This window comes from Coptis chinensis, chromosome 5 (genome assembly GCF_015680905.1).
Source record: "Coptis chinensis isolate HL-2020 chromosome 5, ASM1568090v1, whole genome shotgun sequence".
Classification (NCBI taxonomy): Eukaryota; Viridiplantae; Streptophyta; class Magnoliopsida; order Ranunculales; family Ranunculaceae; genus Coptis; species Coptis chinensis.
The window spans coordinates 52,992,443-53,064,531 of NC_141460.1; the positions used below are offsets into that span (position 1 = coordinate 52,992,443).

The following is a 72,089-nucleotide window of genomic DNA, read 5'->3' on the forward strand; positions in this document are numbered from 1 at the left end:
TCGACTTGTTGGAGCATATGTGGCAAGTAGCACCAGTATCCACCCACCATTATATTCCCTTTCATTTCCAATCATGAGACATTCAGAAACCACAGCAGATAGGTTCATGTCATTAACATTGTTAGAAAGTGTGTCCATTGTCACATCGGCTTTCAGTTTGCTTTTATACTTTTCTTTTCGGCTTTCATTCACATTCCTTTATGTCCAATGTCCTCTTCCCACAATCAGAAGCACTTGCCCTTGAACTTAGTAGTGCGCTACTACTCTCTTCACCTTGAGCTTTGTCTTGGTGCTTCCTCTTTCCCTTAGCACTTGATCCTTCCAAAACATTGGCCTTTGCCACCATGGGATCCTTGCCCTTCTTCCGATAGGCGGTTATCTTCCTCTATCCTTAGACGGACAATCGGTTCTTCAAGATTCATATCTTTTGCGTTTATGCTTAAGATAGTTCTTAAAATCCTTCCAAGATGGTGGTAATTTCTCAATCATAGCAGCCCACTTGGAAAGATTCTCCTAGGGTCATTCCTTCAAAGAATGACATCATGGAGGATTACTTGAAGTTCTTGGACTTGGCTTATGGCGGTCTTACTATCGTCATTTTGAAATCAAGAAATCGCCAACTATGAATTTCTTCATGCCAACATCTTCACTCTTGTATTTCTTGTCCAACGAATCCCAAAGTTCCTTAGCGTCTTGAACACACTATACACATTGTATAATGAGTCACCAACCCACTAAGGGCGTAATTTCTACACAAGAAATCAGCATGAAACCAAGCATCCTTGCCAAAACCTTCTCCTTGTCGGTTTCATCGGGGCTTACATCGAGAGCCTTATCCCATAGAAACCTTGCCAAGTTCGGGTAGTCGATAGAAGAGCATCTTACGTTTGCGGTAACTTTGAAATCGGTTCCATTGAACTTTTCGGGCTTCTCCCCATGAGAGGAAATGAATGGGAAACAACAAGAGGAACGAATGCCGGGGAGTAACTAGTGGTGTTGCCATATTCTGAAATATAACTACACTTTATTATTTCCTTAAACCAAAAAAGAAAAGAAAACATAAACAAATTCTGTTCGGTAAAGAAGAAGAAGAAAAAGAAAATCTGTCTTAAGTTGTTAGGAATATACAACTTAATTGTACTTACTCTTTACCAATTACCAAACTATACAAACCTTTTGTATTGTAAGTGTTTTGTACTTCTTAATTAAATCCGAGCCTAGTGTAGATACACTATGTCCTTAAGACAGATTTTCCCCCTCACGGTGCTTGAAGGTTGATGGGAAACTATCTCCCAAGATAGAACGGATTTCCTTCTATAGAAAGCTAGCACTTCAATTCTATGGACTCAAATAACACAACATAGTATTTGACTAAGAACGAGGGAGAAGAGAAAGATCGAACTCAGTGATCTAGTTTATTTTTCTCCAAATTCATCCACTATTTATAGGTGAGTGGTGCCTTTTCAAACAATACAAATACTCTTGGGAAAAAGTAAGCAACTCTTTGAAAAGTCACATGTTTCGAAGGACACACCCATTTTCGGCATATAAAGATCACTTTTGAACCGGTGCCTTATTTCGAAAGGTTGCACCTTTTGGCATGATGCACTATTTCAAACCAAACAAGATTTTTTCGAAAGGTCGCGACCTTTTCGCATAATGCATTGTTTCAAACAAATGCATCATTTTGAAAAGGTTTTGAAAAGGTTTTTTCAAAAAACCATTTCACTTTCTTGTTTGAAAAAACCCATTTCATATTTAAATGGATTTGAGCAAATCATTTTTCTAACAGAGGCAACTAGATGACATCTCATATTCGATTCAGCCAAAGTGCTTATATTGATGGAGCACTGTATTGGATAACTAGAAGTCGTGGTCATCCCAGTGGCATTCTCTCTTTCAGTTTGCAAGATGAAAATTTTCAGCTCCTTCCTTGACCAAGTTGCAATATATACAAGTCTTATTTGGAGTTTTCGGGGCTTCATTCATCTGTGTATTTGAAAGTTCTAGGAGGACATTTATGCCTTGTTACTACGTTAGATGGATCAGACGCAGGTTTTTGGACATTGATCTTTTGGAGAATGAAGGACTACAGGAATCATATTTGGACTTACGAGTTTCGGATCACTGTTGATATCACATCCACCAGTCCCTGTAGACATTCAAAATGGCAAGGTATTACTTTCATCGGGGGAACGGTTATATGGTCTTGATCTGCACGAAAATATTTCGAAGGAAATCAATTATTGTAAGGTACCTGGCGAAGATTGCACACCTGTTGTCAAGAGATATCAGCCTAATCATGTGGAAAGCTTGGTTTCAATTAATACTTCAATTGGGACGCGCAAAAAATTGTTCACTTGAGTAAGTGTGAAGAACCTTACACATTTTAGTTCTATTGTTTACTGTAGTTGGATTTGGATGTAAATTTGATTGTTTTAATTATGACGGATAGACACTAACTTTTGTGATTGCAAAAGCCTTATTTTTTTATTTTATAAATGTATCTATGTCTTAACTAATGCGGATTATTATTTATAGCTTTATTGCCAATCATCTTCATATGCATTGCAATTGCCATGTATTCCTAACATTTCCATTGATCTTGTAATAGAAATGTCGTATAGTCCGCTTTCTCTTTGGTTTTAATAATGTTCTAATGATGTTTTCTAGCTATTAAGTTGTGTGTTAACACACACAGATCAAACTCAACTTGGTTTACTTAAGTATAGTTTGGGATTTCGGAACCCCTTGAAAATTTCGAGATTTGCATTTTTGGACCCTAATAATCTAATTATTTCGATATATTCCGTCCGAAATCACGAACTGGGTTAAAAAAATGGTTTTGTTTGGCTGGAAAAAGAGGAGCGAGCCATCTGGTGGTCTATCTCTGAGAAATATTATTACTATTATTAATACACAAACGAGTGGCGCGCATGTCTCAAAAAAACAAAACAAAACCAAACAAAACCAATCTAAAACAAAAACATTTACTCGAGAAGAATGAATTGCCTTCATCACTACTCGGTTGGAATTCCAGCTACTAAAGTTTCTTCTACTACATCAACACGTTTTCAACGCCACGTCATTCAAGCTAGAGGTAACAACACTCTATTCATTGTATTAAATTAATGTTTAATTATTCGAATGGCTTTTCAATTAGTTTGACATCTTATAATTAAGGCCTTTTCCCTATATGAAAATTTTCACCTATGTTTTAAATGCTAGTTTGGCAAATTAGGTACGTGATTCCTTGCTTATGGATTTAAACAATCACATTGTATGTATTCCTTGCTTTATATACATTATTTTTTATGGGAGTGAAAGTTGCATTTTGAGGATATGTGTGTTCTTAATAACGTCCATTACTAGGGAGGATATGTTGATTCGTTCAACTTCAAAATGAGAATATAAGATAATCTCTCTGTCAGATAGGTTACTCCTGTATCGGGGAGACATTAGAGCATGCAGTTTTGTAGAAGTGGAAGAGCAAAGCTGACCTATATGCTACCTTGTGGTAAAAGTGTTTAACTATGAGAACAACCATACCCTGTATCATGAGGAGATGTTAGAGCATGTAGTTTTATAGATTAATAGTGAATGAATTGAATTGTTTAAAGACTATGATCTCTTTTTAAAGAGTTTACATGACTAAAATTGAGTTAGAGATACTAGTAAAAACAATCTCCTACTTAAACTAGGACTGAGAATCTTAATTAGTAATCGTAAGAAGAAATCTAATGCTTACCTTGCGGTAATGTGTTTAACTATGAGAACTGTCCTGGCTTTGGTGGGATAAATAGGCTTACTGAACTTTGTCATTCTGTGTGCCGGTGATGTTGAACATGACTAACATGCAGTGTCTGCTGATTCTACAATTTTCTCAGTCTTCAATGATATTGTGCTATATATGCTTCCTATAATTTCTCTGGTAGGGATTTTGGTTGGGAGAAAAACCTTACAAATGCAACTATTTTGACTTGATGTTCTTTAATATTTTCAGTGGAGCCTTCCGACAAATCAGTTGAAATTATGAGGAAGTTCTCAGAGCAGTATGCTCGTCGCTCTGGAACATATTTTTGTGTTGATAAAGGAGTCACCTCTGTTGTTATCAAGGTAAGTATGATGACTATCAAATGCTGCATTCGTGTGATGTGATCGCCCTTCTACTTGTGAAATTTTTCATGTTACCCACAGTTTGGTCATCTTTAGATTGCATGTGGGAATTCTAATCCATATCTGATTTGAAAAAGTATCTTCAAAGCAACTAACAAGTACTGAAGCATTACACTTGCGGAGTGAATATGTAGTCCAAATATAATTTCAGATCTCATCCTTCAATAACATCTTAATAGTGGTATTTCCTTTTTCCATAGGATTGTCGACCTTATTATATTAAGATACTGGATCCTTTCCTGCTGAATAGAAAAAGCGCTAACAGTCGTGAGAAATAATAAATAGTTTCTAATTGTAAGGACCTTCTAGTTGTCAAAGTCTTGAGACAGGTTACTGCACTAATTGAGTAATTTACAGATACTACTGACTTGTTACTGTCCGGTCGAGGGCAGATCGTTATACAGTACCTAGATAATTGAGTAATTGACATTTGTACTTCCAAACCTTATGGCATAAAATTCTGAGAATTTAGATATCAATAGAAAGGACTTCAACTTTTTTAGTTTTTGAAAGGGATCTAGCACCTCGTTCCATGTAACTCAGTGATAACTTCAACCGACAGGGACTGGCGGACCATAAGGATTCACTGGGAGCCCCACTTTGCCCTTGCAGGTTAAAATTTTCTTGCATATCTTTCGTAATTGCAATGTTCCAGGGTCTTTCACTTGAAAAGTCTAATTTGCAGATATCAGGAAGAGATCTGTTTTCCTACGTCATGCTATTATTTGTGCAGAGCACTTACTCACATCGTTTCAGGCATTATGATGACAAAGCTGCTGAAGCAGGGCAGGGATTTTGGAACTGTCCATGTGTACCCATGAGGGAAAGGTAGCTTTTTGTTCCTTATTCCTAGTACCTCTTTTGTCGTTTGTTGTTTTGTCTTTCATTGAGAGCTAAACTACGGAAAAAAAGGAAAAAAAAACATTCTTATCGGCAAGGTGCTAAAAAGAGACAACAACTAAGGACCGATCCATGCTGTTACAAACTGTGATCAATTGCCTAATAAGCAAGTCCATCTAGGTACAACATGCTGAAAATCTCTTTGTGGAAACAGTCATTACCAGAGCCTAATTGACGAATAGTTCTTTGACTGTTACAACAGCTTCACTGGCTCTCATAGCAGCATTAAAAACTCAGGGGTACCTCTCTTTTCAGATCACCAAAAAGTGGCAGCTGCTGTGTTCTTACTGTCACTTCCTTTTTAGGGAGAGAATGTACACCCCCTTTCCAATTTGATAGCGCTCCTCTATGATTAAGGAACTGTTATGTCGCCTTTGGTCAACCAAATAATGGTTTTCTAGATATTGTTGGCAGTAGGACCTGCAAGAATGAGAGCTTCTGATTCTTCAACATATCTGTGTGTGGAACAGCAACCCCTATTGATATATCTCTTTTGTGCAAGAATGGAGTCCAAAGATAGGTAGATCAAACTTAAATCCCGAATTGAGAAGTTAATGGAAGTTATCTTTATGGATTTGGATACAATTATTTGTCATTATTGTTTACAGTTAAGAACTTGGTTTATCTGCAAAACTGAGGTTTGAACTTTGAACATAGGTTGCTTATCTGAATGTGTGTCCATTTGATTAGCTGCTGTTGATATTAAGTCTCCTCTAGATTATAAGTCATCTCAAGTCTTATTAGTTAATCAATTGATTAGTGCTAGTACCATAATTTTAGTTTTCTCTTGACAGGAAAGAGTGCCACTGCATGCTTTTTCTCACACCAGATAATGATTTTGCTGGTCGGGAACAGGTAACAATATGATCCCAATTTTCATTGTAATCATTATGCATTAAAATGATTTTACTAGTGCCATGCTGCTAGTTGTCGTAATTCTTTGAGCTTTTCATTAGAAGCTATAACCATAATATTTTTACCATTGCTTTGGTTCATATGGATATTGGTTTTTCTTTTGGGTGATAATATATTCATCACTAACATCAATAACTTCCCTCCCAAGAAAAAGCACATTTCCCATAATGACCCTCTCTCCACCAGCACAACTACTGCTACCGTTTGTATTCAACTAACAATCCACATAGCACGAGCAGCAAATGAACCAGTCCAATTTGAACTCTGAAGACATCCACAAACGCAAATAAAGTATCTTTTAGTGTTAGATCATTTAAGAAACTCCTTTGGTTGGACAAACCAAATCCATTGATATTTGGTCTTGAGAACAACGAATTACACAATTGGAGTATGAGTTTCATTACACACCATTGTTGTACAGTTACACTAGCCCAAACATTCTTTTGTTCTTTAAAACTTTGACCTTCAAATTTAGTGGATAAGTATCATGAGGAATTATGTAGAGGAATTATGTATTGTGAAGGGTGTAGGTAGTAGTAATTTGGTGTGGTGTAAGAAAGGTTAGAGTGTGTTTTTGTGAAGTAGGTGGAGAGAGCACGGACAGATCTATTGTTTTGGCTCTTCCTTGCTCTTATTTTCTCTCATCTCTTTTACTCTCTCTGTTCACTTCGATTTTTGGTCTTAATTTTTTCCCAGGGCAAGGTTGCTCCAATTTCTCTTCCTCTTCCTCACTATCTCTGTTTTTTTGGTTTAATACTTGAAGAGAGTTGCAGTGAAGAAAACCTATGTTTAGATTTTTGTCTGTGAGCCTAGACGTGAATAGGGTGTGGTTTGATTCATGTGTGTGAAGGTGTTTAACTATTGTGTGTGTGGAGAACATTAGGTATCTGTTTGGAAGTGATTTGTGGTGGATCTGACCTCTTGAAATAATGAAAACTCTAATTTTGGTTTGTTAACCAGAAAAGTGAAATGCAAGTGTGTTGTATGTGGAGCTGCTCACCTACAGTTAAGACAAGGATGATCCATCTCAAAATGAGTTTCAATAATTTTCTAAAGTAATTTCATTTTACAGTAATGCCAAGTAACCTTCTGAGAACAATGTCAACTAGATGTTGGTTTCCACCATCTGATTATGGAATTATCTTTTGTTACTTGATAAATGTCCTCAGTTCCTCACTAAAATTTTGATATCTAGCTCATTCAAGGTTGCAATTGTCATTTACTGGGAGAACAGAAATGGTTTGTTGGAAGTGTTTCACTTCTATGCAATATTGTTTCTGTATGCCTGTATGACACTAATAAAATACATTATACACATAAACTCTCACAAACCTTAGATGCTGTCACGTCCCGACGATTTATTCCTTATGTTAGGGGAGAAATTTTAAAAATACAACTCATGTATGCTTCATTAAAAGGAGTGCTTTCGATAGCTATTACACATAACATATCAAAACAACAAAGTGCATAGGCTACACAGATAGCTCTACATTTTTTGCAACTTATACTTGTCAGTTGTTGTACTGTATAAGATAACCCCAACAGTAGAAACAATGAAAATATCAGTACTTGTGCCATGTAAAACATATTTTAAAGGCTCTCCAAGACAGCCAATTGTCTCCATTTTCAGTTGCTCCACTTGTAATATAAAGATTATTCAACATTCCAGAGTTCAACTGTGACTGTCTCGCACTTGGAAGTTCATGTTCAGAATTGGTGCATTCTTAGAGTACTCTTAGCTTACACGGGCAATTTGACTGAACATGACCTTTCTCATAACTCCGAAGTTAATGTTCATGATTAGTGCATTCTTACAGGCCTCTAGATTACGTAGGTGAGGAGAAATGGTTTTCAATTTCCTGTGCATTCTTACTGACGATATTAAGTTGTCTGACTCAAATAAAAGAAAGGGGGATATATATGTAACACGAAATAATGTGTCTTCAAGTTTCTTAGAGGTCGTTCAATTAAGACTTAGACCCGCTAGAAAACTTCATATTTCTTCTGGGTAAGCAAGAAATTATCTCAACGGAAATAATATAATCCTCCTGATTTTATTTTCTTATACATTGTTTTTCTTTTGGTTTGATTATGTTTGGTTATTATGCTTAAAAATTGTTTTTCTTTTGGTTTGATTATGTTTGGTTATTATGCTTAAAAATTGGTTTATTTTCGATGCAGGAGATCACCTTGGACGAAATCAGGGAATCAACAGAGAATATGTAACCCTTTGTACTAAATATACTTGAATAATTCTTACTTGTATGTATGTTTATCACACTCGATTAGGCTTGTTCTTTCTCTTTTCTACTCCTATCTGGTGTCTCTTTCTATCTGTTTTATCATCTTCTAAGAGCCTGAAAGATGCAAAATCTTCTTCATTCCTTGTTTTTTTCAAATATATGAGATGATTAGAACTCAGAATGGTGTGATTCAGCTCAATGCCGATGAAATGTGTGATACCCTTCCAAAACTGCGAAGTTTTACAAGAATTTAATCTACCATCTGTGAAATCCTTGTTAACTTTTGCAAATCTTTATGGACAACTACTGTCCTGTACCTTGCCGACCACTCAATCAATCAAAGTCAGATAAACTCGTTACTCTTAATTCCCGTTCTCTGTTCTTTGGGTTGAAAATGAGAGAAACGCATATCTTCCCTTACGAATTTTATTAATCAAGTTCTTAATTAGTAAATGACACATTGACAATAAATACTATATAAAACTCGGTAATAGATTAGGTTTTGAAAATCCTGTTTTAAGGTTTTGATAAAAAAAATAACACAACAAGATCTCTGGATTTCGATGACTCAATTCGTGTTATTTGAGATCAACCAGAAGTTCAATTACTTGTCATTCACTAAAACACTAAAATGGGCAATGTAATATTTGAAGTTTACCAATTGCACTAAAACACTATTTTTTGGACCAATTTATGCAATGTACTATCTTAATTTGAGCAATTGACATAACGACTGTAATTCAGGCCAAATTAGATTGCCGGAGTAATTACGTGTCAGGTGAAGAAAAAACCTTAAATTAAAAAAACTCTAAATTAAAACACAAAATTGTGAAGAGAGGTAAAATAAGATTTGAATACAATGAAAATGTGAAAACTTACTTCAATTGATGTTGAAGTGATCTTGAATTTCTTGTCAATTTCAATTTAGGGTTTTTTTTCACCTGACATGTCATCACTCCAGCAATCTAATTTGGCCTAAATTACAGTCGTTATGTCAATTGCTCAAATTGAGATAGTGTATTGCATAAATTGGTCCAAAAAATAGTACATTGTTCCAATTGGTTAACTGCACATAGTACATTGCCCTTAGTAGTATTTTAGTCTTCAATAGTTTCGCAGGATTTTAGAAAGTTTGGTGGTGGAAGTGATGGGTGTTTTTCGGGCAACTACGGCAGTTCGAGTTAGATGAAGAGGCAACCCTTATATCTAAAATCTAAAATACTTTAAAATCCACGTCCCTAAGCTATAGTCCCGCAATAGTATTTTAACTAGATTTTGGACCCGGGCATACGCCCGGGATCTATTAAATATTTTGTGTGCTGAAAAGGTTTTCACAAAATGTTTTACACAAATTTTTGAATAAGAATATATTTTTATTGAAAATAAACTGAAATAAGTTAATGAGCATGATTATGGTGCATAAATACTTGGAAACTAAGGGATCAAATTGAGATAGCCTCTTCAGGTTTGTGGTTTATGATATTAATCCATAATTTTCAAATATAATTATCTTAAACTCGATCTAAATTGTATAATATTTTTTTTTTAGATTTATGGTGATTTAATTTTTTGAATCGAATATATTTTTATTGAAAATAAACCCGAAATACATTAATGAGCAGTGATAATGGTGCATAAGTACTTGGAAACTAAGAGGTCAAATTGAGATAACCTTTTTACTTTGTGGTTTAGGATATTAATCAGTAATTTTCAAATAGAATTATCTTAAACTCGATCTAGCTTGTATAATAGTTTTTTTAGATTTATGGTGATTTAGCGACAAATTTTCGAATCACAATATATTTTTATTAAAAATAAACCGAAATACGTTAATGGGCAGTGATTATGGTGCATAAGTATTTGGAAACTAAGGGATCAAATTGAAATAGCCTCTTCACTTTGTGGTTTAGGATATTAATCCGTAATTTTAAAATAGAATTATCTTAAACTCGATCTAGCTTGTATAATAGTTTTATTATATTTATTGTGATTTAGCAGTAAATCATCACCTTTCCAATTTTACGTTAATGTGTACAAATCACTAAAACAGATTGATTGTTTCCATATCCTCAAATAATACACTACTCCCACTTGAACAGTTTGTCATATGAACGTGTTTTACGAACGAGTGTCGTTATATTAAATTATTTTAAAAAATATTAGCAACTATGCATAGCTATGAGATATAAAAATTATATTAATTACTCATTTAAATTTCTTGCACCACTATGCATAGCTCTATAAAAAGGAAGCATCAAACCTTGATAAAACTTACCGACTTCTTTTTATTGTTAGGTATAACAATAGAAGTTTGATTGAAGTTTTGTGAGAATGCCCAATGTGGCGAAGATAATATTGAAGCTACTTGAATAGCAAAACATTCCCAATCACAATAAAAGAATTATGATAAACACTACTTAAAATGTAAAACTATATTTGTCGAGACATTTATTCCCCCTACATATAATACAAATATGTTTTAGGGTTATTAGTTCAATGTATTTGCATCAAGTTTCTGATTTTTCATTAATTATTCTTTGAGGTTAGTTTAATGTAGTACGTTGCATCTAGTTTCCAAATTCTCATTAATTATTCTTTGAGGTTAGTTCAATGCAGTTGCATCAAGTTTTCGATTTCTTAATTAATTATTATTTGAGGTTAGTTGATTGCAATTGCATCCACTTTATGATTTCCGTTAGTTATTCATTAAGGTTAATTCAAGAAGTTGCATCCAATTTTTGATGTTTAAGTTAATTAGTATTTGAGATTAGTTCATTGCATTTGCATCCAGGTTCCAATCTCCCATTAATTACTCTTTGAGATTAGTTCAATACATTTGCATCCAGTTTCTGATTTCCCATTAATTGTTTTTCTAGGTTAGTTCGATAGTTTACAATTTCTATACAGTTTGCATACATATAAGAGTCTGTTTTTATAAACTCACTTTCGTTTTTGGTTCCTAATTACTCATGTGAGAAGGCTAAAAAAACAGACATTTATGCTTTGAGGTCAGCGTGATGCAGTTACATCCGACTCCTGATTTCCAGTTAACTATTTTTTAGGCTATTTCAATGCATTTGCATCCAATTTCTGATTTCTCGTTAATTAATCTCTGATTTTAGTTTAATGCAGTTGCATCCAGTTTTTAGTTTTCCGTTAATTATTCTTTGAGGTTAGTTCAATGCAGTTGCATCCAATTTTCGATTTTGTGTTAATTTTTCTTTAAAATTAGTTCAATGCATTTGCATCAAGTTTCCGATTTTCCGTTAATTATTTTTAAGGTTAGTTCAATGCGGTTACATCAAATTTATAATATAATTTCCCATTAATTATTCATTTAGATTAGTTCAATGCAGTTTTATCCATTTTTCAATGTTTAATTAATTAGTCTTTGATATTAGTTCATTGCATTTGGATTCAGTTTTCGATTTCTTGTTAATAACTCTTTAAAGTTAGTTCAATGCATCTGCATTTAGTTTCTGATTATTTATGCTTTGAGGTTAGTTCGATGCAATTATATCCAGTTTCTGATTTCCCGTTAATTATTCTTTGAGATTATTTCAATGTATTTGCATTTAGTTTCCGATTTTCCACCAATTATTCTATGAGGTTAGTTCAATGTATTTGCATCCAGTTTCCGATTTTCCATTAATTATTATATGAGGTTTGTTTGATGTATTTGCATACCGTTTCCGATTTTCTGTTAATTATTTTTCAGGGATTTTCATCCAATTTCTAATTTTCCATTAGTTATTATCGACGTTAGTTTAATGCAATTGCACCCGGCCCGATTTTTAGTTAATTACTTTTTAAGTTTAGTTTATTGCATTTGCATAAAATTTTCGATTTTACATTAATTACTCTTTGAGCTCTATTATGTATTTAAATCCAGTTTGATTTCCTTTTAATTATCCATGTGGTGTGTAATACCAACTTCTATTTCATCCAGTAGTGTCCTTTGCAAACATGACATATAAAGTAAATTATGCTTGATTTACTATGTGGGATCATCGAAGATTATCCAGGTTTCGATTTTCCATTAATTATTATTTAAATTATGCATGACTCACTATGTGGAATATTCAAAGATTATCTATGAACGGTGTTGTTATATTAATTATTCTGAAAAAATATTTGTAAATATGCATAACTATTATATATTAATATTATATTAATCACTCAACCAAATTTCTTATAACATGAAAACCTCACTCTCCATTAAAAAAAAATAACTCGCATTTGATAAAATCCTTCAACTTCATTTTGTTGTTTAATAATAGAAGTTTGATTGAAGTTTTGTGAGATTGCCTAATAAGGTGAAGTTCATATAAATTGAAGCTACTTGAATAGCAAGGAGTTCCCAATCATACGGAAAGAGATAAGATAAACACTATTTTAAATGCAAAACTATACTTATCGAAATATTACCACAATATAACCCAACTATGTTTTGAGGTTAGTTCAATGTATTTGCATGTAGTTTCTGATTTTTTATTATTTATATTTTGAGGTTAGTTCAATGTAGTTGCATCCAATTTCCATTCCGTTATTTATTTTTTGAGATCACCAATGTAGTTGCATCCAGAAAATTATTCTTTTTCGATTAGTTCAATACATTTGCATCTAATTTTCAATTTCAATTGTTCTTTGAGGTCACCAAATGCATTTACATCCAAATTTCCCATTAATTATTTTTGTGAGATTAGTTTAATGTATTTTCATCTAGTTTCGATTTCTCGTTTATTATTTGATAAAATTGAATTTGCATCTAGTTTCCGATTTTCGATTTCCAGTTAATTAATTTTTAAGATTAGTTCCACACATTTGCATCATGTTTCTAATTTATAATTAATTTTTCTTCGAGGTTAGTTCAATGCACGGTTGCATCCAGTTTCGATTTCCCATTAATTTAATCTTTGAGGGTTAGCTCAATGCATTTGCATCCAAATCATTTTCCCGACAATTATTTTTTTATGTTAGTTTGATGTATTTGTATCAAAGTTTTGATTTTCTGTTAATTATTCTTTAAGGTTAGATTAATTTAATACTTGCATTTGCATCCAGGTTTCGATTTTCTGTTAAATATTATTTGAGGTTATAGTTTGATGCATTTGCATCCAAAATTTCGGATCCCCATTAATTGTTTTTTTTTTTCACGTTAGTTTCATTCAATATTATATATTTTTAAAATATTTGTCATTATTGTTTTGCCGTTATTTTTTTTTTAAAAATTTTCATTATATATTTTGTGATGTTATTTTTGTATAATTGTTTTTAACTATGTGGCAGTGTTAATGATATATTCGAAATAAGTCGGTGCTTATTAAAATTGTATGATTTGTAATAGGGAATTAGTTTCTACAAATCACATATTTTTAGTAATTTTTTTTATTTGATCAAATATATAAGAATTGGAACACTAAAAATATTTGATTCGTAATAGGAAATTACCTTTTATAAATCACCTATTTTTTAGCAATTTTGTTTATCTGATCAAATATGTAAGAAGTTGTAATACACTCTAACTCTCCAAATATAAGAATTAGAAATACACTCAAACTCTTCAAAGAGATTCTCTGTACGTGGGATTGTAGGCTATTAGAAAAGATTATCTTTTATATTAGAGTTTCACATAAGAGAAAAAAAAAAACTAACTCTCATATTAGAGTGCCACATAGGAGAGAGAAAATCCTCTATTAGAGGTCTCTGCTTTAGTATATAGATAGTAGATATATTTTGTATGTATCTCTCAATCACTTTTCTATTTTTATGACATTTTTGCCCCTATACTTTCTGGTTATTTATCTAATGTAACCCTCCTCTATTCTAAGACTTAGTAAACAATAGCTGCCTACATAGTTGCAAACTTGCAAACGATCGTGTAGCACGTGCCTTTTGCTGGTATAGTTAAAAAGCTTGAGAGCTGGTATACTGGGAAGCTGTTTTCGGAGGGAAAATCACTACTATTGGATGTCCATCATATGGTCGGCAGACCATTACAATATGGACCACCATATACACATTAACATCAAAATATTTTAAAATCCGCGCCCCTCAATTACAGTCCTGCAATAGTATTTTAATATTTTTTTATGTATCTCTCAATCACTTCTCTATTTTTATAATGTTTTTGCCCCTATACTTGATGGTTATTTACCTAATGTAACCCTACTCTATTCCAAGACTTAGTCAACAATAGCTGCCTACACAGTTGCAAACTTGCAAATGTGCGTGTAGCCGTGCCTTTTGCTAATATAGTTAAAAAGCTTGAGAGCTTGTATGCTGGGAAGCTGTTTTCGGAGGGAAAATCACTACTATTGGATGTCCATCGTATGGTCGGCGGACCGTTACAATATGGGCCACCATATACACATTACACATCAATAGGCTTAGGCCCAAAAGGTTTTTCAAAAAAGGAGAAAGAAATCAAGAATCCAATTGTCTTTCCAAATGACATCTTTCTGTTTTTTTTTTGCCAAATCACCATTTTTAATTTCTTAGTTAATATCAAGACATAGACATGGAACTAATCTCATGGAGTTTCTAATCTCTAGTTTGATTTTCGTGATTTTTATCTCTAAATTTCACAATAACCAAACTTAGAACACAAATAACACAATAAATTAAGCTAAACAATCATAAACATCACATAGACTTCTTAAAACTCCCTCTATTCGAAGATTTAGTATAGTTTTATCGGATTCAATGAAGCAAAACAAATAAAATAAACATAATAATGAAGAAAAATCAATTAAATTAAATCTTGAATGTATTTTTAATGGAGGTTGGAGGTTATGGGATACAAAACCGAGTCCAAAGCCCAAAAGATTAAGTCCAAAAGGTCTAAAATTGCTGGAAATTACTTCAACGCATTTTTCGTCCACTTCTAAGGATTTTGTGTAAATGAGCCTCATACCATTAGATAGAGTTTTTCGAGCCAGTCGTTTTGACATATAATATGCCCAATTTTTTAAGTCTGAGTCTAAAGATACGCCTTTTTAAATTCTGTAGACATAATATGTCCAATAATTCTGAAGTCTGAGCCCAATTCCAATCGTTTTGCACTAATTAAACTAGTTAGAATGTGCAAAACAGGACTAAAAGACTTGTACTATGAAAATTACGCATTTATTTTAAATAGTCACACTATGAAATTGCCTTTTCTCCTATCATCTGTACAAATATATATTAAATAAACACTTGCAATTTCATTTGCTAACTTACCCTTTTCTTGGCACTGATTAGGATGTACGCACTATATTTCAATTTATACATAAAAACAATCACCAAAAAAGACAAACAAAATTCACACCAACTTAACAACAAACTTGAGATGACATATGTTGAATCTTCCGTGCCTACCAAGTTCTTCCAGCTCTCTTACACCTCCATTGAAGTCGATCACATGTAATTTTGTACCCTGATAAGTTATTAACCATACTTTATATCATCTGTTATTTTATTCTAATAAGCCAGACATATTCAGTACCAAACCAAGTTCCATCATCTATGTGCAAGAAATTGCCATTATGCATATGCAATCAGGAGTGTCATGCAATCCAATATGGGTTTGAAACAACTATTCTTATAAAAGTCCCTAACACGTACAATTAGGAAGTGGAAGCACTGTGACTGATTTCACAGGGCTCACACCAAAACTTGCTGGTTAATACCAATTGGTGGAGGAATAATGATCATAGTACAATCCTGCCACCAAACAAAAATCCAAAATTCCTAAGACTTTCATAATCATAAACCTCATAATATTCAATCATAATCAACATTTCAAAACCATAGTCATAATCCATAATTGAACTTCCATTATAAACAAAAGTTCCCTTGATCAACAAATGAAGCCACAAAACACACGCATTAGATCGAATTCCATGTATTATTATATGCTGATTGTACTATAACAAAATAAACTATTAAAAGGACTAAAGTCTACATTGATATGAAAATGAAATCTACATAAAACAACGTCCAAGAGGCGTGTAGAGTTTAAGTTGACAATTTACTTACCATGTAAGAATTGAGGTGATATGAGATGATCACAATTCAGAAGTCTTGTTTGATAAAAACAAAAAGATTCTTCTCTGAATCTAATCTTATGTACAGTAACACCATAGCCTCACTTCTTGGACTGAGATTCTTGAGATGCAATTTCACATGAACTTCAACAACCAATTTTCAAAGATAATCAAGATTGAGAATTTGAGATTCTTGAGTTTATTTGCAAATGATCTCGCTAACAAAGATGACACAACAATATATAGGCATTCTTAATCCATAGATTTCTAAGGAGGATCATAAGAACATAGGAGAGACAATCACAAAAAGGTAAGACGGTGTTCTCATATAGCCAAGCGGTGCTTGATGTTGGAGTACGAGGCTTGTAACAAAAGTTGAACCTTTGGGCATTGATTGGTCTTTGGGTTTGTCTATGTACTTTTTTTGCTTTCTAATGTTGTAACCAGTTTGGTTTTGCCAAATGGGAAACAACCTAGTTTGAACTTTAGATACTCTTGGGGTGCTAAGCCATGCCCCCCATGCCCCCCCAAGAAGCCCTTGTATTTTTTAATTTTTATTTTTTAATGTATGAATTTTTATTTCAATTCATACATTTTTTTTTTAATTTACTCCCCTAGAATATATATATATATATATATATATACAAAAAGATACCTACAAAAAATTGAACCAAGGTTCTTAAATGAGTCTGAAGCTTTTTGAGAAAAATTAAAAACCAACACGTACTACATACTACATACTTATTTGTTGCTTATTGATAGACAACCCACACTACATAGCCATGGTAACTATAACACATTCTACTGATATCCATTTTACTTGAGGTTTGTTTCTAATAATTCGAACTGAAACAATTAAAAGAGAAAATGACAACATCTTATATTGCACACCTAATGACATCAAGAGTGTTTTGATGTGTACATTTTTCTCAATTTAGTGGAAAAAAATACGCTACAAGACATACAATATATGAAACATAGTTACAATAAAGCCAACATAGATAGATATAAGTAAGTATCTCAAAATACCAGAGGTCTGGGGCTCAAACCCCGCTAGCATCAAAGAGTTACTGATCTCATTTAAAACAGGCTTGCCAAAAAAAAAAAAAAAATCTCAAAATACACAAAAGGTTTTTCCATTTCTGATCAATAATGACTTCATTATGGTGGTAAGGACTTGATCAAGTTTTAGGTACTATCAAACAAAAACAAAAATAATAATAATAATAATAATAAGGGTTAGTTAGTGTTACCCCCACCTACCCCACTAGATGAGCCAATTAGGATTTTCCCCCTACTAGATGGGTAATTAGGACACCTCCCCCCCACCCAAGTTGACTTTTTTTTTGTGTGTACTAGGAGGGGAGGAGACCCTAATTTCCCCATATAATAAGGGGGAAATCATAATTGGCTAATCTAGTGGGGTGGTAATACTAGTTAACCCTAATAATAATAATAATAATAATAATAATAATAATAATAATAAAGTAATAATAAATCGTACAATCAAAACAACTAAAAATCGAGGCAACTAATTATTTCTTACAATCAAAACATCACCAGGACTATTTCATTGAAAAAGTAAGAAAAAACCTACCAATAATAAGTACACATACATTTTCAATGTCGTCACTATTCATCACAAAAGTGTCATTGGTGCGGCAAAACATCAATTCCAAGGCGGCAAGACCAAGTTTGATACTTAATAGTTGATACCAAGGTCGATCTTTATGATTCACATGCTTCTCATGGCAGTAAGCCAAAGCTTTTGTAAGGCTTGTGATATACTGCAGTTTGCATTTATAGTGGAATATCAAGGGTCGAAACATTTATAATGGAGTATTATGGAAACAAAGAAAATCCCTAGACAAAAATATAACTAAATCCCTATTGAAGTATTATTTTTTCATAAAGAAATAAAAACAAAAAAAAATCAGTGACCAACCAAGGACAATCCTAACCTCATAATCTAGAAAATTATATATCCATATATGGAAGCAATCTGCTTTATTAGAAACAATAACGCCTTACCTTGATCAAGGGAAAAAGTTTATCCAACGTTGGTTGATTACAGATAATAAATATGCCAAAGAACCAAAATAGATTGAATACAATGACACCAAAAATTATCAAAGACAGTCAAAATATGCGATCGCAGGTCATTCTTAAGCACTCATTTATAGCCGTGAGTACTTTTACTGCACTCATGAAAATTTGTAGAAAAGTTTATAAGGTACCTCCAATTTTTAGGATGCACGCATGTCTCCCAAACCTTAAAAAATAGATTCAATATATAAAACAAATTATAGTGAACGCACACAACAATATGCAACTCGTACTAACTACATAATGTTAATAGTACGTATGATCAAATGAATGCACTCATGAGCAATGTCTATAGCCATAGACATAAATTCAACATGACTACAGGACCCAAGGCCTCAATTCCCTAAAAATCATAAAATATCAGATAAAATAAGGATATAAGGCAATAGACTGATAGAGTAATGTCAAGTTATATCTACTGTTGTTTGGAGAAAGTCACTGACGTGTCTTAAAAATTGTTACTAAAGGGTCTTAGCTTGATCGAAAATCATTACTGATGCCATGTGACAACATAGCTTCTATCAAAACCAACACAATGTAACTAAAAACAAAAACTCCAAAGTTATCCCACATGACCAAAAGGAATTCATAGTAATAAATAATGTGGTCATCTGTATGATCAAAATGTAAATAATACGTAAATAATTGATCCTTTAGTGAAATCATGCAAACAATATCTCAAGTCATTCTCGATAAAATTGTGTTAAAAGCAGTCTCATTCATACCCAGCCTCCACTAGCTTCCATAGTAATAAAAAATAAACAAATTGAAAAAAAAACGTACTTGCATCTTTAAGCAACTAACTAACTCTAAAATAAGATACCTTGAGCAAATCGACTTCGATAGAAGTTCAAGTCCAGATAGCAGTGTTTTTTTCATAAATAACCCCAGACATAGAAAAGTGATGGAAGCCTATATATCTAATTAAGAGTGGAAGAACCGCGCTAAAAAGATGAAACCATACCATAATCAATTTATGCTTATAAATGGGTAGATAGATGATAGATCAAAATGCAAATTTTTCCCCTTCCTAAACATTTATTCAAATAACAAATGGCAAAAGTGTGTTCTCAATGGTAAAGCGAAATAAATGAAGGAATTGTTCAAGTGACACAAACCTTATCGAAGGAATTACATTTGTTGTTATACAAAAAACAGAGTTATTGCACTCAACATGGAAGATAAATACATAAGGTCACTGAGAATGTCGAGAGAGAGAGAGAGAGAGAAAGTGGTTTATATAGAGAGACCTTTTGATACAAGACATTCCCTTAAGAATAAAAAGACCACACATCTCTCCATTCACATTGCACCTTTTTTTACCCAATTAATCACACAATCCCTTATATTTCACACATTTGTTTTCTATCACAATCTACAAACACAAAGGTTTCAATTTTCACGTAGTGCCTATTGAGGATGTTAAGCCTTGTACAGCAAATCTAATTCCGTAAACAAAAACCCCAACAATACTAAATAAGCATATCATTCACATTACACACGAAATGACCTCATGTCTTTTACATTCACATTGCATCATCCTAAACCCAATTAATCACAAGCTACATACACAAAGGGTGTCCAAGTGTATAATATTTCAAGCCTAATACAAACCAATAGTGCAAACAAATTAATAAAACACTGGGATTTTTGACAAAAGTCGCCCCTAAACTTGCCCCCGATAACCAGTTACACCCCTAAACTTTTTCCTAAGCGAAAAAAACCCTAAAGTTGCTAATGCCAAACGCAATTGTTAGTTTGCTTAATGTCATTAGCAACATATGACGTATTTCGTTTTTTAGATGATGTCATATATAATTTTTCTTACCTGGTGGATGCCTAATGGATGAGGTGAAAGTCAACGCCAACTCATAAATCAAAATTCAAAATCCCCCAAATTGAACCTATTAGTTCTCAAGTAAAAATTCTCACGCCCACAAATTAAAAACCAAGCTCAGCCCAATAGGTTTAGGCGAACATTCATCTCTTCTTTAATATCAGTTATCAATATTAGGCGCAAGCAAACATTAGGGATTGCTCCTGGCTTGGGAAGACGATATAAGTTAATGTCTATTCACGAGGCATGCCCCAACCCAAAATCTGTCTAACCATGATGCAAATGTTGTGCATGACTTTGTGAAATTGTGTCGAGTTTAGAAATAATTAGCTTCATAACAAGGAAAAGATAAAGATGAGGTTCATCCCCTGTTATCACTAAAGGGAAGACATAAATAAACAAATAATATTTTTCACAATAAAAATGGAGGATATGTACTCACAATGTGCAACAATCTTATTAATTTCTTACCAAAACTTTACAAATCATCCATATGAAAAGATTCCAGCTAGTAAGCTACTTCTTAACAGAGGTACTTCTCAATCATATCTAACCTTTGACGTAACCTTATTTCTTTGCAAGCTGAACTTGAAATCTATCCTGGAAATTTTTGCACTTATGAAAATTTACTTTCGATCTTGAATTCAAAACTGTATATTAAAAGAATTCTCGTTTACCTATATGTATGCATTTCTGAAGAATGCAAAAGACAAATACAAAGACTGCAAAACTTTTAACTAGCTACCTTACGTACGTTAAACCTGTAAACAATGAGACTCAAATCGACCATCATTTTGCACTACGTTACTGAACATCAATACAATGTGTGAACTGAACTGAACAAAGTTATTCACAAATTCAAGGAACATTTCATCCATTCATTGCAAGTATTCAAATTTTCAAATACAAATTCCAATAACATTTCATTAATGAAACTCCACTACAGCACCATTACAGTCACTTACAACACTCTATTACCACATTTTAGACTAAAACTCCATTACAGTCACTTAAACAAATAAATACATATGAAACAAACAAGAATAACAATGATAATTTTCTTCATTTCATTCGCCTTCTTCATTTCATTCGTCCTTGGCTTTAAAATTGTTAAAAAATGGATATGCAAATTGAAAATCTATAATGTAGTGGATACATAGGATTTGGAATTGCACAAATCTATTGAAAAATGAACGAGTAATTTGTCTCCTAAATTATCCTACTTGAAATGAAATGGTTAAGAAATGAGTTTGAAAAACACTTTTATAGTCCCATATAGAAAGAAGACCGTAAAGTTGTTGAGTTTATATGGATAGTACATATCTAGAACATGAGTTAAATCTTCAATTCTAAAACGGTAAATAAACTTAAAATTTATAACTACATTTTAGGAGCATATTGCACACTTTTTTATGAGTAGTGCTACAGAGACCTATTTTTTAGACCTACTCACTATTTGGATAACGTTGGTTTGCATTGCAATACACACGGACATTTTTATATAAATCAATGATTATGACTTTTGACACATGAGTAGGTCAAATAAGTATGTCGGTATAGCATTACATTTCTTATAACTTTGTCTTTTGCAGCTTAAGCGTGCATCTCTACACTATATGATAGCCAGGTTTGTAGGAACCACACTTCTCAACCGAACAGTGTATTTATAATCTCTCAATTTTAAGATTTTAGAACCACCTCCCTACGTTTATTTAAATTATATCTCTCCTATTTATTAATTATAATTGGCTCCCTGATCTCTATTAAAATTGAACCACCTCTTTTTTCAATAATTTTAGGATAGTCTTCTTAATTTAAAAGCTAAAATTTATGTATAGGAATTGTATATCTTCTCCATTTTTAGAAAATTGTTTCTCTTTTCTTAGTGAGAAATTCACAAAAAATTGTTTCTCTTTAGTTTTTTTAACAATTTTCATTTTAGTTCTTTACAACTTGGCGAACTGATGCGCAGCACAGGACACATGCTAGTAAAAATTGAGAAGATTGAAACCACGTAACCATTATCATTTGGGCTGGGCTAAGCCCATGAAATGTGGACTCAAGGCTTGGGTCGGGTTTAAAGCTGAATCCGAATTAACGGTAACTTTCGGACATAAAACATTTCGATTATTTATTTTTTGGCTCGAACAAATTTATTTACTGTTTTTTTAGGGTTCTACTTAATAAAACTAGCCTGATTTTTGTTCAATTAGAATGTCTTCGAAGCCCCAGGTCACGATCACCTTGGGGCGTAGTGGTCAGGTATTACTTATCATTACTTTTTATTTATTATTATTATTTTTGAAAGTTAATAATTTGGTTTGGTTTGAAGGTTGTGAAGAGAAAAGATAATTCTTCTGAGTATGTGCCGACGTCATCGTCTGGGACTAAGCGTTCTATTAGAGATAGATTGGGACATAATAATAATCAACCCAAATCCAAGCGGTGTGTTTAATAATTTCTTATTACTTGAAAATTTATTATAACTATTTTGAATTTCCATCTAATTCACTTTGCGTTGTTTTATGCAGCCAAAGAAGAGATGGTAGTAAAAAGAGTTTGACTGATGATGGTGTGGATGGTAACAAGAAAATTTCCATTCTCAATGTGATACAAGCATTGCTTTCTCATTATCTTTTTTGTTTATATCAACTGCTTTACTCACTTCTAAATTTTGATGCCATCAAATCACTAAAGGTGTACGTGTTAATCGAAATGACCTGCGCCACAAACTCATGCGCAAAAACAAATCTCGGAAGCCTTGGAGTAGTGATGATGGACATAAACAAAAGAACATAGACCTTCGTGAAAAGCTGTCAAGAACAAATCAACCTACATTGAGAACTGATACACGGCAGAGGATGCCTGAGCCAGAGGCCACTGATACACGACAAGGAATGCGTGAACCAAAAGCCACTGGTCTTTTAAGGCGAATTCCTCCAACCAGAAGTGCAGATGATTTGGTTCAGATGGATTCAATGAGAAATTCTTATTCTAATTGGACTTTGGGTGCATTGAGGCCGGGATCCCCAGATAGACTTGTGGGTACTTCTCGGGGTCTCTCTCCTCCAAGAATTATGGATAACAGAAGACCAGTTAGACACATTTCATCAATTACACATGATGCTTCAAGGCCTTCAACTTTTATGCCCACGATTTCTGTACCACTTGAAGCTGCAAAGCCAGTTGTGCGATTTCCACCTCCAACTGCACCTGGAATCACACAGAAGATTTCATATATGGTATGGCAGAACATACTTACTTCATCTATTGCTAATTTTTGTTCGGGAACTCTTAAGGCATCCAATAATAAGAAAGATAAATTAAAAGATAATAATAATGCTAAAATAATTAATGGACTGCATGCGTTACACATTGCTACCATATGCAGATTTTGTGAGTTGGGTGCAGTTCCCATATTATTTTGTGACATCTTTATTTATTTAATTTTTGGTTGTTGTGATTATAAATAATTGTTTCACATACAATAATTGGTAGTATTATTTTTTATATCTTTATTGTGTGTGTTAGACCCTTTCTTCTTCTTCTGTTTTTTTATTGTAAGTAATTCACAGACTAGAGAATATGTATGTTTGTTGATTGTCCTTCCTACCTTGTCTCCCTCAATTAAAGGTTAAGGGAAATTTGATCCAAATACAAAGCACTAATCTAGTTTCCAGTGAAGTGCATTTAAAAGAATGACATCTTAAAAATCCTTAGTAGAATGAGTAACCAGCAGTCCAGCAGAGTCGTTAGAACTTGGAAACCATGGAGTGAGAAACAGGACTAACGTGAAGTGAAATAATTTGTAATAACTAATTCTATGTGTTGAATAAGAAATAAAAGATAAAGAAGTAACTTGAACGCATTTTGGTTTAACCAGTGGAATCGTTCTTCGCTTAAATTTCCAATGGTTGAAAATTTTCTGTTCCAAACCACCGTATAAACCATAGAATCTTTCCAGAATGGAGCTAACTTCTTTCTTTTAGTTAGATAATTATTTGTTAATAACTTCTTACCCCTGTGTTACTAGTTGGTACTTATGATATACATTAGTTATGAAGGGAATGGTCCTAAGGGGGTATGTGACTGGTCCGTAGGTGTTGTTGTACTTCTCTTAAACTATTTCAATCTAATACTTTTTAGGGTTGATTAGAGTTACCCACTGTTCCCATGATGTTGTTTTTGCTACAAGAGTACACAAAAAACTTAAATTGATGTGATGTCAACAACATGTTCATATACTAAGTTCCCGCTTGTACTTAATTGTTCTTCTCGATTGTTTTTGGTGTAGGGGGAGGAACCAGTTACCGTCTCTGGTTTGTTGCATTCATTGGGTTTGGGGAAGTATGCCATTATTTTTCAAGCTGAAGAGGCAAGTATTCTGATCTATATTTTCGCAGATAAGCATATTAATATGTGCAGATAAAACTAGAATTGTTTGCCATTATTACTCACCTCTTACGCACTTTCCACGCTTTCCTTTGACGGATATGAACTGAAGAAGAAATGGTCTAGAGTTGAGGAAACTTCGCTAGTAGATAAGCAAGATCTGTTCGAATGTATGGGAAATCATAACTTATTGCCAAAGGCATGTGCCTTAGAAAAATGAGTTTTGTAGTCTTATATGGCTTAGACACATGAACTTGCTTCAAGGTTTTCTGGTTTGGGAATCGATTTGATAATGGGCAAGGTGTTCAGAGTGGGTGGGGAGGCAAATAGAGTAAACTTGGTCAGGAACTAGACTGCAGCAGTATGCCCAAATTTTTTGATAGGTTCACTACTTCACTTTGGTAACGGTTTGTAGATAGCTAAGTTACATTGACACAGACACGTGTGTCCGTATCCAACACGGATACGAAGTGTCTAACACGGCGAAATATCAAAAACTGAGGTATATCACATACAATATGTGTCCGTGTCGTTTCCAACACGGACACGTGGATACGTATCCAACACACATTATTTTTGAAATATGGCCTGTCCATGTAACATAGGTAGATAGGTTCATGTTTTGGTGCCGTGATGGTTAGCAGGGGATCAAGCGAGGTGTAGGGGTTTTCTTGTTGCAAGAGTCTGAGGAGGGTGGGTGTGAGATTGTCGATGGTGGAACTAGGATAGTTGGAAGAGAGGATGGAGGGTGGTGTTGTCTTCATTGGATGCTTGGGGCCTGGTACTGGCTTGACTTCCTTGGATTTTCTGCTGTTTTTTGTTATTGTTTTTGTATCTTTGCATTTCTTGCATTCCCACTGGTTGTAGAATTTCCTTGTATTACGTTTATCGGTTATTATTATGGTTCGGGAATAAATTATGATAGGATTTATATGTCACGGTGCTGGGACTCTGGTCCTTAATTGTAATGGTTATATCAAAGATTCATCTTTTATCGATTTAAAAAAATAAATATAGGTGTTTGTAGATCTAGAGTTGTTAGTGAAGAAAACTGTTTGTTGGAAAAATACCTTTCTAAAGAAGGCAAGATATTAATAATTGAAAAACCTTGATTTTCCCTCCTATATTTTTAGTCTATTCTAGGGTCAGGTTGAGTATAGAGTAGGATTTATTTATTTATGAATGAGGGTCTCTGTACAGAACATGGTGGATGCTTTTTTATTAAATATACAAAAGTGTGTGGAAATTCAGGTTAAGTTTAAAAGTGTCCTGTGGCTGGTCAAGCTTTAGTGAGTTGGCCCCCAACATCTGAGATCAATTCCCACTTTCACCAGGGAGTGGGATTTGATGCGCTAGGGGTAAATTGATGATAACTTCTACCAATCAGAGTGAATATTGAAAGAAATAAGTTGTATGAAAAGATGTAAGTAAAGTGGGCTGTGGTTCAGAATGTTACAAATTGATTAAAAATTAAGCTTGCGTATAAAGAATTCACCTTTTTTTAGTGTTAGCTAACTAATTCTGGAGGGAAATTACCTTGGAGGATTCTCCTTTTACTGTCATTGGGATTGTTTTTGGGGAGGAACTATTGGTTTCTGAAGTGAGGGTGAGGCGTCTATACAAGGGGAAATATAGACATATAGTATCATATATAGGCATATATATATGTTGGAGATGATCGTGTTCGGAGATGGATGGAGGTAGTAGCCGGTTGGTTCTTCCTCAACATATTTTCAGTTTACGCTAAACCTATTTTCGGAAATACAGGAAAATGTATCTATACTTTAAAAACTAAAGTTCTCAAGGAAAAGAATCTTCTGATGTTTAATTGTTTTAAAACTTGGTAAGCGCCATATATATATTTATCAGGAAAACTATATATTTTATTAAAAAGGATAATGCAGTGTGAAAGATTCACACAGCCAGAAGTACAAACACACATACATTGGCTAAGTCTCGACCAAAGCATCCCATCTAAATATGAGATCTTCCAATTTCAAAGTTCAAACCTCTAACATTTGGTAAGAAAGACACCCAATCCCACACGAATGTTTTACATTTGACACAGCTGCTAGACATCTCTAGACTCATCATCAAAAGTTCGATGATTACGTTCCAGCCATAAAGACCATGTAATTGCGTGAGCTACCATCTTTGCCAATATGCGACCGGCAGTAGTTGAACCATCGCATCAGACCTTAGGATGTGTCACACTGACTCTTAAGAGACTGCATGAAATAATCCCACACTACGTGCGCCATATATCTAAAAATGAAGATTAATAGCAACTAGTAATGCAATGTGCTTGCAAATGAGGTTTATTAGTCTATTACTTTTGAAAGTTTTGTGAGTTTCTCAATACTTACGTAATATAAACTGAAGAATTAAACTAAGTTTTTAATGTATTTGTTTTGCTTGTGGCTTATATTTGACATCGTCATAAATTAAAGCAGCACAAACATTATGGTAGAATCAGCTGAACAAATGCTACTCCTGCATTCAAATCTACAGATTGCTTGATGTTTGAAATAATTGAATTTAATTTTCAGGTGGACATGACTGCATTAAAGCAAATGGGGGACCATGACCTGAAAGAGTTGGGAATTCCAATGGTATGCCTTTCCATGATCATCCTATGTTACAACATTTATTCATATATTTTTAATGTTTTTTAGTGTAGAAAACTAAAACCGTGACTTCAAATTGGTTTAGCCATAGAAATCAGAAAAAATGAATTCTGAAACAAGGCAGTCTCATGCAAATGGGAAATGATCGAAGGAAGATTTTTGTGATGATTACCACCTCAGACATCCACACGGGCTAGACGAGCATTGTTATCTTGGATGTCCTTGAACAGAATAGTTGAACTGGACAATCGAAGTGTTCTGAGATTTCAACAAATATATATCTGTACAACCCTACACATGGAATTAATAGATAATGTTTAGTAGATATGATCTCCCTACCATGATGATTATCCCCACACAAAAAAATTAGAAAAAATCAACTTATTCAAGGAATCTAACTATGTCAAAAGATGTGTTCAAGTTTTAGGAATACATGTATGCAAACAAAGCTATCAATCATAGTAAAATTTGCTAAAAATCGGTAAACATCGAGCAATTTGGAGTCATTTTATGTTTTTACAATTTATGCGTTTTAAAAATTGCTAACGAATCAATTCGGAGACTTTTAACAGAGATTTTTGTGACTATTCTTATACATGGTGGTGCAAAGGGGGTGCCCCCCACTCCCACCCCCCCCACACACACACACACACACACACTGGAGATGGCCTTGTCGAGGCTCTTATGCGTTCTTTCTTTAAACCTTGGGCAGAACCATTGTCTTTCACACGCTAAATATTCTCCCATGTTCTGCCAGGTGCTAGGGCATCTAGAGGCTTAAGGTGGTGTATGCCTCATCACACCTCAAGGGCAAAAAAGAACTTAATTTTTGTTTCTATTTTTGAAATTGAATAATTTTCCATATGAATAAGGTTGTTTTGTCCTATGAACAAAGATTGAAGAAGTAAGTTTTAAGAGTCTTGGGTTACTTTGCTATTTGAGGCTATAGGCTCAAAGCATTTTTCTGTTTTTCTGCCAATGCCACTGAAGCACATCTCTAGGCATGCGCCTCGATCTGTTTTTATTTATAACTTCGGTCCTGCCACAGCATTTCCGGCATGGATGTATTCATGATCAGAATGATTCCAAACAGTAGCTTTTGACGTTAGTTATGTTTATAAGTCTTTCCATTGGTCACAAACCAAATAGTAGAAGTGAAACGTAAAAAAAAGGTGATGAGAGTAATGGCCTGTTTCCTTTCAAAGGACTGTTATCAGTATATCTTGAGATGTATCTATCCTAGTTTTTTTGTACTGATGGAGCATACACTGCTGTATGCTTATACTAGTTAGGAGAGGAACTTCTCAATTGGTCAATGTTAGGACAATATTCCTTGTTGACAATTGAGTAGTGGGCCATATACTCGTCTTCTAACTGGAATAATTACTCGTTAAAACCAATCCTTCACTGGCAGCATCTAACTGAAATAACACATTTGTTTTGTGGAAGCCTGTCATTGTGGTCTATTAGTTTGGTCTTGATGTAAATCTGATGTGCTTGGGCAGTACGGTATTTGTTACTTGAATCATATATTTCTTTAAATATGTTAGGAAGCTCAAGAAGATTTGGCGGAGAAACTAATTGCATAAAGAAAAATTATATAAACAAAAAGTAATCAAGTAAAATAGTAAATGTTAAAAGTCATATATGTGCTGGTATCATTTGCTTTTACCCAATACTTTAATAGTAACACTGATTGTTCTATTCGTATTATTTAAGAAGATTCTTTGAAGATTTGAAACATGTGGAACCATTATATGATTATTGAACCGTCTAGCGCCTCTTAAATTGCCATCGATGTGTTCTAGTCTCTGTCAATTATCATCATTCTTCTTCTATTGGTAATAGGTACTCATGGTTATACTGCCTATTGTTATTTGATGTTACCTACCTTTCTGTATTTATGAATGGTTGCTATGATCTGCAGGGACCGAGAAAGAAGATTCTCCTTTCTGTTGCAGGACGTTCCAAACGGTAGCATTAATGAATCCTGACTATTGATAGTTATTGTGTACGGGCTCCTTCCAGTAGTTGTACACCCTCGTTTCTAAGTGTCACTATTTTATTTAACTAACAATTGGTAATCTGATCCTGTAATTTAATGGCGGCGTTTATATGCCAGATTATTTGGTATTTCTTTTTTAGTTTTTGCTTGCTCGAAGGGTATGAAAATTATCCTTGAGAATAGATTGTAACCAGTTAGTATCTATGTAACAGATTAGGTTTTCAGAGGAAGAATGTGGGAAGTTTTTTTTCGAACCTTGCATCCTGACATTACATTGTTTGTAAATGTATACAATTTGAAGAAAATGCATATTGGATAGAGGAGAATATCTTTCCTTTTAGAAATTCAAAATGTACTAACTTTGCATCTACGTGTCAATTTTTAACAAAGTTTAAAATTTGATGCTTTCAAGAAGGATACCTTTACTGTATGTTTAGTTGTTAAAACTGTAATTTACTGTCAGAACATGACAATGCTTTTAATTTCTTTTTCTTTTTCTATTTTTTGACGTCATTGATTCATGTCATGGGGGACCAAAACTTAATAGTTAATACTTGTTTTTGGTGTCTGATTTTAAAATTAATTTTAAATTGAAGTGCAAGAGTCTGATGAGGTTTTAAGTTTGTTAATTAAGATTTTCTTCTCGTCATATGATATTATTTGTATCTTCTTCTCAACGATCATTCCATAACTAGCACTGAACCACTGAGTAAAACTCCTGCAATAATGATATAACTCTTTTGTACTTCCAAAAATGTTTCAGCTAACTTACATTTGCCAGAGGGATCAAGTATGCGCTCTTCTTTCTGTCCAGAGAATAAGTGTTATGATTAAGAGTTAGAAAACACAATATCAATGTTCACTACTTGCTTGAAATAGACTAGCAGCATAGAAAGTCAAAGAAAATCATTCTATTTAACCACTCCCTAGAGGTTTAGAGAACCCTTGGAATATCTGTAACACTAGCAGAACCCGTGACCACAGGGCGTGACACTTGCCTTTGACAAAGTTTGACAAGCTACGAAGTTGAAAAAGTTCTCAACTTAAAACAGAAAAAAAGCTACCATATTCCTTGCTTTAAGAAAAATATTGTTGTCGCTTTTTGTAGTCAGTGCACTTTTTTGTTGTTGTTGCTGAAATGCAAAAGATGGATTAAATGTGTTGGATCGTGGTACTCTGGTGGAATATCTCATGACGACTTGCAGCATAATGAAGACAAAGTCCATCTTTGAGGATGTTTGGCATCTATGTCTCTAATTTCTTTCGTGTGTTCTTAATGTAAAGAAGTTTTTGCACTTTACTTGCAGTATACCTGACATACGTTCGCCTACCCTTATGAAATTCTAGTCTTTAGCAATCTGCAATCATTCACCATTCCATCTTAGAACATTACTTTTTAAGTGATGTGGTCAATAATTCTTAGCTGGTCCCATCATAGCACGTTTACAGCCAAGACTTAAATAATTTAGCTAGGTTAATCCCATTTTTTCAATTAATTAGTTTAGCTAAAGTTAATGCCAATTGCATAAACATAAAGAGGAGACTTGGCAATTAAGTAACCCTTTCAGTATGGTGGTAGGTGCTTAGCCCTCACTTGACTTGGTCATACTTTTTGAATCACCCATAACCAAGTCCCCACACCAGCAAAAAGCTTGTGTAATCTACAGTTTCCTTTTCAAGTCATTGATTCGGTCACACTGCTGATAAATCAAACCAGCTCATGCGTGGTAAAACGGTTTTGAACAATCATTGAGATGATCTGTTCATGAGATTTTGATATATGGAGCGCTCTAGAGATGCTCTAAAATTTTAGCCTGGCCACTTTAAATGGTTCTCTTTTATTTTCTTCTGTATCAACTTTGGAGGTCTGGAGTCTGTTCATATCAAAACTTTTACTTCGGAGTTAGGAGTAGTACATATATGATTAGGATGTGTCTGTTATTTTAATCCCAGAATCTCATTATGTGAGATTCCAACTCTTGAACCAAAGTCAGGTGAAATGAACCTATCCCATGCAAGTAACACAACAACAGTTCTCCTTCCTTTACACCAACAAGCATCAGTATTCCAATCTAACAGTTTACGCTCCTCTCTTTCTCAACAATGGGTAGTAGCAAAAACAGATGGAAGATCACTTTCTCTCGACCACCACTACCACCACCACCCAAAGAATTCGTCTGTCCCATTACTCAAAAACTAATGTCAGACCCTGTAATAGTCACTTCAGGCCAAACCTTGGAACGAAACTGTGTTCAAGTTTGTAAACACCTCAACTTTACACCTTTTTCCTTCGACTTTTCTACTGTTATTCCCAACATTGCCATCAAATCCACCATTCTAAACTGGTGTGATAGTAACAGATTCATTCCACCAAAGCCTATCGACTTGAGCCTAGCTGAGAGCCTCGTTCGTTCCTTGATGGCCTCTGAACAAGAGAATGTGCACAATAAGAAATCACAAGTATCAGAGTCCGAGTCTGAGTCAAGAAGGAGACCAAGTCATTTCCGGTTCAGCTCGGAAGAATCCGTTGCTTCTTCTTCTTCTACATCAGAGAAGATCGCTGTTGAACATTCCTCTGCTAATGCTGAAGAAGAGAAGGTGGTCGTGAAACTGAATAGTTTTCAAGTTTTTCAACAAGAAGAAGCTGTGGTATATTTGAGACATATAACAAGAACTGATCCAACAGTCAGGATTCCTCTTTGTACCCCTCGTTTACTGTCAGCCCTTCGATTTCTTGTAATCTCGAGAAATGCAGTTCTTCAGTTAAACTCTATTGCATCTTTAGTGAATCTGTCTCTAGAGATGGTCAATAAAGTTAAGATCGTGCGGTCAGGATCAGTTCCACCTTTGGTTGAAGTGTTAAAATTTGGCTTCCCTGAATCTGTGGAGTACTCAGTGAGTTTGATTTTTAGTTTAGCTCTTGATGATCAGAATAAAACTGCAATTGGTGTGTTAGGCGCGTTACCACCACTTCTCAACCTACTTAAATCAGAGAATCGTCGAGTTAGTTATGAGTCGTTACTTGCATTGTATCATCTCTCACTTGTTCAGAGTAACCAGTCCAAGCTAGCTAAGTTCGGAGCAGTTTCAGTCTTATTTGGTTTAATGAAGTCAGGGAAGTCGGTTAGTTGTGTGATGCCTATATTGCATAATTTAGCAATGTGTGCTGAGGGACGAGGGGCCATGCTGGATGCAGATGCTGTTAAGTGGTTAGTTGACATGTTGAAGAGGAGAGGGGCGGAATTGGTAGTGAGTCAAGAAAAGTGTGTCGAAGCTTTATATGGACTGAGTTGTGGGAGTTTGAGGTTTAGGCATTTGGCTAAGGAAGCTGGAGCATTGGAGGTATTGAATGAGGTGGTGGAGAGAGGGAATGAGAGTGTTAGGGAGAAAGTGAAGAAGATGTTAGCGATGATTAGAGAGGGCGATGGAAGAGAGAAAGAGGAGGTTGAGGAGGTGGATTGGGAGAGCTTGTTGTATGACTCCGGAGTGGTGAGTCGGAGTCATTTTCGACTAGGGTACGGCTTAGACTTGCCAGATGCCAACTTAGCCTGAGTTCAGGTAAATATATTAGCACGCGGCATTTCTGGCATAAGATAAGGTTTTACAGTGCGTTTGGACTTTGGAATGACCATGTTTATTCAATTTAGCTGTCAGTTGAGCTACAACCTTTGGCACCTCCTCTGCCGGAATGAGTTTTTTAAGGATAGAAATGTCTTTGCTTTTATTTTCCGCAAAATAATGTATTTAGGACCCAGATGATTGTAAAAGTTTGTAGAAAGATAGCGACCTTAGTGTATGGAGTAAAGTTGTGGTATGCTACTCTGCTGTGATTGAGATTGATATAGTTTTTTGTCTCTGGAGGACTTTGAAGTTTATAAAGTGCTAACTCAAAGAGTTCTGTGATTTCCTACTTTGAAACTTCTAAATAATTTCTTTGATGAGCAAACATTTTAACCTTCAGCAAAGCATAATTTGGAAACGCTTTTATGTGGGGGAGAACCCAATTCAAGGGAAAGGAAGCACTCAAGCACCACATGACCACATACCAAGGGAAGGCAATTCCACTCATTTTGAATGATTGATCTTTAGGAATGGGGGATATGGAATTGTTAAATACACAGGAAGGGTAGCTCCTACTGAAAGAGAGCCAGTGTCATAGAATTCAGTGATGCAGCTTCAATGTCGTATAGCGCCAGTAATATTATTAGTGGTAATATGTATACCAAAGAAGCTGCAGGTATGTAAATGACAAGCAAAGGAGAAAAATACTTTCACCATCCAAAGTTCCATTGTGTGCCTTGGTTTAACATTGTTTGTTCTTTGTTTCTGAAGTCTAGAGGATTCACTAGGCAAATGCAACAAAAACAAAATTGTTCAAACTTCAAACAGAACAGAAGATGACATCATAAGGAGTAAGTTCCTTTGATACAAAAGCAGACATCTTGTGCTTGGAGCCTTGGACTCATCCATATTCATTTATAGGAGTTCATATTACTTTGTTACTTAATCAGGCTTTCTCAAAAACGGACATGTCCGTTAACAGACATGTTCGTAGGCAACTTATATAGTGTCGTGCATAGCTTATACAATGTCATCCGTATAAACTATGTTTTTGACGACACTGTATAAGCTGTGCAAGACACTATATAAGCTGTCCCGGACATGCCCATTTTAGAGAAAGCTGTTACTTAATTGGTAACTTAATATTAAGTTCAAAGGTTGTGCAAGACCTATTTGGCTAATGAAATTATGCCAACGCACAATGAGGTCCTGGAATAAAAAATTCTTGTTCCTCATATTGGCAGCCAATCCAATAGCGTAGTGTAACTTTAATAGCTATAACAATGAGAGAGAGAATTGGCTCCATAACCTTGACTTCTTATCATGATAACCATAGTGTCCATGTTACAACGTAGGGTATGAGAGTCTCTAGCTTGGTCCCAAAGGAGCCTGCCCATATCGTTGGCTAGTTGAGAATTACTTCCTGTATAGATATTGAACCTTCCAATGGCTTTTCTTAGAGACATAGCAAAGCATAATCAAATGGTTTGTGGTCTCTGTGTGACTGAAATAAAAGGGCCCATCATCCTCTAAGTCCATGCTTCTATCCATTAAGTGTGCTCGAGTTAAGATTTTTCCCTGAATTGAAGCACAAACCATATAAAGGATTTAGACTTGGAAGAAATGTGCACCTGCCAAATATATGGATGGGGACATGGGGTGATTGATTGTCAAGCTCATTCTAACGGTGAAAATGATCATCTTGAACGATACCCTTAATACTGAAGAAGGCATTAATTTAGATGAACATTATGGCAATTTTTGTAGAATTCGAGACTCAGAGAGTTAGAGGAGTCCCAACCGTTGTGTACTTCTATTGCTCGAAATGATCGCTATTTGGTTGGATATTTCCTGGACAGAATAGTCTTTTCGGATGGTGAAGGATTTCCTGGAAAAGAAATGGAAATTGAAAGGGTCTTTTGACCTCACGACTGATAAGGAATTGTTTTACATGAATTTTATAAGCTCTGAGGATCGCCAAATGGTGTTAGAGGAGGGTCCTGTGTTGAGATTATAATCCCACATCGGGTGTTTAAAGTCTAGCCAATCAATATATAAATCATGGGCTGCTTCACTTATCACCAATTGGTTTTAAGTTGGATGTCCATCTTCAATATCCTTGCTAGTTTGGTTGGAAGTTCACATCATGGATGATGCTAGAGAAAGCAAAATGACGAGGACCTCACAAAATGAAACTGAGTTCTTTAGAGATAAAGTAGCACTTATTTTGCCTAAGAGCCCATATGTAGTGTCTTCTAAGGATAAAAAAACAATGGACTATTGTGAGCCCATATGTAGCCCAAGTTGATTTTTTTTTTGTGTGTACTTGGGAGGAGATCCTAATTTCTCTTAGTGGGGGAAAATCCTAATTGGCTCATCTAGTGGGGTAATACTAGTTAACCCTTAAAAAAATGATTTCGTAATAAAAAATAGAACACAGGGTAGTGTCCAACTGTCCATGTAGATTGTAATAAATAAAGCTGAGTCTGCTGGGGAAATTGTAACTAACAGTGTGTAGATAGAACTCTACAAGGATTCCTGACATAAATAGGCTTGGACACCTCAAATAAATCAGATTAGTAACATTCGTTACCTTGTTTCTGCAACTTGAGAGGAGGAAGAAGTTACAGATCGAACTTGGTGAGAGCAAGAATAAGAAGCTAATGTCCGTATCAATGGTTATTCTCAAGAGAAGAAACAGTACTGAAGTTGTTGCTATGGGGAGAAAAGAATTCCCCATAGGGCATGATGTTTATGAACTACATGAAGAGATAGGGAAGGGAGGCGCTGCAACAGTGGCAGTGTACAGGGTGTTCTGCTTCCCATTGAAAGAAGAGGTTGCTGTGAAGATTCTGGATTTCGAGAAAGATGACCTGAACAATATTGCCTGAGAGGTCCATATAATGAAACTGGGGAACCACCTCCAACGAACCTTCATGAGTGTGGTCATATACATCGTGATGTCAAGGCCGGGAACATCTTGGTTAACTCACAGGGTGATGTTAAGATTGGAGATCTTGGTGTTTCTTCTTGCCTTTTAGATTCTGGTGACAGGCAACACAAAATAAATACAATTACAGCCTTACAGGGACACCTTGCTGGATGGAGCCGGAGATTCTGTCAATGGAAGGGCATGGATACCACTTTAAAGTGGATATATGGTAGGCAACACAGCGCTGGAGCTTGTCATGCGCCTTTCTCAGAATATCCTCCTGTGAAGGTGTTTTTAATGACCCTGGCAGATGAACCACCGCATTTAGAAGATGCAAAAGACAAAAAGTTCTCAAAGCATTTCAAACAGATGATTGCGATGTGTTTAGTAAAAGATCCATCAAAACAACCTTCTGCAAAGACGCTTTTGAAGCATGTTTTTTAGGAACTGCAAGTCCAACAGCGAGCACTTTTGAAGAAGCTTCCTTCTACTACTCTTGGGGAAAGTATGAAAGCATTATTGAAGGTGAAAAAAGTTGAAGATATGCTCGCACATGATAAGCTTTCTGAGGTGCAAAAGGAGGAGATCTCGCAAAAGGAGTACTTAAGAGGAATATGTGACTGGAACTTCAATATTGAAGGTATTAAGTTACAGGCGGCACTAATTGAAGAAGTTAGAGAGGAAACTGTTTCGGCTGAGATTCTTCCAGAAATGGTCGACGATTTTGGAGGAAGAGCTGACGGGCAAATTCTTCAGCAAAGGGGAAGGTTCAAACTTCAAAATGACATCAGAGAAGGAACTTCCTTTTCCTACCTTGGGCAGCGAAGGAGTTACAGTGACCTGTTAGAGGAATCATATAGAAGTACATGTCTTTTGTTATTTCACATTGTTTGTAATTGAAAAAAGAAAAAAAAAAACTACGCGGTCGCTTGATCTGTAAGCGGGGTAAGGCTCCAAGTACGTAGGCAGCCCAGAAGTTACTTGGGTGCAGTGGCAAAAAAAAGGAAAAATAAAGAATGTTTTCTTCTTTGTGACTTAGTGTGAGCTTGTGTATATAAGTATATTAATATTTATCACTTCGATTTTCACCAAATGATCTATATAGAAGCCAGATGGGAGCAAAGTATTGTTGGGGATTACACCAATACCAATCGGTTCCCCCACTACACAGATAACTTGTATATGAACTCAATTCAACTCCAGATAAATCTCAAATATCACAAACTACCTATACTAACATGCCCAACTCACTAAACAACTATTAACAACAGATAATAATGTAAAGCAATAAAAGCAAACCACAACACAAAGATTTTTACCGTGGTTCGGCCAATGATGCCTACTTCCACAAGAGCCAGTTCTTAATAAAGTGGGAAGGAAGATTACAATCTCTCCTTTTCAGTCTCTCACCTTACTAGATCACTCTTATCTCTTTACAGGGTTATCTCTGTAAAGGTTCTCTCTCTTTGTTTTTTTTGGTCTGGATTCCAATCCTTCTGACTTGTTTGGTTCTGTTAGGTTAGGTTTTCCAAAACCTTGATTTTTGTTTTTATCTCCAAAAACCAAATTTCGCGGGTACTGTAGCAAGGCCCACAAAAATATGCCCGAAGCTGGCTGCACCACTCGAAAAGCGAAGTCTACCAAGACTGAAGCCGAGCTGGCGCTGGCCACTTTGAAGCGGGTCGCCCTATGTTATCGAACTCGAAGCGCGAAGTCGCGCTTCATCGAGCGGCGCCGCCTGCCTTATGCGATGCCGAATTGTCCCGTTTTCGTCGGCTCGGTTCTCTCCTCATGTGAGGGATAACTCAACAATCTCCCCTCCCGAAAAGTGGGGGCTACCTCCATGCAATTGCCAAATCAACGGGAGGAGTGTCTTTGCCATTCCGCAATAGCCTGACAAACATCAAACTTACCTTTCGGTAAGACTTTGGTCATCATATCCGACCCGTTCTTGTCGGTATGGATCTTCTCGATACACAAATGCTTGTCTTCGAAAGTACTTCTCTAATCCAATGATAACGCGCGTATGTGCTTGGATCTAGAATGAAAACTTCGGATTCTTGCTCAAGTGGATGGCGCCTCGACCGTCGCGCATAGAACTACAAACCGTTTTACGCTTTAGCCCTAGTTTAGGTCGAAGAACCTCTTCATCCATAGCAACTCTTTGCAACACTCGGTGGTCGCAATATACTTTCAGAAGTAGTGGAGGGCAACACACTTTTGCAACTTAGATTGCCAAGAAACCGCTCCCCACGCAAAAGTAACCGGATAACCGGAGGTGGACTTCATCGAGTCAACATCACCGCCATATTCCGCATCGGTGTAGCCTTCAAGTAAGGGCTTACTTCCACCAAAGCACAAACATGATTTGGAAGTGCCTTTGAGATATCTCAATATCCACTTAACACCTTCCCAATGTTCTTTACCCGGTTTGACAGAAATCGCTTTACCACCCCAACGGGCGAAAAGCAATGTCCGGTCTAGTACACACCATGGCATACATCAAACGCCCATGCGGATGCATAAGGAATCTTTTCCATCCGACTCTGCTCATGCTCACCCTTAGGACACATCTCTTTGGTCATGCGGAACCGCCACCAAGCGGATAACCGACCGGGTTTCGCTTGATCCATGTTGAATCTCTTCAACACCTTTCTCAATGTAGCTTTCTTGAAAGCCACAACTTCCCACTCTTCTCGTCACGAAAGTGATCCGCATCCCAAGTATCTCGCTTTGCTTGACCCAAATCCTTCATCTCAAAGGACTTACTCAAGTCTTTCTTCAAATTTTGATATCTTGTTGATGTTTGGGCCAACTATCAACATATCATCCACATACAAAGAATAAGACAATGAAATCTCCATCCGAAATCTCCTCAACAAACGCCTGATGATCTAAGCGGACTTCTTGTATCCTTGCTTCACCATAAAGGAGTCAAACTTTATGTACCAATCGCCTCGGTGCTTGCTTCAACCCATACAAGCTCTTTTATCGGCTTGCATACTAGGTGCTCCTTGCCTTTGACCTCAAACCCTCGGTTTGGTCCATGTAGACATCTTCTTCAAGGTCTCCATGAAGAAAAGCCGCCTTAACATCTAGTCGCTCAACCTCTAGGTTCATACTTTTCGGCCATACCCAATACCACCCTGGATAGAAGTCATCTTCACTACAGGAGAAAAATCTCATCAAAGTCAATCCCTTTCCTTTGACCGAATCCCTTCACAACAAGGCGAAGCTTTGTGCCTTGGGTGAGGATTGTTCTCCCTCATGCTTGACTTTGTATATCCACTTATTCTTGAGAACTTTTCTCCCCGTGGGTTTCTCAACTAACTCATAAGTGTGATTCTTATGCAAAGAATCCATCTCGTCATGCATGGCCTTCAACCACTTTTCTTTGTCTGTACCTTCAAGTGCCTCTTGATAGTACATAGGTTCTCCACCATCCGATAGTAGCACGTACGTATGTGGTGGATACCTGGTTGAAGCTATTCTCCCTCTGTCAGACCTCCTTGCCCCATCTGCTGGTGCCTCAGGAGGATACACTTCTGCTTGCTCTGGTGGTGGTTCATGCATCTCATCTGCATCTTCTATACCAATAGGTTCTATCCCATCATGAGCAATAGGATTCTCATCATGAGCTTCAAACTCATGGTTCTCGTGATTCTCAATGCCTTCTCGCGACGTTCCACAGTAGGAACTTCTGGTTCTGAATCAACAAGATCATTGGTGAAAGCTTGTAGCTTCTCACCCTCCTCAAAGTCTGCTATGGTTTGGTCTTCCAGGAACACAACATCTCGACTTCGGATTACCTTCTTGTTAATCGGATCATAGAGTTTGTAACCAAACTTTTCATCTCCATAACCCGAAAAATGCACCGCTTGCTTTTTGTCATCAAGCTTGAATCTCTCATCCTTCGGAATATGCACAAATGCCCCGCACCCAAATACCCTCAAGTATCCATAATCAACATCTCGCCTTGACCATACTCTCTCTCGGATAATCACTATTCGAGGCTTTCTTCGGTGACAGGGTTGATCACATGCACGGCCAGACGCATTGCTTCTACCCAAAGAGCTTCTAGGTAGCTTAGAGTGAGATAGCATGCATCTTATCCTCTCTACAATGGTACGGGTTCATTCTCTCGCTATTCCATTCTCATTTGCGGTGTCTTGGGGAACGGTCCGCTCATGACGAATCCCATGACTCGCAATACTCTTCAAAATGGCCCAATGTACTCACCCCCATTATCCGGCGAATACACTTCAACAACTTCCCAGTCTCTTTCCACCATGTGGGAATTTCTCAAACACGCCAAGTACTTCATCCTTGGTCTTCGACTATAGACCCATATCTTTCTTGGACGCATCATCAATGAATGTCAAGAAGTACGAAAACTCCCCGGTGGGACTTCACTCATAGGACCACATAAGTCCGTGCACTAGTTCAAGGACGGTGTCCTTTCTCGTGAGATCGAATCTTTGGAAAGACACCGTGTTGCTTTCCTACCAAACAATGAGTACATGTATTTAAATGTGTACCTTTAATGTCCGGCATGGCCTTTTGCTTAGCAAGAACTTCCATCCCTTTTATGCCCATGTGACCACGGTCTCTTGTGCCCAGACGGATGATAAAGCTTCTTCTTACGCCAGATTCGCTTCGCTTTACACAAACTAGCCTTGTTTTGTAAAGAGAGCAAGTTTTTTCCTTCCTCGCGCTACAATGGAACCTCTCTTTCGGTTTCCATACCCCGCTACCAAACGAGTTTACAAAGCCATCGCCATCTAATTTCCCAAATTAAATTAGGCTTAACCGTATGTCGTGGACATGTCTTACATCCTTGAGTGTCAAGGTGTAGCCGACATTGGTTTCTATATGAACATCTCCAATGCCTACAATCTTGAGGCGCCATCGTTACCCATCCTCACTTCACCATATTCACCACAACCGTAGGTAGTGAAGAATCCCCGTCGCGATTATGGCGTGATAGGATGCTCCCCAGATCTATCACCCACTCAGTATCCCCGACATGAGGTACTTTCGGCCGACACACCACACCGACACAATTCCCACTAGGTCATCGACTAGTGCGGTAGTATCTCTGCACGTGTTTCCGTTCCTCGCACCATGTCTTCATGTACCACGGTTATTCTTCTCATCCCTCTTCGTTCGCGACTCATATCCGGTGGCCTTTGGTGGCACAATAGTAACATTGCCTCTCTCGCCTTAGGAGTTCTAGCTTCACCCCTAGATTTACTTCACCATCACCTCTAGAACGAGATGGTTTTCGCCCGACCTCTCCCCGTTTCTCGTGAAAAGGACCTCTCGAAGTTAGAAGAGCGCCTCTTGCACTCCTTCTAGTCTCCTCATTCAACAAAGACGGGTAGCCATCTCCATGGTAACAATTCCATCCTTGGTCGCTCCATGTAGAAACCGCTAATGTCTCCCAAACTTTCGGGTAGAGCCTAATAGAAACAAAGCCTCAACTTCGTCTCCCAAATTGATCTTCATCAAATGCATCCGATTGATGATATTACGTACTTCATTAAGATGCTTTCGGACATTGAAGAACCTTCTTGGTACTTCGTGGTGCGCAAACTTCTTAACGACTAGCACTTTGTTTCCACCCGACTTCCTCTCATAAAGGTCTTCGAAGTTTCTTCCATAGGACCGAAGGTCGTAGTCTCTTGGGCCACATGGTGAAAGACACCGCTCGTCCAATCCACCGTCGAATGTATCCAATCGCTTTTACGTCAAGCTTTTTCCACTCAAACCTCATCGGTTTTTTCGGTTTTACTCCCTCATTCTCAATGGGAAGTGCCAAGTCCTTGCGGTAAAAGCAAGTCTTCCATCTTGGCTTTCCAGATGGTGTAGTTCTTCCTATTCAGACTCATCATACGAGTGTTCACGGAATGGTCCATCTCTACAAGTTATTTAACCTCAAATCTTCTCTCGGGAATTTCGTCAAACACCTTCCCGACCCAAGATTCGGATAACACCCTGTAGGCTATTCTAACCAAGGCTCGATACCACTTGTTGGGGATTACACCAATACCAATCGGTTCCCCCACTACACAGATAACTTGTATATGAACTCAATTCAACTCGAGATAAATCTCAAATATCACAAACTACCTATACTAACATGCCCAACTCACTAAACAACTATTAACAACGATAATAATGTAAAAGCGGAAAAAGCAAACCACAACACAAAGATTTACCGTGGTTCGCCAATGATGCCTACTTCCACAAGAGCCGGTTCTTAATAAAGTGGGAAGGAAGATTACAATCTCTCCTTTTCGGTCTCACCTTACTAGATCACTCTTATCTCTTTTTACGGGGGTTATCTCTCAGTAAAGTTCTCTCTCTTTTTTTTTGGTCCGGATTCCAATCCTTCCTCGACTTGTTTGGTTATGTTAGGTTAGGTTTTCCAAAACCTTGATTTTTGTTTTATCTCCAAAACCAAATTTCATGCGGCAATCGTTGTAGCAAGGCCCACAAAAATATATGCTGGAGCGCTGGCTCACTCGCTGGCCAGTCGCCCAAGACTGAAGAAGACTGAAGCTGGCCACTTTGAAGCGCCTAAGCCTATGTTCTTGGAACTCGAAGCGAAGTCGCGCTTATCTCATCGCGCTGGCGCCTTTGTATCGCGATGCCAATTGTCCCGTTTACGTCCGTCTCAAATTTCTCTCCTCATGTGAGGGATAACTCCAACAAGTATGTAGAAAGATACTGCCGGGGTAAAATTCAGGGTTGGTGTGGTTGAGAATTTAGATCATTTTTGTTTGTGCAGAACTTCGAACATTATGAACAGCACTTCAAAGAGTTCTGTTGACATCTTACTTCAAAACTTATAAATGTCTTTCATATTTCATGGAACAAATAAATTAAACCTTCAGGGAAGAACCACACAAGCACTTCCACGGGAAGTAAATGGAGAACTGGTATTAGGACTGGGGATTGGAGTTGTCAGATCAACAGAAAGTTTGCTTGTAGCAGAGCCAATATCACAGAAATGAGTGATGCAGCTATAATAGTATAATGCATACCAAAGAAGCTGCGTATATCACATTATTATCACGACATCCAAAATTACATTTATGCACCCATGGTTTTCAGTAGTTTCTTCTTTGTGTGAAGTATAGAGTATTCAGTAGCCAAATTCTACAGGACTATATTTTGGAGGGGATTGCCTTTCAAAAAAAAATTCTACAGGACGCAGATATTTTAAACCAAGCAGAAGATTTTTTTCCCAAGGAGTAAAGTTTCTTTGATACGAGCAGAATACTTGTAAACTTGTTCTTGGACGTAGGCATGTCATGAAAGTCCCTTCTGACTTTCCGAGCTAGATAATTTTTTTCTACGGACAACGAAATTTTCAAATGTTGTGCAAGCTCACGATATGTTCCTGAATAAAAAGGTTGTGATCCAATACGAAACAAGACCATAAAACTTTGGACCCCAAGAATATAAGTGAAATACTTTGATCTGATACCATACAAGTTTATAGCAATCAAATAACAGAGAATCAGAGAAATACATTTCAATCTGCCCATTTGTGAAGTTCAGGTCTATCAGATGAGGTCTTACGTGGCCAATAAGTTTGATAGAGCCCTTGTAATTTCATACTTCTACCTGATAATAGTCAATAGTAAAGGTTAAACCAGTGCTTATCGACTGAGATGCAAGGACCTTTTGTGTACTGTAATAGTTCTAAAGTGAGCACTTCATTCTACACCTCAGAAGCTCTTAATCCTTGGCAACAATAGAAAGGTTGAAGGTTGAGTGTCATTTGTATTGATTCGTTGAGAGATACATCCCTGCATGTGATTCAATAAAAAAAAATCTCTGCATGTGAACTTGTGAAGCCTTTATTCTACAGGCTAACAAGATTGGAAGATGCATTTATCTCTATCTTTCAAATGCTCTCGACTCGTCTATCAGCATTCTTAACTTCTTTCCAAGTACGCCTTAAAGGGTAAAGGGAATTTAAGAGTTAGACACAATTTCAGTTAGTATATAAAAAGGTAACAGGTAGATCCAATATGCTACACTTTTTCTGCCAAATGCCAATCCAATGGCTCAGCAATTGCTCATGCTGTCTTTAGTTAGATGTAGAACCTCATCAAAGTATGAGAATAGATGAGGTGATAAGTTGATACTTTGTAGGGTCGGATGGACATCTTAAGTGGAGATTTTCATCCCGTTTCATCACCCTTGTCATGACAACCCATAAACACCCCCAGCATCAATCAAATCTGCAGTTGTTCCTTCCATTCCAGATAGTTGGGAGAACGAAACACTAAACTATAAAACTTTATTGGGAGGAATCCTCAATTACTAAATTCTTTTAGAACACTAAAGGAACAGTAAATGGACAAAGGGCAATTCGAGGGAATGTCAGGTCTGCTTTGCTGGTCACCCCACTTTGTACTGCATCTCTGGCAAAGCTTCCCATGTGTAACAAACAGGCAATTCAGATCAAACTTCAATTCGTTAGGAAGCCGTTTGTTGAGATGAAGGTATGCTTTTTCCCTATCTGCACTGTCAGGTATCCATCCCATGGCTTTTGTGATTCGAAATACCTGCATAAATATGTAAATGAAGCAGAAATAACAATCAATAGATGAATTCGAGGAAAACACTTGTAAAACTCGCACCTGTAATACTTATATACTCACATGAGTGTCGACAGGAAAATCATCCCGCTGAAGATTGAACATCAGAACACAAGCCACCTGTAATCCATTTTGAAAACAATTACATCCTCAATTATCTGGACAAAGAACAAGTTCTTATTTGAAAAATGCCAATAAATTTGAATAAGAGGATGTAGACTTGCAGATGCCAAAAGGAACAGATAGGTCACAACATTTAGACTTGAGTAAGACGGGGAATAAAGGTAAGACACTACAGTGTAAGAATAAGAAAAAGAAAATCGAAGTAAAATAAGAATCTTTCCACAGATGATCAACTCCAGTTCAAGTATACACACACATGCGACATGAATTACTACGGCACAAAGCACACCGCTTTAAGCATCCAATATCGAAGTTAAGTTTGATAGGAATGCAAGTGCTAGTTGGTTCAGTTGGTAAAGTCTGTGTGAGCTGTTAATAGAAACCCGCTCAGACCTCCCTGTTGGCCGCATTGTAACCATGGGCCGGGCACTGTGGGAAAGTAAACTGGAAAAGCCTTCGCTAGCACTTTGGCTAAGCACAAGCTCAGCCCCGCCTGCCAATTGCATCGGGTTGGCTTGGTTTCATTCTTTATCAACAGGAATTCACTACGCTCATGACTTGTGGTCTTCTCACCTGCCTTTTCATTCTAGAAAAGTAGCTTCTGTGCTCCCCCCTCCCAAACACATACACTGCCTACAGAGTAGTAGCAGCTTCACGTCTGCCTTCTTCATTCTAGCAAAGTAGCTTCCAAGCTGCCTAAGGCTAGAAACTCCCCGCCCACGCGCGCACACACACACACACACTACACCTTTGAAAACCGCTACTCGTCAAGGAGACTATCTATTGTTTGTATCTTACACACCGCACCATTGAAAACCGCTACTCGTCAAGGAGACTATCTATTGTCTGTATCTTTGTTTTACCGATCTTTGTTAAGAGTTCAATAAGAATCTATCATCTCTAGAAAAGAACAAACTTAAGTTTGTATTGGAGAATCTTAATAAGTTTGAATATCATGAAATAATTTCGCAGTTTTACAAAGGGGTAAATGCATTTTATTGATCTTGAAAATAATGCATCTTTTATATAAATATGAGTTAACCATATTGAGCTAATACACATACTCCAAAATGGATCATCATGCCAAATGCCCATATCTCGACCTGACAATGATACAGTGTTATTTAATCTTAGAAATCACCTTTCTGTTCCTCTCAGACCAGAGGTTAATAGGCTTGAATGTAGTTAGAAGCACCCCAAAATATCTATTAACCAAAGAGATTTCTTTCAAGTCCAAAACCATATCATATGTATGTCAGAGAGAGTGTCAGACATGCGCTAAGTTCATATTGTCTTGAAGTACCCATCCTAAAACCCAATGACTGGCTTTTAACAAGGACTGCATGTCCTTATCCCATGCAAATAGACAGACACAGCTTGAGTTATAAGAAATAACCCAATATATTTTCACACATTTTGACAAACCCTCAGCAGCAATGAATCTGAAGATAAAAAAGAGGGAGATAAACAGATGAGGCAAGTGTACTTTGACAAAATGATCTTCCCTTGCTCTGTAAGACAGTTTTCCTCCCAAGAAACAATCAATAGAATCTTACAATTTCATGATCCCACCATGGACTGGATTTATAATCAGCCAAGGAAAAGCTTATGGAAAGAGATGCAGCCAACTAAGCTCCTAACTAAATAGCCCTTTTCCTAAACTGAGAAGTTCAAAACCAAAATTCAAAGTCTACAAAAAACTGGCTAATAGGTTAGAGGATAAAAGAGTTTAGACCAAACTTCCTCGCAAGTAAAGGAGGGCCTTCAACAAGAACTGAGATAAACACAGTGGCCAGTTGGCCACAATGTCAACTACTTACCAAAATTGCTAACGCCAAAGCATGTAAACGATAATATTCCAAGACACTTGGTAAAATATATTTTCTAAGCATATTCTGCATAAAGGTTTTTCATGTTTTACTGTTTCAATCTCCACTCCATACCGTATGCATAGATTGGCTCTCAAAGCTCCGAAGATGTGGCAGCCCACCTTTAAGGACCTCGAAACGGAAAAGACATCCATCATAAAGCAAATATATTATAGATATTATTGTGGGCTTTATAAAGATACAGGACTTCAAAACTTCAAAACTCCACCAGGAAACAGAATTTGTTATCCGAGAGAAAATGATCCTCCAATAGAACAAACACGACTTTCAGCTCACTTGCGGTAATCCTCACAATATTGGCTTCAATCTCCAATGGAAAAAAAATGGAGTTCTTCATACAGATTCAAAATGTTTCATAACGTTGTCTACTTGTTGAGAGACGTGTGTCAATTGGCTTTTAACTAATTTGTTTCCAGCCACACAAACATACAAAAAGTTTTATACTTCTATTAATCAATGAAATGCTTGATCTCTTAAAGATCAACTAATCGTAGCATCTGTTTGGAAAATTTACTGGTGCACTAACTGCTCAACACTCTGTCCTTTGTGACCATACATTACGTTTCTATATCATTACAGTATTAAGAGCCAGAATCTCATTGCAAATATTCTGAGTTTTCCAATTGCAATAGATGTCACACTATTGATAATTACTTTAGTGCTATGTTTTTGGGACTCTAATTAGTGCTAGGAATCATTTCTAACAATAAATAATCACAATTCATATACGCAAAAAATGGGACCTTACTAGGAAAGAATATAATACCGTTTTAGGGCCAATTCCTTTGAAACCACTGAGCTCAGCCTTGATTTGATCAACTGGCAGGTCTCTCAAGTACTCCAAGCATAGGTTCCCTTTCTTCTCAAGGAGGGTAGCAAGTAAGTTTTTGATGCATGAAGCTTTTGTAACAGCCAAACCCCCACATTTAATTGTGTTCTCTATACATTTGGGGTCCGCAGCAAGAACCTTTGGCATAAAAGATAGATTGAAACACAGTGATCACATGAAAGATGACTCTTAAGACAATTGCATTCAAACTTTGTAGTGAACCATTTAACACAGCAACACGGAAGCCACAATTGGTTCAACGCAAAGCAGGTAAAAAAAAAGATGCAAATTAACTACCATAAAACAATGAATTCCACCCCCATTTTCTAAGTCATTGACCCTCGTTACTCAGCAACAAGCTAAAGCTCCATTATTCAACATGGAGATAACTGAAGGCAAGCTGGTGAAAACTCACACTACCCACCTCCATTTTGTTAATATTACACTTACACAATATGTCAACTTCAACAAACCAACTCAGTAACGCAGTCCACATGCACTTCATTTTGAAATACTAAATTTTACTAACCCCTTCATTCAAACATCGATATAACTAAATGGTAGCAAATGCATAACTCAAAATCCTAATTTAACAACACCCAGTACACCAAATTCAACAATTCAACACAAAAAAAAACATGTATTTTGTACATATACTCACTTGTTCCCAAGTCGGAAAAGCAGCTTTAAGAGAATCAAAAGCCCTTTTAGAATTAACCTCAGTAGTATTCTGTGACAACAGTGTCCTAACTAAACCATCCAGCACACTCTCCTTTTCACCATCTTCCACTTTCACATCATCCTCAAGTGATTCTAATTTAAAATAATGATTTGTTTCTAAACTGTTTGATGAAATGCCTGAATGAAACCGAAATTTACGATACTTGGCAAACTCTTCAGGGAAACCGTGTAATGAGAGTAAATCATCTCTAACTGATAAGCATTGTTCGGGTGTGGGACGTGGGTGATTTGGGTATGGTTCATTGAAGATCGACAGATCATTTTTAGGATTGTTCTTGTTTTTCTTATTTGAAGAGTTGGCAACATTTTGCTTACGAGCTTTCTGCATGGTTTTTGGTCACGTGCGTGAGACCCTGTCTTTTTTGTTAGGTTGGGAAAAGAACATTATAAACAAAAACTCACAAAAGACAAATTATTATTCAAGTCAAATTTTGAGACAGAGATTTTGGCACTCAATATATCGTTAGAGCGGCATATAAAAAAAAAAAAAAAAATCGACCGGTTACAAGATGAGCTTTTGAAACTAAAGGTCGTTTGGATTTTTTATCATATCAAAGATCTGCGCTGAAACTAGAGAAATATTAAGAGTCACCAACCTCTAAAACTCTTCTTAAAACTTCATATCATCTTAAGTAATTGATAGAAGTGAGGTTTGCAATATATCACACCGTCAAACAAGGTATGGTTATTACCAAGTTGAAAATGAGATACATTATTCAGCGTAAGGCCGGATTCAAAAATCATATGAAACCCAAAAATATATAAACCCCTTATTCATGCATCAAGCAAAACGATGTTCTCCGACCATAATGTTAATTAAGAGAGTTTACACAAACTCATTATGCAAGATGCTATATCATATGAGACGATCATGTATGAGTGTGTGAGGATAGCTAAAATCGAACCACATTGAGTGCCTTCGTTAGTGTGATGTGTTATTATATGAGGAACACAAGACCTCTTATTGGTGCACCCTTCCCTAAATCAATATATGTGCAATTCAATATACTTCTAAAAGTGTAAATATTAATTCTTTAAGATATTTTCAAACAAATCTTATGACAACAACTTCAAAACACATGCAAAAGTTTATGCAATTACCTATTCACCTAGTTCTTAGTTAGAAACCTCTTTAGGATGCTAAGATGGATTGCAAAATTGAACCCCAAATCTAAAAGCAAAAACTCCCATAATCCTTCCAAAATTGTCAAATAGTCGAGCTTCATAAATTCCCCGGTCCCATAGAAATGGAAAACTTGGATTACCATCATATTTGTGTCTAAAATGCTAAAATGCGCTAACCTACCTGTACAACTACTCTGGAATGATCTACACCACCAAGAACCACAAAAAGATTATTGAATGACAATACCACAAAAAGATTATTGAATGACAATATTTTCGTTTACAACTCTGAAGACTGCAAGGTCAACCACTCGATCTAATGCCACTATTTTGGCAAGAGTAAGAGGTTGATCAACAAAACTTACCCCAATATGAACATGTCCTTCTACTATAAGTGAGCACAAGTAACAATATCGCCCCATTTAAAAAAAAAAAAAAAAAAAAAAACTAGTTACTACACTATTATAAATTTTATTTACAAAAGTTTTTATACAACTATTATCCTTTTCATTTTTTCAAATTTTTTTTCTCTATCTTCAAAAGACAAGTAAAAACTACTAGTGACACAATCATACGACATCTTCATTCTAAGTTGTAAACAAAAATATATGGCAAGTTATTAAATTACAAAGATCTCTTGAAAAATAGTCGTAGACTTAAATTGCATTCGAACGATGTTATTATTTTGGATTTCAAAACATAGATGGATGTTTCAGTTATTTAAATAATTAATTGCGGACACAAATACCATGCGGGATGCATCAACCAATTGAACCATTTCAACTAATTTAGCATCGCCGCTCGTTTTTTAGGATTCATATATCTTTACTAATGAGTTTATTCTCTTTTTATAGATATATAATATGTTATTGTTGTTGGTATACGATTCAGATTTGGATAAACCACACAATTAAGGTTTTGGTTTACTGTTCTAAATAGGATTCTAATTTGATACCCACCTCTATAAATACGAGACCAGTTTGTGGGATTTGTAAGGTTCAATTTGTGAGAGAGAGTTTGTGAATTCTTCGGGATTCGTTTGTGAGTGATTGTACTCTATTTGTTTATCTCTTGATTAGTAAAATTCTCCTCTTTTGCTTGGTGGATTAGGCTAACGCCAAACCACGTAAATCTCGTCTCCACTTCTATTGGTTATTCGCTTTGCATTGGTAAGTGTTTTAATTGATTTGTTTTTTGTCGATTTCTATCACCACATTCAATCTTCTTTGTCCAATTGTCAGCTTCCGCATTCGTTTACGTAACAAATTGGTATTAGAGCTAAGGTTCTACCTGGGGCTTCTTTTGTTGGTTTATTGATTGTTTTGTGGTATATGAAAGTTTGAGAAAGTATGACGACGGATCCTCCATCGGGTACTACTTCTATAACGTCTAAGGAGAAATCACCTCCTACGACTTTGAATATTAACCATGCAAGGATTGATGTGGAGAAATTTGATGGATCTAACAATTTTAGTATGTGCGGCGTTGTGAAGTTATAGATGTACTATGCCAACAAGACTTGGATGATGTGTTAGACGAAAAACCATCGGATATAGAGGAGAGTGTTTGGGTTAAGAAAAATAGGCGAGCTTGTGGTATCATAAGATCGTGTTTGACTAGGGATGTGAAGTACCTTGTTCTCAATGAGACTTCGGCCAAGAAAATCTGGAGAATCCTTGAAGAGAAGTACTTAGATAAGACAATAGAAGGTTGTGTCTTTATGAAATCAAAGTTGTATGATATGAGAAAGAAAGAAGGTATTTCATTGTCCCAGCATATGAACGAGTTTAACAAGTTACTTACCGACCTGTTGAATATTGAAGAAGAAACGAAGGATAAAGACAGCTTTCCATTTGTTGAGATCTCTTCCCAAGGAGGAGTATGGGCATATAAAAACCACTATTATGTTCGGGAATAAAGCTTTGAACTACTATGAGGTGCAATCTGCGTTGACAAGTTGGGATATGATGAACAACAATGAAAAGGAGTCAAGAGAGTCGACGAGCACTACTTTTGTGGTAAGAGGGAGGTCTAATGACCGTCCAAACTCTGGTGGTGGAAGAAGTAAATCTCGTTCCAAGTCGAGAGGGCGAAATCTAGCCCGTGATGAGTATGCTTTTTGTCATGAGGTTGGACATTGGAAGAAGGACTGCAAGAAGTTGAAACACAAGCGAAAAGATACCGGCCCGCGAAAACAGATCCTAATGTCAACATTGCTCAAGGAGGTAATGATTCTGATAGTTCAAATTTCTTTTTTCCTGCTACATCGAATATTTGTTTCATTGATTCCAGTCATTGGATTTTGGATACGGGTGCTACATATCATGTTTGTCCCATAAGGGAGTGGTTTACAAGTTTCAAGGAGCTTGAAAGTGGTGATGTGTTGATTGGGAATGATCAACCCTGTCGCATTATGGGGATGGGTAATATTCGTCTCAAGATGTATAATGAAACAGTTAAGAAAATAAAAGATATTCGATATGTTCCCGCTTTGAAGAAGAATCTTATCTCTGTTGATACTTTAGAAGCTAAGGGCTACAAGGTAGTCATTGACAGTGGTGTTCTAAAGATAGTTTCTGGAGCAATGGTTATCATGAAAGGCATACGTCAGAATAACTTGTACTATTTGAAGGGTGGTACAGTTAGTGGAGAAGTAGCTGTTACTGAGTATTCAGAGGCAGTTGCTAAGGAGGCCACCAGATTATGGCATATGCGTCTTGCACATGCAGGTGAGAAGTCCATGCAAACGTTAATAAAGCAAGGATTGTTGAAAGGTGCTAAGACCTGTAAGTTGGATTTTTGTGAGCATTGTGTTCTGGGCAAGCAGACAAGGGTAAAGTTTGGCACCGCTATCCACCGTATGCGTGGAACCCTTGATTATGTTCATTCGGATGTTTGGGGTCCTTCTAGGAATGCATCTCTTGGAGGGAACAAACATTATTATGTGACCTTTGTTGATGATTACTCTAGGCGTTTGTGGGTATATACCATGAGAAACAAGGATGAAATCCTAGATATCTTTGTGAAGTGGAAGAAGTTGATTGAAACTCAGACTGGCAAAAAGATCAAAAGACTCCGAACTGATAATGGTGGTGAATATCACGAAAGTGATCCGTTCTTGCAAGTATGTCGAATGAGGGAATAGAGAGGCACTTCCACGCTGAAATGTACGCCACAAATGAATGGGGTAGCCGAGCGCATGAACCGTACTCTAATGGAGAAAGTGCGGTGTATGTTGTCCAATCTTTGGATTGGGCAAAACGCGTTTTAAATTTGTTTTGTGAGTTATGCATGCTACCTTGTTAACAAAGTGCCTTCCGGGCAATTTGGAATACAACTCCTATGGAGGTTTGGTGCAGTAAACTTGCTTTCGGGGATTATGATTCCTTTGTGTGTTTGGGTGTCCTGCTTACTTTCATGTCAAAGATGGTAAGTTGGATCCTAGAGCAAAGAAAGCTATCTTTGTGGGCCTGAAAAGTGGAGTTAAAGGTTATAAGCTATGGGATCCGAAAGATAAGAAATTCATTTTAAGCAGAGATGTGACATTTGATGAGGCTTCTATGTTAAAGTCTGCTGACTCTCAGCAGGTGGAGAGTATGGCTAAAGAGGTATTGTAGCAGGTGGAGATTGATACGTCTTCACCTAATCCAGATGGTTTTGTATCTAGTAGATTGGCAACCATGGATAGTCAGTCAATTAATGTTCCAGTTGAAGACACAGAAATAGTGATTACAGGTGATGGAACAAATGATGATGCAGAGGATATGGCTCTATTAGAGGAGCAGATGAATGTTGGTCCTTTGGCTCCGGTTCATGAGCCTATTGCAAGTGGTAAATCTAAGAGAAATGTTCCCCCATTGTATTGGCTAAACGATTACGTTACCTATGCACTTCCTGTTATTGAAAGTCTTGATGAAGATGTTCCTTCCTCATATTATGGAGCAATCCAGTGCTCCAAGTCAGAAAGGTGGAAGACAGCTATGGATGAGGAGATGCAATCTCTTCATAAGAATGATACCTGGGTGCTTGTAAAGTTACTTACGGGTAAGAAGGCGATTGGCGGGAAATGGGTGTTTGCATTAAAAGAAGGATCTCTAAGTAATGAGTTACGTTACAAGGCAAGATGGGTAGCTAAAGGCTACGCTCAGAGGGAGGGGATTGACTATAATGAGGTGTTTTCTCCGGTTGTGAAGCACTCCTCCATACGCATCCTTTTGGCCTTGGTAGCTCAGTATGATTTGGAGCTAGCCCAGCTCGATGTAAAAACTATTTTTTTACATGGTGATTTAGAAGAGGAGATCTATATGACTCAGCCAAGTGGGTTTAAAGTTGCAAGCAAAAAGGATTTGGTGTGTAAACTGAAAAAATCGCTATATGGTTTGAAACAGATCTCGTGCGGTGGTACAAGCGGTTTGATCGGTTTATGCTAGGGGCTCAAGTACACAAGAAGTCACTACGATCATTGTGTCTATTTTATAAAACTACATAATGGTTCTTTCATCTACGTGCTCTTGTATGTTGATGATATGCTTATAACCTCAAGAAGAAGCAAGACCGAGATTGATAAGCTTAAACATCTTTTGTCCTCGAATTTGAGATGAAGGACTTGGGTAAAGCTAAGAAGATTCTTGGCATGGAGATTCAGAGAGATAGAGCAAAAGGCATAGTTTGTTTGTCTCAAAAGACATATTTGAAGAAGGTACTACAGAAGTTTGATATTGATGGGAACACTAAGTCTGTGAGTACACCTCTTGCCCCTCATTTTAAACTTAGTGCTACTATGTCTCCGAGTTCCAATGAGGAGCGTGAGTACATGACTCATGTTCCATATGCAAGTGTTGTTGGTAGTTTGATGTATACGATGGTGTGTACTAGGCCAGACATTTCACAAGCTGTTAGTATTGTTAGTAGATATATGCATAACCCTGGGAAGAAACACTGGCAAGCTGTGAAATGGATTCTACGATACATTCTTGGTGCTGTAGATGTTGGTTTGATGTTTGAGAAGGATACTAGTAAGCTTTGTGTGGGTTATGTGGACTCTGACTATGCAGGTGATTTGGATAAGCGCCGGTCCACTACTGGGTATGTATTTACTTTAGCTGGTGCTCCGGTAAGTTGGAGGTCTATTTTGCAGTCTCATAGTTGCATTGTCTACGCATGCGAGAGGCAGAATATATGGCGGTGACTGAGGTATGAAAGAGGCTATTTGGTTGCAGGGTTTGTTAGATGACTTGGGTATTGTGCAGGGTCAGCTCGAGATTCACTGTGATAGCATGAGTGCTATATATTTGGCCAAGAACCAAGTTCATCATGCCCGTACGAAGTACATTGATGTGCATTTTCACTTTGTCAGAGAAATTTTAGAGGAGGGTGATATCTTACTCACTAAGATAGACACCAAGGAGAACCCAGCTGATATGTTAACCAAAGTGGTTTCTGGAATCAAGTTTCAATATTGTTTGAATTTGATTCATATCCTTCATTTGAGATGATTTGGCTCTTAAGGGCATTGGTGAACTACGGTCGGCTTGATCTTTTAATAAGGGTACGTAGGCAGCCACTATGTGGTACAGTCGTGTTTGGTCCTTCGGGACATTTTGTTATTTGTTTGGTCCTTTGGACATTTGTGCTTTGAAGAGGGGATTTGCTATTCGGTCGATCTGCTCAGATTTGGATAAATCTTCACCGAGGTGGAGAATTGTTGGTATATGACTCAGATTTGGATAAACCACACAATTAAGGTTTTGGTTTCCTATTCTAAATAGGATTCTAATTTGATACCCACCTCTATAAATACGAGACCAGTTGGTGGGATTTGTAAGGTTCAATTTGTGAGAGAGAGTTTGTGAATTCTTCGATTCGCTTGTTTGTGATTGTTGTACTCTATTTGTTTATCTCTTGATTAGTAAAATTCTCCTCTTTTGCTTGGTGGATTAGGCTAACGCCAAACCACGTAAATCTCGTCTCCACTTCTATTGGTTATTCGCTTTGCATTGGTAAGTGCTTTAATTGATTTGTTTATTGTCGATTTCTATCATCACATTCAATCTTCTTTGTCCAATTGTCACGTTTCCGCATTCGTTTACGTGACAATTGTGATATTTTTTTATAGGTTATTCCATCAGGCACTCATCAAATTGGATTGGGCAATCCCTAAAAAAATAAATTTTACAAGTTTGCCATCAAAGCCCAGGCCCAGTAACCAATTCAACCGGTCTCGCCAAATCGAACCCTTCGGGCCGTTTGGGTGTGCACTCAAACGATCCTGCTATGTCGTTTGCTTATACAGTCAAACGACGTGACCATATCGTTTTCGTATATACTCAAACAATATGGTCAAGTCGTTTAAGTATACACTAAAACGATATGGACGTGTCATTTTTGTATACACTCAAACGACTTGGCCATATCGTTTGCATATTCACTCAAACGATACTCAAACACTCAAACGACGTGACCATATCGTTTGAGTGAATACGCAAACGATATGGCCAAGTTGTTTGGGTATACACTCAAACGATATGGCCACATCATTTGAGTGTTTGAGTAACACTCAAACGATATTGACACGTCGTTTTTGTATACACTCAAACGATATGGCTACGTCGTTTGAGTGTACACTCAAACGGCTTGACCACATCATTTGTGTGTGCATTTTAGATTTGGCTAATCATTTGGTATCACATGTAAGCGGTATGGCTGGGTCGTTTAGGGCTTCTATGCGGTGATATGGTGAAGTCGTTTGGACATAAACACCAATTACACTTTTTTTTATACATAAACACCGAACACTTTTCTTATAATACAAATAATTAATCGATCATAAGTATACAATAATTTATTTGAACAATTATATGCAAAATTGAATTAGTAATGATCAATTATAAACACATCCTAATTAAATTAGGAAAATTGAAATCCAATTTAAAAAATTGGGTTAGGAATAACACAATTACATGCATTCTGCACTCTTTATCTGTTATGACATAGTATCTATATAACCAAGTTAAAACATGTAATCAAACATGCTAAAATCTAAAATAATAATTTGTTTTATATCTAAACTTGTTATTATTATTATTTTTCAATTGTGAATCATAAACTAGTTTGGGGTTTGGGGTTCAGGGTTTAGAAATTCCGTACCAACATATTTCACGTAATTATTCGAAATAATAATTTGTTTTATATCTAAAATTCTTATTTTTTATTTTATTTTTAAAATTGTGAATCATAAACTAGTTTGGGGTTTAGGATTTACAAATTTTGTACCAACATATTTCACTTAATTATTCAAAATAATAATTTGTTTTATATCTAAACTTGTTAGAGCATCTTTAGGAGTGATACCAACCTAGCATCAAATACTAAATTTCCAACAATTTGGTGTTTTTTCAACTTCAGGAGAGTCATATGTTGATGAAAATACCAAACCAAACACCAAATTGGCCAATATTTGGTTATAGCTTTGGTGTTGTATCAAATCACTCACGCGGTTTTAGAAAAACCGCGCGGTGTTGGGGGCTAGATTGTGGGCTTCAATCACGCGGTTTTGCCAAACCGCATGAGAGATTGGGAGAAAAAAAATAAGAAAGTTGATCACGCGGTGAAAAACCGCGTGGGCTTGGGCTTTTAAGATGGGCTAATTCACTGGCGCGGTGTTGGGAAAACCGCGTGGGCTATATGGCGCGGTTTATCCAAAACCGTGTCATTTGATGTCGAAAATTTGATGTTGCTCCTAAAGATGGTTGATGTTTTTTTAGTTTGGTATTTAGTTTGGTTCAAAATTTTGGTGTTTTTTTTGGTTGCTCTCCTAAAAATGCTCTATTTTTTATTTCATTTTTCAAATTTTGAATCATAAACTAGTTTTGGGGTTTAAGGTTTAGGGTTCAAGGTTTACAAATTTCTTACCGACATAAAAAAATTTTAATTTCAAATATATTTCACTCAATTATCCAAATCTAAAATAATAATTTGTTTTATATCTAAACTTGTTATTTTCCATTTTTTTTTTATTCAATTGTGAATAATAAACTAGTTTGGGGTTTAGGGTTTAGAATTTAAGGTTTACAAACATATTTCACTCAATTATTCGAAATATATCAAAATTTCAAATATCTCTATATAGAATACTCAAGTTTCTCATTTACTCCTCCTTACTCCTTTTTTCATCAAAATCCTTACTCCTTACATAGAATACTCAAGTTTCTTTACATACTCAAGTTTCTCTACATATTAGAATACACAAGTTTCTCTAAATGGAACATGAAGATGAAGAAGAAGCATTTGAGGTAATGTTTGAGGTGCAACAACAAATTAGAGAATGAGAAAATAGAAGATATGTTGAAAGTGAAGAAGTGGAACAAAATATTGAAGGTCAAGGTGAAGAATTTAAAGATGCGACTAGTCGAGCAAATGAGATGCCGAGAAATCGTCGACGACAAAGTGCAAACCTAAATAATGAGGTAACACTTGATTAGAATGAATACAAAACACTTGATTGATTGAATGAATGAATGAATACAAAACACTTGAATGAATGCAAAACCCGAGCCCAAACGACATGGCTGGGTTGTTTGGGGACACTATGAAACGACATGGCTGGGTCGTTTGGGGACACTATAGAACGACATGGCTAGGTCGTTTGGACCCTATATGGAACTACATGGTTGGGTCGTTTGGACTAAATTTAGTTAGAAGTTCATTTATTTTTTTGTGACTTTGAAATCCCTCATTACCTAAATGCAAATTGTTTGAGACTCTTGTTTTATTCTTCTATATGTAGGATTCTTTGCTGCTATCCGGGAACCGATTCTCTGCAAACTCAAATGACATGGATTGTCAACCGATTTTAAGTGATACAACATAAATTTTTACTATGGAAGAGGTATGATTGAGTAGGCATTGATTTCATTTTAAATTTTTTTTTCTAAATATAATTTTATTAGTGTATTAATAGCAGTTGTTATTTTTTATGTGTTTAGGTCTTTCATACATGTAGTGAGGCAATCGGTTGGGCAACCGCTAGAGGAAAACAAGTTAATGTTGTTGTGGTCATTGAAAAGTCGAAGTGTGCCAAGGAAAATCGAGTAGCAAGATTTAATTTGGCTTGCGAGTGCTCGGGTGTGTATCGGTCACACAAGAAGGGAGGCGAAAGGAGGGCTAATAAGAGAAGGTCGGGAACCAAGAAATCGAGATGTCCATTTAAGTTAAAAGGGGTTTTCCAACGCGGCACTGTCGATAGTTGGAAAATAGAAGTTAGAAATGGTATTCACAACCATGTATTGGTGAAGACCCTTGAAGGACATACATTTGCTACTCGTCTGACCATTCCAGAGTTTGAGTACTTGTCAGAGATGAGTAAGTGTGGAATAAAGCCTAAACAAATTTTGGATTTCATCAAGAATAGGTATCATGAAAACATATCTAGTATATCCCAAGTCTACACTGCAAGGCAGAAGGTGAGGAAATTGGATATGAACAGTCTCACACAATTGCAGAGATTGCGTGAGTTGTTAGCAAAAGAACATTATTTTGAGAAGTTGAGACAGGATGAGAATATCGAGGAGATAACGGGGTTGTTATGGGCCCATCCAGAAGGTGTTAAGTTGGCTCGAACTTTTCCAACAGTTTTCATGTTAGATGCTACCTATAAAACTAACAAGTATCGGTGGCTTTTCGTACAGTTTGTTGGGGTGAGTTCAACGTGGAAGTCTTTCACCGTGTGTCAGGTGCTAGTTCAGTCTGAAACAACAATCGACTGTGAGTGGACCCCGCATCATTTTAGTGGCTTGCTTGGTGACATAAGCTCATCCGTGATCGTGTCTAACAGGGACTTGGCTCTGATGAGTGCCGCTAACAAAGGTTTTCCTAACGCACACAAGCATCTATGTAAATGGCAGATCGCTACGTGCGTCTTTTCAAAATGTTATGATATTTTTCCAACTACAGAATTTATAGAGAAGACCCAGTTCTCATGGAACACTGTAGTCAAATCGAAGCAGAGGTTATTTTCCAGCATAGATGGGATGCTTTGGAAAAATATTACAAGGTTAAGTACTCCAATTTTGTTAGTTATTTGCGAGAGACTTGGTTTTCTCACAGGGATCGATTCGTATGTTGTTGGACTGACCAACACATTTACTTTGGGAGTACAACGACTAATAGAGTTGAAGGGTCTCATGCTCAGGTGAAGTGTGTACTAGGAAATGCAAACTGCCATGATTTTTTGAGTATGTTTAGCTTAATTCACTCGATTCTAGATATCCAGATGTCTGAGATTAGAGCTACCTTTGAGAGAAGTATGATTGTAACTCAGCACTACCACCAGATTCCTTTGTTTCGTGAACTCAGAGGCCTTGTCTCACACAAGTATTTGGACTTGCTATTTGAAGAAATAGATACCTACGTAAAGCGTGTTAAAGATGGAGAGATCAGGTGTTGGTGCTATTTGCGCATGAGCCATGGACTGTCATGTGCTCATGAATTAATTGAGTTTGAAGAGCAAGAGCGGTCCATCCCTTTGACTGCTATCGACCCTTTTTGGAAAACATTGCCTGCTTCTCCCAATGTGTCAGTGGGTGTTGGTCCTGATGTTACGCCTTTGATGGACTTGTTCATGAATAGGTTTGCAATGGTTTCTGAAGAAGAACATATGGTTATGATTATGAAGCTTATGGAGATTGCCATACCAGAAAGTACATGGCTAGTACCGCCTCGTGAGGAAGCAAAAACCAATGGTCGGCCGAAAGGTAGCTGCAGTAGAAAGCTTCCAACTGGAGATGAGAACTCTTCAAAGCGAGATCCATCTCATTTTGAACATTCTCAACGTGACCATGAGGAGTGGGTCTCGTCACAACCAAACACTACGCCCACCCAAAACACTCACACCACACCAAGAAAGAAGCCTTCTCCAAAAACACTAACAAAAAACACCCACACCACACCAACAAATAAGTCTTCTCTAAAAACACCAAAAACAACCACACCAAGAAATAAGCCTTCTCCAAAAACACCAAAAATAACCACACCAAGAAATAAGTCTTCTACAAAAATAGCCACACCACGAAATGTGAGAGATGGGTTAGACTTTCGAAAGACGAGGGGTCCTAAGAACTACGGGTTGGATATTCCTGAAGAAATGCATAAATACATTGTTAGAGTCCATGACCTTGTTGGCGATGGCAACTGCGGTTATAGAGCTTTCTGCATTGCATTAGGAAGAAGTCAAGAAGAATGGCCGCAGATGAGAAGGGACTTGTACGAAGAGCTTACTGACAACCTCCCCCTTTATTGTACTTTGTACAATCAAAGCGAGGTTTTTTATGCGATGAAGGAAATCCTACATGAAGAAGGTTATGCACCCTTAAATAAGTGGATAAGCATGTCCTTTGCTGGATACCTATTTGCTTCAAGATTTAATGTTGTCCTCTTGCATTTAGGAGCTCATCAGTGCTTCCTTATCGTGCCGCTGAGAAGCCAAGCAAATCCTGAGAGAGTGAAAAAAGTGTTGGGTAGCGCACATGTTGGTGGAAATCATTTTGTCAATGTTGAACTTGTTGAAGATTGTCCGGTTCCTCCAATAATGCGCCAATGGCTTAGAGCTCGATATGATATTGCTGAAAGTTGGAATTTGGCCTTGACAGTAAGGCAATTGCAATTTATGGCATTGAACATTCCCAATCTAATATGGGAAAACGAGCCCGTTGAAGACCTAACAGTACATATTATCGACTAAGTTGTTTGTATGTTGTCGATGTGATATTTTGATGTAATTTGAAACAAGTGTAATTTGATTTGATTTTTATGTTATTTGAAAATAATGTTAGGGCTTTTATTTGATTTGATTTGGAAATCGAGTGATCGACTAAGTTGATTCGGACGGCAATCGAGTGATTTGGAAATAATATTCGTATGTTGTCAATATGATATTTTGATGTAATTTGGAATAAGTGTAATTTGATTTGATTTGATTTTACTTGATTTTACCACGAAACGACATGGTCAAGTTGTTTGGCCTTTATACCAAACGATATGGCTGGGTCGTTTGATCTTGAAGGCAAACGATCTGACGCGGTCGTTTAGCCTTTATACCAAATGATGTGGCTGGGTCGTTTGAGCATTAAGCCAAACGACCTGCCGAGGTCGTTTGGTATAAAGGGCAAGTGAGCTTAATCAATTGTTTAGCCTTTATGTCAAACGATGTGGCTGGGTCGTTTGGAGAAAAAAAAAATTAAAAGTTCATTTCATTTTTACAACACTTTCATATTCATACAAACTAACATCAAATTCCACTTAACATCAAATAACAACAAATTCCACTTAACAACAAACACAAACATCCATCATTCATTTAAAATCATTTAACAACAAATTCCAAACATCCATCATTCATTCAAAATCAAATAATCCATCCATTCATTCTAAAGTTACAAATTACAAAGTTACAAACCCTAAACTGAAACAAATCATGATCTATAACGCCCACCACTGTACTTGCACCTAGTCAAGTTGTACGCCCGTTCGAAGGAGGACCTTGCTTCCTCTGTAATATTATTCCTAGCCAATTGCAGACCTCTCTTTAGCAAATGACTAGTTTCATCGATGACGTTATTCTGTCGAAAAAAAGGAAATCAATAGAAGTTACCAATCAAATGCAAAAAATCACAGTTAGAGAAACTCAATTAAAAATCACAATACTTACAATCGGTGAACAGTTAGGCAGTGTCTCCAGGGAGGGATGAATAGGAAGACGCTCAGGGTTCACCAATCGAACGTGAGAATTCCTCGCATACCAAGTCATGTAGTTTTGATGACACTCTTATGGATAAGACGAGATGGGTCCTCAATTGCAGGGTTATATCACGTGATTTTGTCATGATTCCCAGTAAAGTGGCACAATATTAGTCCAGTTCACCTCATACCCGTGTCCTGCTACAGTTCTTGTTCTCCAATTTGGTGTTGGAGGGTCTACGGGTATAAGTTGCATGTGACCCAACTGAAGCACCACCCTTGCGACAGTGTGAAGCTCGACAATGTTGAAAAAACATAGCAATCCCTCAAAAAATGTAATGTCATCGATCGGGTTAGTTTGTATCTCTGACATTATAGTGGGGATGCCAATCAACCTGAAACAAAATCAAATGTGTCATTAACAACTCCAATGATCAATTACTAAAAAAAAAATAGTATAAACAAACTTAAATACTTACATTGAACTCATTCATATCATCTAATACCGCTCGATAATACTGTAATGTATGCGTTGTATTGTAATAGTGTAGAGCGACTACTGTGTGTCTATTAGCACGCGGCTGAGACAAGCTATAGTCGAAGTTTGGGACTGCCCTGAGTACTGAAAAATACTCATAGATCCACGCCTAGATATACACAAATAGTTAACATGCATATTGATAGAGTAATAATAAATTAACATTAAAAAAATAATCTCTAAAATACTAAAGTTTTACCTGTAGAAGAGTCATATAGCCTGTAACCCCTTTCACTTTCGCACATGTGGTAGCCCCAAGACCTCTATACAAAAATGCCAAAATTGCTACACCCCATGCATACTTTCCTATCTCATTGAATTTCAACAACGGCCTCAGATAACAAATAAGCACTCCAGTCCCAGAATTGTCAGTAAAAATGGCACATCCAAAGAAAAATAGGATAAAATCTCTGACAGCCCGTTGGACTTCCTGGAAACTCGAGGCCTTCTCCACCACCTTCCCAGCAGCATCACATATGGGGCTATCATGAACCTTGTTAGCAAAATGCTTCCAGATGAATTCTAGCCTTACTTTTGAAGTGAACTTACTAGCTTCATCTCCGTCTTAATCAAATCAATAGGAGACCCAGCAGCATCACATATGGGGCTATCATGAACCTTGTTAGCAAAATACTTTCGGATGAATTCTAGCCTTACTTTTGAAGTGAACTTTCTAGCTTCCATCTCCACCTTAATCAAATAAATAGGGAGACCCAGAGCACGATGTAGGAGATTTATCGATTCTTCTAAGTTTAACTTACTGTCCCCTTGCACCGCTCTTCCTATAACTGTGACTCCACAGATTTGCACAACAACATCATCCAAAGTCACAGTCATCTCTCCAAATGGCATATGGAAGGTGTTGGTCTTTGGATGTCATCTCTCCACAAACGCATAGACCAATGGAGGATCCATATGCTCGTGATAAGTTACCACGAGATCAAACAACCCAGTCCTTCTCAACTGTTGGGCAAATCTCGGAGACCTTTGAAATTCATCCTTGAAATTCCATTGGGAGAACTTCGCTAAGTGCGAAACACACTTCAACACTCCGCGATCCTCCTAAAACAACCAAGCACACATTAGATATATATGAGCAGAAACAAAAGATTTTGTAAAAGAAAATCAAAGTACTACAGAAAAACAAAATATTACCCTTCTCTCCTAAACATCGCGAGCGACATGCACCGCATAGTCATACAACAACTCTGACTCATACGGGCCACCCCCATACTCACCTCTTTTAAACTCCAAATCATTATTAGATTTTCTTACAAAATCCAATACCAGAGGTGCTTCTTCCATTGGTGGTACGACTTCTACCCCATATTCTTCCACATCATCATCCTGCTCATCCTCCTCACCCTGCTCATCATCCTTCTCACTCTCCTCACTCTCCTCTTCCACTATACTCTTCCCTTTGTCCATATTTACATTTAAACCTACGTTGTTATCACTATCTACATTATCTTCACTCAATAAATTAACTTCAGGAACCTCTTTTTCCAAATGGTCCCCTATACGCGTTGATGCCATTAAGCCCTATGCCCTTTGTCTCTTTCTTCCAACTGCGTTACCACTAGAGGAACCACCACCAAACAATTTCTTTACACCCTTGAATGTAGTTTTCGCTACATTCTTCACATTCTTTGATCGAGGACCCGTTGCTACAAAGAAAAATAAAACAAGTATTAGTAACTATAATAAGAGTTGAACAAAAAGAACGCCATATAGTCAAATATATACTTCAACGCCAAAGCCAAAACCAAGTGCAGATCGAGTCCCAGACACAAAGAAAAAATAGTTAAACTTATCAATTAACAAAAGATGCCAGTCATAGAATTAGTGGTAAACAAAGCAATGTGGGTTGAAATTTAAGTTTAACCGAATGAAGGTCATTTTTGGTTTTGGCGTTTTGAATATCAGGTTTTTGATTGGCATAAATTGTTTTAACAACATTGAGGTTGCATTTCAGTTGATGGGCAACAGAGAGAATGGAAGCAGTGAAAGGCAACTCAAGATTCCTATCACCTTCTTGTACATTGAGGACTTCCCTCATATAATTCCGCTGCCCAATACGTAGACCAATCTTACAGTATTTACTAGGAAAATTTCAAGGATGAGAAAAACTATATGAACACACATACAGTTAATTCACTTCCAAGTTGACGTGCTATTACCATGAAGCATGCAAAGGAAAGTCAATACCATTAGAGTCCACATGCATCTGTATTAAACGCTTAACAATAAAGCAGCACAACAACATGTTAAAAACAAACAATGATCAAACTGTGAGGAACTATAATAATACTCACTAGAATCCTAAATGCACATTTCACACGTACTTGCCCTAAGTTACTCCCCTAAGTTCATATGATCATCAATGTTTTTATCGACACATTTAGATCTAACAAATAAATATCGACAAAAATAAATATCGAAATACAATTTTGGGTCCTAGGCTACAACTATTGGAATTAGAAACTACGTCTAAGTCCAAGCATTACTTACCAAATTATTCCAAAGAATCCAAATATGTAAAAAACAGATTCCCAGCCAAAACTTTGGATAAAGGGAGGAGCCAAGAGAAGCCTGCAAAGTTGTACAATGAGATAAGAATTAAATTGCTCCATCATACAAGCAGACCATAGAATATAAGAATTATAAACATCCAACAAGACCAAAATTCATTATGCATCAGAATAGAAAGGTACACACCCCGCAACGCTTCCTACGCTTAATCCACCAAAAACAAATGCTACTGCTCATGAGCGCTCTTCCGGTGGTATTGTCCTATCATGATGAAGAGACAACAAAAATTAAGAAAGCAAATATAAAATTTATAAGATTTTTCATCAGAGTGCAATAGTAGAACACCAAATTTACATTCAATTATTAATTATTCTTTGAAAATGGACACAATCTTATTGCATCGATAGCGCATCTAGGAGGCGTGCTTATCATCAATGTTTGAATTCAAAGTAACCACTGAGAACTATCCATAAACGAGAAGAAAATTTTGTATAAAGAAATGTCTTCTGTTAACAGCAAGGATTTGTACTCACGTAAAAGAGTATATATTTGGTGCAACCTCGATACAAAGACAGAACAATGGCTCATGCTATCCGGTTTATTTTTATGGTATTTTAGAAGTATATATATTTTTTCGAAAATCACATTGTTTTTGCTTCAGGCATACCTAAAACCTTGGTTTGCTTAAGCCATTGTCACCTTTTTCTTTATGTAGAAATTGACTTACGCGTAAGAGGTAAAATGTGGCTAAGAGCTGGGGGGGGGGGGGTGTTCATGTCTACTTGCCCTGTACTTTAAAGAAGTCTTAATAATAACCCGAAAATAGCCATAAGGATTTCATAACTAGCATTAGTAATTTTTAATAGGTCGCTATAATTACTTAAACTTGGGCAAATCTCTATTGGAGTCACAGCACGACACCGTCTTGGTGAACCCGTATCGACTTTTTAATGTTTGCCATAACTCTGTCTATTACCTCTTAAAGATGGAAAAGAAATAGCAAGATGAAACACATTTCTTTTATAAAATTAAGACATAGCAACTAACAAAGATTATCTTCACAATGTGCATACTCAACACCAACAAATATGAGATATATAAACCACGAGTCACCATTAGAGTGTAGCATTAGAAGTGAGCATAGTCAAATAACAGAAAACTTATTCATTAAACTCGTGTATAATGTCTATCAAAAATATGTTTGCTAAACGATTGAGAAGGTTGTCATATCATGCCTGACAATAATAACAAATAAATAAATATGCAACAAAGATAAAAAAAAAGTTCTTATCTTCAAATTGGAAATGAATGCAAGATATCTCCAACTCAGGAAAGAAAAACTCAATTCAGAAGAATCTCAATTCAGGAAAGAAAAACTCGAATTGGTTAGGGTTTAAAATGTTTGGTTTTGAGTATTTTTGGTTAGGTTTCGAAGGGTTTTTCGCTAGAGAGATGACCGGCTAGAATAGGTTTTTCCAGTTTTGTGATTTGGTGGGAGGGGGGTGTACTAGGCTTTTGTTTGGGCTTGGACTGGAGACTGCCCAATCTAAATTTAGTGGCGCGACTCTTTTTACATAAAGACAGAAATTATGACCGGAATTTTGTTTTTCAATGAAATCTTGTACAATCAAAGATTGGCAAAGAACCAGAGTTGCAACCAAATTTAAAACATAAACCAGTACGAAACCGGGTCGGACTCAGACCCAAACTTATATAAAACCAAGCCCATCAATATTAAACAAAACCCTAAACACCCTCTCTATCCTTTTTCTCTCTCACTTTCGCCTCAGAAGCAGTTTTTGTTATTTCCTTGTCCTCAAAAACGACTGCGATTCCAAACAGGTAACAAATATTTTTTCCCCCTTCCTCTTTTCATCACTCATCCCTCGTATCACATCACTCCATCTATTCTCATATTTTTAATATAATTATTTATTTGTTATTTCCACGTGTCGTTTATATAAAGATCTGTTTGTTATATAAAATTTAAGTATTGAATTTGAATAAAGATTTGATTTTTACTGTGTGTTGTGCGTAAATCAGATTACTGTGCTCATTGCATGCTTGCTAAATTCAAGCGGGCAAATAAAGTGAATTTTGATTACCATGTCGACTTTTGCTAAGCCTGAAAACGCTCTTAAGCGCGCTGAAGGTAGATAACTTCAAAAATTTAAAATTTATGTTTAATGTTGTGTTTTGGAAAGTGGGCTCGTTTTAATTTGTTGGATTGGATGCAGAGTTGATTAATGTGGGACAAAAACAAGCTGCTTTACAAGCATTGCATGATTTAATCACTTCGAAGCGATATCGAGCGTGGCAAAAAACGCTTGAACGGATAATGTTCAAGTATGTGGAACTCTGTGTGGATATGAGAAGGGGGAGGTTTGCGAAAGATGGATTGATTCAGTATCGTATTGTTTGTCAGCAAGTGAATGTTAGTTCATTGGAAGAAGTGATTAAGCACTTTCTTCACTTGTCGACTGAGAAAGCTGAACAAGCTAGGAATCAGGCGCAGGCGTTGGAAGAGGCTTTGGATGTTGATGATTTGGAAGCGGATAACAGGCCAGAAGATTTGATGTTGAGTTATGTTAGTGGGGAGAAAGGGAAGGATCGATCCGATAGGGAGCTTGTTACGCCGTGGTTTAAGTTTCTTTGGGAAACTTATAGAACTGTTCTTGAGATTTTACGTAATAACTCCAAATTGGAAGCTCTATATGCGGTTAGCCCTCTTTCCTTTTTTATTGGTTCGGTAATTAGATTTTATTTATAGTTGCTTGCCTGTCCATGTGCTCAATTGTTTTATTAATTTTAGTTGCTTACTTTAAGAAAGAGTTTGTTCTATTGAACTGTTTAGTTATTTAGTTCATTGTTTTTACTTCTGATTATAGTGCCAAAATTTGAGAAATAAGTTCGTTACTTTAGGTTTTTTCACGAGTTATAGGGTTTTCTTTTAAACTTAATTCTCTGAAGCGCATAACCGGTGTTGTAGGGTTCATCTGGCATTGAAGTTTATACCTCATCATAGCCTTTATATTTTTGCAGATGATATTATATGATACCCTGGTCTTGTTCCATGAATGTTGTAAAATCACAATACCAGTATGTACTTGAACATTCAGCTGTTAAGTGAAATCTGAGAACTTGATTTTCTTATTTTTCCCAGAAAGCTTTGGTCTGGAATATATGGCCTATATATATATACTGCAATTACTTATCCAGTATACTGATATTAAGCAAATATGGAATGATAACCAAAATAAGGTTTTGGAATTACTTTGTACCACTTTACCATCCTCAAGTTCAACAGAAAGGGAAATGACGTAGTGGCAAAGGTAAATTATACTGGAAGAGTTTTACAGGAATTATACGAGTTAGATATATACACTGTATAATAAGGTTTCTCCAATTTGTTTCAAAGTGATGGCAAATTGCTCAGATGGCTAGTTAGCTGGGTGAGAGTTTAGTATTATGCACTATGCTTGCCTTTTCCCAAAAGAATGATCCATGCTTAACATTGAGACTCCAGCCACGAAGGGCATGATAGTATTATACCTAGTTGGGAATTTGGTATTATGGTGTGGTAATCAAAGATGGTTGTATAGGAATGAGAGATTTAGGTGCGTCAAATTGCTCTCCCTGGTAATTAGCACTGAATTTTGGTGGTGTTTTTTTGTAATACCCTGGAAGAGGTAGTAGCTTTTGCATTTTGATTTAATACCTTTGGCTGGTCTAGAATTAGAACTTCTTGTCCTTTATGGGGTCTAGAAGATCATTGTAAAGATGAGAACATTTTTTGGGAAATATTGTTTGGGATCACTACAAATTTGTATCTGATATACTTTTTATGCTTTGGTTGGGCATTCCTTGAATTGGTTTAGGATGAAATGCGTAGATGGCTAGTTAGTTTGGTGAGTGTAAGAGTGTAGCCTTTCACACTATGGTTAGCAGATGAATGATTCTATGCTTTATGTTGAGACTTCTGCCTGGAACTTTCTATACCTAGTTGGGGAATATGGTGTGTAATTCGAAAATGGGCGTATATGATCCTAGAGAATTAGGAGTGATGCATTCCTGGGTAAATACAACTGAATTTTTATGTTTTTGATGCCTTTCCATTGAAGAGGAGGTAGCTTGTACATTTTGAGTTAATTGAGTGAGCGGAGCGATGTAATTTGACCCGTCTGTCTGTCTGTCTCGCTTTTCTTCTTCACTCTTCGCCAAACTCACCCAAACTCCCTTTCTCCTCAATAACCCTTCCCTCTCTCTCTCTCCGCAGCTCCTCTCGCTCCCCATTTTGCTTTGCAGGAGTCTAGTATTTTTGGTTGGTCTAGTATTAGAACTTCTCGTCCGTTATTGGTTCTAGAAGATCATTATAAAGAGTAGACCAATGTTTTCGAAATATTGTTCAGGATCTAAGTATTAGTTGAAAGTATTCTATATTGGAGTCATACGTTTCGGCCATATTAGTTGTATTCGCCTCTTGTAGTATACAACTTTTTAAACTACATTGTGGTTGCTGCTCTGCATTTACCCCTTTGTATCTGCATAAAAAAGTACATGTTTGATATTAAGTCACAAGTTGATTATTTGAGAGAAGAATTTGAGTTACCTCACTTTCATTATGTGGATTGGCAAAAAATAGTGATATTGCGTTTGGGCAACACGGTCATATCTGTATCTTGTTATTTAAGCGTTCTTAGTTCTTACTGAATATATGTTGTCGTTATCACTAATTTTCTACCTCATTTTCTTTATAAATTAGATGACTGCGCACCGGGCTTTCCAGTTCTGCAAACAATACAAACGGACAACAGAGTTCCGCAGGCTATGTGAAATCATCAGAAATCATCTGGCAAACCTTAACAAGTATAGAGACCAGAGGGACAGACCTGACCTGTCAGCTCCTGAGAGCTTGCAACTCTATCTGGACACAAGATTTGAACAGCTGAAGATTGCAACTGAACTTGAATTGTGGCAGGTGCGTGTCTACATGACATTTTTTCTGTGCATTCACATGCATGCATGGTATATTCATTTATGGTTCTCCAAGCTGTTGTGTCTCTCATTGTGGTTTTACCCTCTGCTGTGCAGGAAGCGTTTCGTTCGGTCGAAGATATTCATGGTTTGATGTGTATGGTTAAGAAGTCTCCGAAGGCATCACTGTTAGTCATCTATTATGCTAAGCTGACAGAGATATTCTGGGTTGCAGAAAGCCACCTTTATCATGCCTATGCATGGTTCAAAATATTTACTCTTCAGAAAAGTTATAATAAGAACCTGACACAGAAGGATCTACAGTTGATAGCTTCATCCATAGTCTTAGCTGCACTATCTGTGGTTCCCTATGATCACATGCGCGGCACATCTCATATGGAGCTTGAAAATGAGAAAGAGCGGAATTTGAGGATGGCTAACCTTATAGGGTTTAGTCTTGATCCTAAGCGCGAAAACAGGGAAGGGGTATGTGATATGTTAAAGCAGTTACATCTATCATTATGGACTTTTTTGTATTCTAATTATAATTCTTACGACGTGCGCTCTTTTGCAGCTTTCCAGGTCGGCATTACTCTCTGAACTGGTAAGTTTGGATTTCCACATGAAAATGTTGAATTCTCTATTGTCTGTTAATTTCTTTTTCACTGTTATGGCGGATGTAAGGACTTGTCCCAGACTTTCAATTAATTGAGGACAATAGCTAGGGCTGGTATACGAGCCGAGCCAATGGATCCTAAGTATGTCTGGGCTCGGCTCATTCAAAACGAACCCTAAAATCTTTTCAGGCTTGGCTCAAATTAATATGAATATGTGCAGGTCTCCAAAGGCGTAATGTCTTGTGCATCTCAGGAAGTAAAAGATCTATACAATATATTAGAACATGATTTTCTCCCATTGGATCTTGCGGCCAAAGTTCAACCGCTGCTTACCAAAATTTCAAAGCTCGGGGGAAAGCTTTCTTCAGCATCTTCTGTCCCGGAGGTGCAGTTATCGAAATATGTTCCTGCCCTTGAAAAGCTGGCTACCTTGAGATTGCTACAACAGGTTTGCTGAAATATTATTCTAAAGTTACTGTATTTCTTTTTGATATGTTGGCTAATGTTTTTTTTAAATTTTTTTTCAGGTCTCTCATGTATATCAGACAATGAAGATTGATGGTTTATCTAGGATGGTACCATTTTTTGATTTTCCTGTTGTGGAAAAAATTTCTGTCGAGGCAATTAAATATAATTTTATCGGAATGGAAGTTGACCACTTAAAGGGCATTGTTCTCTTTGGTAATATGGTAAGTTTAGAATTCTATTTGTCAAACTTATTCACCAAATTATATGTATGTACTTCTATATGATCATATACTCAGGTATTGCCTTGTGTTTACTTCGTTATAGAGATACAACTCGATAGACATTTTAATCTCCTAGGAACTTAGACTGTCAGGCTCAACCCAAGGCAGAGAGTGCTTATCTCTTTTTCTTGCATCTTTGTTACTTCATCCTGCTTTTCACCCATTATAGAAAAAGAAGAATTTGCTACTGCACTTTGTCATGTTACAGTATCATACTAACCAATCTTACCGAAACACATCCTATTTCGTTAAATGTTCTCCACATGTTTATCAAGCATTAAGGTTTATAATCAGAAAATAAAATAAAAATTCAAGTGCTAGAATTTATTTTGGAAACTTTTTTGAGTTTATGCTGTATTATGAGTTTTTAATATCCTATGCTCAAAAGCTTTGCAAACCAATAATCTTCCTCGGAAATATGGGTCCTGATACTTTTTCATTCAGGATCTTGAATCTGACAGATTGCGGGATCACTTGACTGTTCTTGCTGAATCCTTGAATAAAGCGAGATCCCTGATCTATCCTCCACTAAAGAAGGTATCAAAGCTTGGTGATACATTGCCTGCTCTAGCAGAGACTGTGGATAAGGAACACAAAAGGCTTCTTGCCCGCAAATCAATAATTGAGAAACGCAAAGAAGAACAAGAAAGGCAAATGTTGGAAATGGTAATTCCTCAATTGTAGTTATTATAAAAGCAAAGTTACATCATAGTGATAAATGCTTGTTATTTATGAGATGAAACGATCTTTCTTCTTTTCCAAAAGGAGCGGGAGGAGGAGTCAAAGAGGATAAAACAGCAAAAAATAATGGAAGAAGCAGAGAAGAATAGACTTGCCTCTGAGATGACTATGAGGGAAAAGCTAAGGATACAAAGAGAAATTGATGAAAAGCAACGTG

At 36.6% G+C, this 72,089-nt stretch overlaps 4 protein-coding genes, 1 long non-coding RNA gene and 1 pseudogene across 6 annotated transcripts in view; 4 read left to right on the forward strand and 2 right to left on the reverse strand.

The window, feature by feature from the left end:
* The first annotated feature begins 2,841 nt into the window (after positions 1-2,841).
* LOC147497912 (ferredoxin thioredoxin reductase catalytic beta chain family protein) lies at positions 2,842-8,305 on the forward strand. The gene is made up of 6 exons (XM_086560187.1): positions 2,842-3,100; positions 4,004-4,116; positions 4,739-4,788; positions 4,933-5,004; positions 5,871-5,931; positions 8,173-8,305. Exons 1-6 carry the CDS (start codon positions 3,004-3,006, stop codon positions 8,215-8,217), a joined length of 438 nt encoding a protein of 145 aa, XP_086416313.1. The 5' UTR covers positions 2,842-3,003; the 3' UTR covers positions 8,218-8,305.
* Positions 8,306-15,440: 7,135 nt separating this feature from the next.
* On the reverse strand, positions 15,441-16,764 carry LOC147497913 (uncharacterized). Its single transcript, XR_015194163.1, has 2 exons — positions 16,257-16,764; positions 15,441-15,941 (listed from the first exon to the last, which is right to left on the reverse strand). It is a non-coding gene; the product is annotated as an uncharacterized LOC147497913 (long non-coding RNA).
* A 5,557-nt stretch (positions 16,765-22,321) lies between these two features.
* On the forward strand, positions 22,322-29,575 carry LOC147497914 (Sterile alpha motif (SAM) domain-containing protein). The gene is made up of 7 exons (XM_086560188.1): positions 22,322-22,469; positions 22,540-22,652; positions 22,739-22,788; positions 22,905-23,449; positions 24,502-24,582; positions 27,149-27,211; positions 29,154-29,575. The coding sequence occupies exons 1-7, from the start codon at positions 22,422-22,424 to the stop codon at positions 29,202-29,204; spliced, it is 951 nt and encodes a 316-aa protein (XP_086416314.1). The 5' UTR covers positions 22,322-22,421; the 3' UTR covers positions 29,205-29,575.
* Positions 29,576-30,947: 1,372 nt separating this feature from the next.
* LOC147497915 (U-box domain-containing protein 40 pseudogene) lies at positions 30,948-33,141 on the forward strand (annotated as a pseudogene). The gene has a single exon (XR_015194164.1). The product of XR_015194164.1 is annotated as a U-box domain-containing protein 40 pseudogene (transcript).
* A 10,880-nt stretch (positions 33,142-44,021) lies between these two features.
* LOC147497916 (DNA glycosylase superfamily protein) lies at positions 44,022-48,358 on the reverse strand. Its single transcript, XM_086560189.1, has 4 exons — positions 47,845-48,358; positions 47,121-47,321; positions 44,406-44,462; positions 44,022-44,309 (listed from the first exon to the last, which is right to left on the reverse strand). Exons 1-4 carry the CDS (start codon positions 48,250-48,252, stop codon positions 44,058-44,060), a joined length of 918 nt encoding a protein of 305 aa, XP_086416315.1. The 5' UTR covers positions 48,253-48,358; the 3' UTR covers positions 44,022-44,057.
* An 18,194-nt stretch (positions 48,359-66,552) lies between these two features.
* Positions 66,553-72,089, forward strand: part of EIF3A (eukaryotic translation initiation factor 3A) — an 8,173-nt gene continuing 2,636 nt past the window's right edge. Inside the window, exons 1-10 of the mRNA XM_086560190.1 lie at positions 66,553-66,693; positions 66,895-67,003; positions 67,089-67,570; positions 69,614-69,829; positions 69,943-70,311; positions 70,400-70,429; positions 70,663-70,890; positions 70,970-71,131; positions 71,636-71,857; positions 71,957-72,089. The exon at positions 71,957-72,089 is cut by the window's right edge and continues 62 nt beyond it. Of these exons, the coding sequence (XP_086416316.1) occupies positions 66,958-67,003; positions 67,089-67,570; positions 69,614-69,829; positions 69,943-70,311; positions 70,400-70,429; positions 70,663-70,890; positions 70,970-71,131; positions 71,636-71,857; positions 71,957-72,089 (1,888 nt within the window). The 5' untranslated portion in view covers positions 66,553-66,693; positions 66,895-66,957. The remainder of the gene's footprint in view (positions 66,694-66,894; positions 67,004-67,088; positions 67,571-69,613; positions 69,830-69,942; positions 70,312-70,399; positions 70,430-70,662; positions 70,891-70,969; positions 71,132-71,635; positions 71,858-71,956) is intronic.

Excerpts from the sequence above, each read along its gene's own strand:
- LOC147497912 (XM_086560187.1), top strand. The coding sequence starts at position 3,004 with ATGAATTGCCTTCATCACTACTCGGTTGGAATTCCAGCTACTAAAGTT. Across the intron at positions 4,789-4,932 it reads GCCCCACTTTGCCCTTGCAG|GCATTATGATGACAAAGCTG; the intron begins GTTAAAATTTTC and ends ACATCGTTTCAG. Across the intron at positions 5,932-8,172 it reads ATTTTGCTGGTCGGGAACAG|GAGATCACCTTGGACGAAAT; the intron begins GTAACAATATGA and ends TTTTCGATGCAG.
- LOC147497916 (XM_086560189.1), bottom strand. The coding sequence starts at position 48,252 with ATGCAGAAAGCTCGTAAGCAAAATGTTGCCAACTCTTCAAATAAGAAA. Across the intron at positions 47,322-47,844 it reads CTTTTCCGACTTGGGAACAA|GTTCTTGCTGCGGACCCCAA; the intron begins GTGAGTATATGT and ends TTTATGCCAAAG. Across the intron at positions 44,310-44,405 it reads ATTTTCCTGTCGACACTCAT|GTATTTCGAATCACAAAAGC; the intron begins GTGAGTATATAA and ends ATATTTATGCAG.
- LOC147497914 (XM_086560188.1), top strand. The coding sequence starts at position 22,422 with ATGTCTTCGAAGCCCCAGGTCACGATCACCTTGGGGCGTAGTGGTCAG. Across the intron at positions 22,653-22,738 it reads AATCAACCCAAATCCAAGCG|CCAAAGAAGAGATGGTAGTA; the intron begins GTGTGTTTAATA and ends TGTTTTATGCAG. Across the intron at positions 22,789-22,904 it reads GACTGATGATGGTGTGGATG|GTGTACGTGTTAATCGAAAT; the intron begins GTAACAAGAAAA and ends AAATCACTAAAG.